We start from the raw sequence: 72,089 nt of genomic DNA on the forward strand, positions 1-72,089 counted from the left end.
CCCAGTTTTTGGACTTCTTTATCCATGACTCGTCACAGTCGTTCATCCTGGATGAAGACAGGGCCTGGAGCTCACTCCCGAAGTGACAGAGCTAATGAGGATGGGGATGGAATTTTAACGCAGGCCTTGCCGATCCCCTGGAACATCAGATGGTAATACCTCCTGCAGTTGGAGTAAAGGCCAGACAAGGCTCTGGGCTGGGCTGTGTGTCTAAGGTAGTCTGCTTGCTGGCTTTATCGCCTTGAGCAAAACAGGTGTGCTCAGCCTGCGCGCTGCCTCTAGCAATCCCCCTCCTAGGATTCTAACCCCCTCTGCTTCTGCCTGACTTATTCCTACAACTCTTTCAATATCTGCTGAAATTTCATCTTCTCATCGATTTAAAACTTCCTCTGCCTACCAGTAAGATTTCTGACGGGCTCATTGTTGTTTTCGTGAGTCCTGATAGCATGGATTCCTGTCTGTCTGTCTGTCTGTCTGTTTCTTCTCTGTCTCTCTGTCTCTCCTCCATCTGTGTTTCTAAAGTACCTGGAATGGTATCTGACATAGAGATCAATATCTAATGAACAAGTGTAGATTGGCAGGGCTGAAGAAATGAAGGAAGTAAAGGAAGGAAGCACAGGATCAGCCTGTGTGATTACTGAGGGTTTTTTGTTTGTTTGTTTGTTTTTGTTTTTTTGTCAGTCGAGGGGCTTGAACTCTGGGCCTTGGTGCTGTCCCTGAGCTCTTCAGCTCAAGGGTAGCACTCTACCACTTGAACCGCAGCATCATTTCTGGTTTTCTGGTGGTTTATTGGAGATAAGACTATCACAGACTTTGCTGCCTGGGCTGGCTTTGAATCATGATCCTCAGATTTCAGCCTCCTGAGTAGCTAGGATTACAGGCATGAACCACCAGTGCCTGGCAATGGACAATAAATATTTTGTTTTTGGTGATGTAGAGGAGCAGGGCAGGTTTGTCCCAGCATGTTTGCAATGTGGTGTCCACAGGAGGGTCCTTCCTGGCCAGTAGTCCAGCTCTTGTTTTAACGAGTGTGATGTCTAAGAGAATGGTTTTATTTACTTATTTTAAAAAATTTTTATATTTTTATTATTATTAAAAGATGATGTACAGAGGAGTTACAGTTATGTAAGTCAGGTCATGAATACAGGTCATGGGGCTTGAACTCTGGGCCTGGGCGCTGTCCTTGAGTTCTTCAGCTAAAGGCAGTGCTCTACCACTTGAGCCATACTGCCACTTCCAGTTTTCTGAGTGGTTTATTGGAGATAAGAGTCTCATGGACTTTTCTGCCTGGGCTGGCTTGGAACCTCGATCCTCAGATCTCAGCCTCCTGAGTAGCTGAGATGACAGGCGTGAGCCATGGCACCCAGCATGAGTACATTTCTTTTTGGACAGTGTTCCCCCTTCCCAGTTGAAAATGGTTTTGATACCTAAAATATTCTTCGGTTGGAGTTTCATCTCTTTCTAAGCCCCCCAGGTATCATGTATGTGGATGCCCACTCACTCTACTGTGCCATATGCTATGGATACTCTGCAGACAGAGGTTTTCTTCCAACCACAGGAAAGCAGATAGAAAACAAAACAGAAGACAGTGTGTGTGTGTGTGTGTGTGTGTGTGTGTGTGTGTGTGTGTGTGTGTGTGTGTGTGTGTGTGTGTGTGTTCCTGGGGGTTGAATTCAGGTCTGGGCTTTGTCTTTAAGATTTTTTTGCTCAAGTCTAACTTTTACCAGTTGAACCATAACTCTAAGTGTTTTTGGTGATTAATTGGAGATGAGTCTCATTGACTCTTTTCTGCCTTGGTCTGAATTTGAACTGTAATCCTCAGAATAGCCTTCTGAGTAGCTAGGGTTATAGGCATGAGCCACAGACTACTGGCAGAAATCAGTTTTTAAATCACAAAGCACTAATAGAATGCTAATTTTTATTATTTTCTTATTTATTTACTTATTTATTTATTTTGGTCTGTTGTAGGGCTTGAAATCTGGGCTTGGGTGCTGTCCCTGAGCTCTTCAGCTCAAGGCTAGCGCTCTACCACTTGAACCACAGCTCTACCACTTGAGCCACAGCACCACTTCTGGTTTTCTGAGTGGTTTTATTGAAGATAAGAGTCTCACAGACTTTCCTGCTCAGGCTGGCTTTGAACCGTGATCTTCAGATCAAAGCTTCCTGAGTAGCTAGAATTACAGGCGAGAGCCACCAGCGCTAGCTTAGAATGTTAATTTTAATGTTTGTCATATGGCCTTGAGGGTGACTGCTACCTTCCCAGTAATCTCATTGTTTGTTCCTTATTCTGTCAGGTGAGTAGTGCTTCACAATGTTGTAACTAAACCAGCATCTGCTCCAGGTCACTTTGAAGAAAGCAATCATTTATTTATTTAATTTTACTTTTGCTAGTCCTGGGGCTTGAACTCAGGACCTGGGTGATGTCCCTGAACCTCTTTGTGCTCAAGACTAGTGCTCTACCATTTGAGCCACAGTTCCACTTCAGGCTTTTCCTGAGTAGTTTATTGGAGATAAGAGTCTCATAGACTGGGCTGGACAAGTTAGCCTGGACTGCCTTTCAATTGCAATCCTCAGATCTCAGCCTTCTACATATCTAGGATGACAAGCATGAGACACTACTGCCTGGTCTTTTTTTTTGGTGCTAGTTGCCTTATTATTATTATTGTTATTATTATTATTTTGGTCTTTTGTAGCTTTTTTTTCCCCCAGAGCTGAGGACCGAACTCAGGGTCTTGTGCTCACCAGGCAGGTGCTCTTCTGCTGAACTAAACCCCCAGTCCCCTATTTTTTTGATATGACTAAAAATGGCTCATAGGATACTAGATTCTTGTTATGCTATGACTTCTGGAAGTCTATGAATTCCACAACATATAACTGGGTTTCTGTAAAATTTGTGGCCAAATAATGCCAAATAAGATGATATTTTATTTGACAAGTTGATTTGATCCTCTGTATTAGCCATTTAAATTGAAAATGTGAAACAGCTGGGCGGCAGAGGCTCATGCCTATAATCCTAGCTACTCAGGAGGCTGAGACCTGAGAATCATGGTTCAAAGCCAGCCCAGGGAGGAAAGTCCGTGAGACTCATCTCCACTTATCCACCAGAAAACTGGAAGTGGTGCTGTGGCTCAAGAGGTAGAGCGTTAGCCTTGAGCTGAAGAGCTGAGTGACAGCACCCAGGCCCCATGACCATCAAAAAAAAAAAAAAAAAAAGAAAGAAAGAAAATGTGAAACAATATCTAAAAGACTATTCATCAAAATGAATTCTAAGAAATGAAAACGTTTTTTATGTTGTTGGGTTTTTTGGGGTTTAAATTTGTTTGGATTTCTTTTGGGGGCAGGAAGGGTGAGCAAATACAGTCATTGTACTCAATATAAAAATGAACTATGTACACTGGGTGCCAGTGGCTCATTCCTGTAATCCTAGCTACTCAGGAGGCTGAGATCTGAGGATCATGGTTCAAAGCCAGCCTGTGCAGAAAAGCCTGTGAGTCTCAATTATTGTCAATTAACTAACAAAAAGCCATAACTGGAGCTGTGGCTGAAGTAGTAGAGCACTAGCCTTGAGCAAAAGCAGTTCAGGCCAGCGCCCAGGCCCTGAGTTCAAGTTCTGGAACAGTCTCATGTACATATAAAAAACCTTGTGGGTAGGGATGGGAGAGGGAAAATTGGGGAGAGCAAAGGAAGGGCTGAAGATGCTCACGAAGCATTGCACTCAAAACCTGACTTATGAAATTGTAACCCTTTTGACAAATCCTTAAGCTTTTTAACAATCACAAAATAAATTGAATCCCTCTGAACTAAACCTACCTCAAAAAACATGAAACTCTTTGAAAAAAAAGTAAAATGTAACATACAAACTATTGCTACTGCTGTTATAGAGTCTGACTTTGTCCATGTTTCATGGCGACTCATCTGGGCATGCTGATTAGAAAGTCCAGTCTGACCACTCTGGGCACCGGCGGGAGGACAAAGCCAGCCCAGGCTAACCTCACTCACCCCAGCTCCACCCCTAGCCACAGTCCAAACCTAGTCTCCTTCCCTCACCTTCTGGCAGTGTGGGTAAGGTATCAGCAACCAGCCTCAACATCCAAACCCATCCTCCAGTGAACCCCCTCCACGTGGGGGCCCACTAGGTGGCCGTCCATGGGATATGCACCGCTTACAGAGACAAAGGCCGCGAGGTCATTTCAGGTGACTGTTTAGCCCAAAGTAAGCTCGGCGGACTCTGTGCTCCTGACGGAGGAGGCCTCTGGAAGGGAAGAAGGCAGGAGAGAGGCTGAGAAGGCCAATGCCCGTTGGTCACCCTAGAGCAACATGAAGCACTACCACCTTCCTGGGTTCGGCACCAGATGTAAGGTTTTAGCCAAGGAAAGAACACGCAGGAGGAGGTAATGGTGAAGAAAGGAAACTTTATTGGGGTACGCTCCCGGGCAAACTCCCTGGTCAGGATCAGAGAGGTTGTCCCAAGTCTGGTTGTGGCAGGGTTTATATGGCCGGGGTCAGCAGGAACTTTTAGCATGTAACTTGTTTTGCCAGTTTGAACAGTTTCGGGCTAGAGCCCCCAAAGGACAGGTCTAGCTAATTGGGACAGGTGGTGTATAAGGAAGTGGCTTTTCTCATCTGCCTCTGCCCTCCAGTGGCCTGACACATATATCACCCAGTTTCTGGTGGTCAGGGGTATTTCTGGCTCCAAGTGTCACCCTCAGGGTCTGTCATGGGGACAGTCAGTGTGTTTAGTCATCTTAAGACTTAGCTGGGGCCAGACAATCTTCTCTCAAGATGGCTCACTCACATGACTGCTGGCAGGGGGCCTCAGTGCTTGGGCTTCTCTATTGGCTGCCTCAGTCTTTACAGCATGCTGACAGTGGCTTGCTGCCTACCCAGGGGGCCGATCCAGCAGCAGACAAGATGGAGGCAAACAGCTGGCTTTGGCTAACTAGACTTGGGAGTCACTCGTGGTCATTTCCATACAAAGCCAGTGGTGACGCAGTCAGTGGTGTTTGCTTCAAGGAGATGACTAGAGGATAGCAATTCTGGGAGGTGTTTTGGGATTGTGGTACCTCATGATCTAGTTTGAGATGAATAATTCAGATGTAAAACTCTGTAGCACACGTAGCTCTTCTCTTCTCTCCTGGCCATGCCATGGGCTGCTGAATAAGGATTCGTTGCCCTCGATTTGCTAATCAGTCGATGCGGGAATGAGAGGTGGTATAAACCTGTGCTAAGAACGGTGTGGAAATGAAGCCACCCATAAGGGACATTTTCAGCACAATATTTAAATCAATAGAAGAATCTGAGATGTGACAAAATAAGAAGAGACCATAACAAAAAAGAAGCAGGGGGTTACCTGGCTATTTCTTAGAAACCTTCATCTTCTGTCTAGGAGATATCAGACTATAGGAATGCAGCCCTGAGCTATGGCCAGCAGAGGGCAGACTTCCCTGAGGCAGAGACCTCGGAGTGAACTTTACAATAAGGGAGAAATAGAGAACCATTAAGGTTTAGAGTGGAAAGGAACCTGAAAAAGCCCTCCCGCAAGACCTTATTTCACAGATGAATAAACCAAGGCCTATAAAAGCAAAAGGAGCTTGTTCAGGTTCTCTTAGCCTGCAAGTGGAGTACATGGGATTTGAACCCATCTCCTTGAATATGTTTTGCTTTCATTAAAGTCAATCTTTTCTCTGTTCATTACCATGGCTTGAGGAGTACTGGTGGCTTTTGACTCAGAGATGTAGCCTGCCACATTTTAGACAAGTGGAAAGGACTAGACTCACCTCTTTGTTCATTGTATTTGGGCACAAGGATAATAAAATGTGCGATAGTTTATTTTTGACTTGTCACTTTTGTATTTTTTTTTATTATTTTGTTGAAAAACGTACGCACAGTGGAGAAATGACCTAATGTTAATAGATCTTACAAAATGGCTCATCATTATAAAATTCATAAGGTTAATATAAATTCAATCAGTGTTCAGTGGACAACGCTCATTGGATGAGTGGCACGGTGTTATTTTGCTAGAACAAAGCTGCTGCTTACTACCTGTATTCAGTAATAAGTTTGTGGTGTTTACTTGCCTCTGTGCTGTGTGATAAGCCAGTTTTCCCACTGTTTTATTCTGTGTAAACCATGAATGAGCCTTCATTTGTGTAGTGAGTTGTTTTAGGATCATTTTGTTTTTCTTTAGTGATAGTGCTTTATTTAGTGTTAGTGTTCCTATTCTCATTAGTTGGATAGCTTTCTTATCTCCAACGTAACTACAAACACAAATGTGGCCTGCTGAGTCTTGGAGGGGTGATTGGTCATACGTGATTACCCACAGGATATATGGATATCAATGTAAGCATCTCAATGAAAACCCACTCCAAAACGCATCGGCCGCCTCGTGGCTCCCTGGAAATATATTCACAAACCCTCGGGCGTCCTCAGGATGCAGCCAGGGACAATGCATAATGCATTCAGTTTTAGACCTGGTAATTTGTTCTAGACAGGCTCTTGTATGCTGTCGGAGTAAGCATTACCTTGCTTTCAAATGGAACAAGGAGGGGCATTCACATCTATGTGATTGTCTGTGATAAATGAACCACTAATTAATAAATGTATAGGAGCACAGGAGAATCTTCAACTCGTCTCCAGTCACTCAGTTTAAAGGTAGATACTGCAGAAATGGCAGAGTAAGGGCGGAGGCTGGGTCTCCTGGCAGCTTAGCCCCAGAAACCAGCTTTGACCTTCTGCTGACTCAGCCCTGCTGGAAATGGCGCATCTGTTAAGACTTAACTAAAACCCGAAGCCCAGGGAATGATGTGCCACAGTTACCAATGAATACCTTTTGGATTCAATCTAAATATGAGGAGATACTGCCAGAACAATTGTGCCAAGTTCTTTTTTGGCGTAAACATAGTGTCCAGGTAAAAACATCAGAAGGCTAGGGCTGTTTTCTAAGGCTGAGGTGTAACATTCCAACTCTAGGGTCACATGTCAAGCTTGCAGTCTGTCACGAGAGTTTTGCTGGCCTTAGGCCAGCATTTCACAGGGTTTATGTGTATGGAAGCATCCAATAAAAACCTTAAATAGACACCATTTTTATTTATCAGGGGTCACTTCCCGAACCCTAAGGCAGAGAGACCTTTGTGGCTAAGCCTTTGGATGCTGTCCCTTCTGCTCAAAGGTACCATACCCCACCCCCCTCTTGTGTTTGGGGTAGGGATGGGGAGGAAGTATCTCCCCCTCCCATCTCACCATCACTTCCAACTTGGGATTACACAGACTCATGAGGGTCTGAAGATGAATATTAATTGGGCTTAATTGCCCAATACAGTTTAGTGGAAAATTTAAAGGTGTGAATGTTTGAGCAGTTTGGAGGGATGCTGTAGCTTCCATGCCCATCTCCACCGGTTGAAATCTTTCGCTATTTTTCTCCATTTATTTATTTAATCGTTAAATAGTTGTACAAAGGAATTGCCAGCCATTTAATGGAACAGTTTATAAATACAATTCGTCATGGGGCCTGAACTCTGGGCCTGGGCACTGTTCCTCAGCTCTTCAGCTCAAGGCTAGTGCTCTACCACTTGAGCCACAGCGCCATTTCCGGCTTTTTCTGCTTATGTGGTGCTGAAGAATCAAACCCAGGCCCTCATGAATGCAAGGCCAGCACTCTACCACTGAGCCACCTTCCTAGCCCATACAATGCGTCTTAATCAACATTCTCATCCTCCTCCCCTTATTTTTTCTTAAGTTTGTGGTATATACAATGAATTCTTTGCTGCATCCTCCCCCTCCTCTCCTCTTTACTTGTCTGCCCTTCACCTATTGGCTCTACCCCTGTTCTTGTATGTACTTGTTTTCTGGTAGTTATTTTGTTGGGTTTTGACTTTTTTTTCTTTTTTTAAAATAAGTTTTTTTTATTGTGAAAGTACTGTACCGAAGGGTTACAATTACATGAACAAGGTAATGAGTACATTTCTTATCCAGCATTGTTGCCTCCTCCTTTGTTTTTCCCCTATCATCCCTTCCCTCTCACCTCCTCAACTAAGCTCCCCCCGGCCCCTCCTACCTAAATTGTAAAGTTTGTTTTTCAACATAGTGTCTTGTACATCTCATTGTTGCAATGGGTCCACCTGTATCCCTATTTAAACAATTTATTTTTTCCCTTCCCTTCCCCAAATTATACTAACATCAAATACAGTGAAAACAAGGGTTTATACCGTGGGGGTGGGACATACAAAGCAACAAAAAAATCGCATGGTACCTTATAAATACGTTAGAAACAATAGCAAGGAAGAAAAAAACCACTTGTGTCTTATCTTGGGGTTCATTTCACTTAACATCATCTTATCTGATCTTTTCTGCTTGACTCAGACATATACTAGTTATTGCAAATAAGGGAAACCATGGGACCTATGTTTCTTTGGGCCTGGCTTACTTCATTTCATATAATTTTTTCCAAGTCTTTCTATTTCCTAACAAATGGGGCAATGTCATTCTTTCTGATGGAAGCATTCTTTCTCTCTCTTTCCCTCCCTCCCTCCCTCCCTCCTTTCCTTCCTTTCTTGGTCTTGAACTCAGGGCCCAAGAACTGCCCCTGAGCTTTTTTTTTTTTTTTTAAACTCAAGGCTAGCTCTCTACCACTTGAGTCCCAGTTCCAATTCTGGCTTTTTTTTTTTTTTTTTGTAGTTTATTGGAGATAAGAGTCTCTGAGCCTCCGAATCCAGGCCTAGGGTGCTGTGCACGTCTGTCCTGGGGATCCTGGCGGATGGGGACCGATTCGCGGCATGTGCAATGCGATCGGCTTTCTCCACACGCGAGGCCTCGGGTCCCGGTGCCCAGCGCCGGGCTGCGCCCTGTATTGTGTTGCCGCCTTCCGTGGCCGCGGCAGGGGGCCCGGGACGGTCTCCCTGGAGAGCTCGGCGCACCGTGTGTGTGCGCACGCGTGCCGCGGAGGGCGCGTGTGCCGCGGTCGGCGCGCGTGCCAGGCATGTGCCGCGCGCACGGGGGGGGGGGGGCGCATCCCGCCCCGGTGGCGTCTCCAGCGCGGCTCGGACACGTCGCCGCCCCTCTCGGGGCCTAGTGTTCCCCCGTGGCTCGAGGCCTAGGCGTGGGATCCTCCCTCGGCGCCGGGGCCAGACCAGGCCAGACCCAGGGTAGGCCGGGCAGAGCCGGGGTGCGCGGAACCACCACCCTGGACAGGCCGCAGGGCCCCGCCGCTGCCGCCTCCGGTTTCTCGGCCGCTTCCGCCTCCGGGTGCCTGACCCGGCGGGCGGGTGAGCCGAGCCGCTCGCGCGCAGCGCCCGACGGTGGGAGCCGGCCGCGCGGAGGATTCGGCCATTAGTCCCGGCCGGCCGGCCAGGCAGCCAGGCAGCAGCGCGTCCCCAGCCGGGGTGCCCAGCCAACGCCACCCACCTCCCGTGTGAATCACGGGGTAAGTGATTTCCTCGGACGGGATGGGGAAAGGGAGGAGGAGAGGGGGCAGAGGAGGACCCCAAGGGTGAGCGCGCCGGCCCCTCCCCTGGCTGCCAGGCTGCCTTCCCAGGCAGGACTGGCGGATCCATCCAGCCGATCGCCGCCCCCCCCCCCCTCCCCGCTACCGGGGTCCAAGCCGCAGAGAACGGGGCCTAGAAAACCACCCCAGCCCCGAGGGGGCTCGGCCTCCACCGCGGGGTACAGCCGCAGCCGACACGCGCCCAGGAGGAAGCAGCAGCGCAGGTAGGGGTCCAAGTGGGAAGGGTCACCCCACCGGTCTGTTCTTCCACGATGAGAATTCAACATCGCTGGAAGACTGCGTCTGAGAGCCTACAACCTCCCGAAGGAGGTATTTCCCTAGTTTTCCTTTAATTTTTAAATTGCTGTTATCACGATGATGGACAGAGGGGTCACCCCGCCTCACTCTCCCCCAGGGTATTTTTTTTTTTTTTGGCCTCCCATCCCCTACCCATGGGTTGTATAGTTTTCATTTTTAACATGGTGTCTGGTGAGTACCGCAGCTGCATTTCCTAGTTTTCTGAGGTGGAATTTGAACCTGATTTCCCGTCATAGACACTCATCCGTGGGTTCTAGGATAGAAGAGTCCCTGGCTTTGGACTCTATCGGAGTCAGGTCACCAGGTCTAGGCACTCTTGGTTTTGTTGGAGAAAGAATGTTAATTAAAAAAAAAAAAGTATGTAGAGAAGGCCTAAGCAGGAGCAAGATGGTTAACGTGAAACAAAGCAAAAGCAGAGCAAAAATGCCGTCTGTGTGTGGCTCCCCAAGACCTCAAGCTTTTACTGGGACCTGCTTGACATGGAGGTGGTCAATTCTGGAAAACTGGTTTAAAAGTTTTATTAATGTCCAGGGTTTGCAGGTTCATTGGGAAACATGAAGCCTGAGCTCCTAAATCTCTTCTTTGCAGTTTCTTCCAGAAGAGCCCTCATATAATCAGGTTTTTTGGGAAAAAAAACCCAAAACACCCAGTGGAACCACACTAGTTTTATATATTCTCTGCTACACAGGGTCCTCAGATGGTTTGGGCATCAGTCCCTACAAAATATGGATTTGTCCCTATTGCTAGGTAATTATTGTATTATCTAAATTTATAAAAGAGTTGAGGAAATAACAGAAGTGGTCCATAACTATTTTTTTCTAGAATATCACCATTAACACGAACAAGACAAATTTGAACCATTCATCTACATAGTAAGGAAATGCAAACAATGAAAATAAAGAGGAAAATTTCAAAACCTGTTTTTTTTTTAAAAATCCACCCCCCCAACTCTGTTTAGAACTCCTGAAGGTTCTATTCTGAGAAGTAACTTACAAATACAAATGAAAGGACTGAGGAGGATGTAGTTTGCAAGTGGCAGAGTATTTCTTCTACATAGTTCAAGTCAGTACCTGGGTTCAAAATCAAGTACTACCGAGAAGGGGGTGGGGCAAGGAGAGAGGGAAGGAAAGAATAAAGGAACTTGTACTTCTTAAAAATATTTTTGCAGCTAAGCAGAAAATGTATATACTATAGCATTATATATGTACCTATATATGTGTTAAAACATTTTACATTTTATTCCCCACTGTTGTCAACCTTACTTTTTTTTTTTTTTGTCGGTTGTGGGGTCTGAACTCTGGGCCTGGGCACTGTCCCTCAGCTCTTCAGCTCAAGGCTTAGCACCCTACCACTTGAGCCACAGTGCCACTTCCGGCTTTTTCTGCTTATGTGTTGCTGAGGAATCAAACCCAGGCCCTCATGCATGCAAAGCAAGCGCTCTACCACTGAGCCACCTTCCTAGCCCTCAGTCTTACTTTTGGTAATCTACATTTAGGAGAAACCTAAATTTCTAAGCATGGGATAATTTCATTCTATCATCTTCTCATTTCATATTTATATTTCATATTTCTAGCTTAGGATTTAGTCCATTATTGAGTGATATCCAGATTTCTTATTAAGATAAGTGAATAAACTTCTTATAAATATTTTATTGAATTTTAAGTTCACGAGGTAAAGAAACAAAAAATATGGCCCATAATGAGGAGAAAATAAATCAATTTTGATTTATTGAATATCACTTCAGTTTATTTCTAACAACTTGCACAAATTAGAATCTACTATTAAAGATCAAATAGCCAGTTGCCAACTGGAAGAGGCAGAGTGCCAAAGAGAGACAGGGAGTGGGAAAAGACAGCTCTTCTCTGGAGAGCACAGAACAACTCCACAAACATAAACAAGGCAGGAGAGGACACATACTTCACTCCTGTGCTAGAAAGGCTTATGGATGCCAGCAACTTCTTGCCACGCTCCTCTTGCCAATCCTATTGAGCCCCGTTGGTAGGACCAGTGGCCTTAGTTTTACAAGATTGGTTTCTTGATGGTGACAAATCCTTGCTCAGTCATGAAAGATGTACCACATGGCTGGGTTGCTCAAATTCTGCTTTTGGGCATTTGAAAGTTTAGTCATGCTCTTCTTGATATGAACTCTGGGCCTGGGCGCTATCTCTCAGCTCTTCAGCTCAAGGTTAGCGCTCTACCACTTGAACCACAGTGCCAATGTGTAGGACACATTCTTTACCCTGTCCTCCTACAAGATCCTGTATGGTTTTGGGTAGAAATTTCCATCACTGGTTGACATTTCAAAGGACTCTCATATAAAGAGATGCTGTTGGGAGAGTAGAGAGCCAGAGACCCGTGCAGATTATTCTGGCCAATTAAGAAGATTTTGGTTGGGCTGGGAAGGTGGCTCAGTGGTAGAGCGCTTGCCTTGCATGCATGAGGCCCTGGGTTCGATTCCTCAGCACCACATAAGCAAAAATAAGAAAAAAAGCCGGAAGTGGTGCTATGGCTCAAGTGGTAGAGCGCTAGCCTTGAGCTGAAGAGCTGAGGGACAGCGCCAGGCCCAGAGTTCAGGCTCCACGATTGGACCCCCCCCCCCCAAAAAAAAGAAGATTTTGGTTTTGATGTCAACCATCTTTTACATGATCTTCAAATATTTTCACAAAGGTCAGGCCAGTCATCCCCAGTGTATTTTTAAATTTGAAGCTTATCTGTAACCTCTTTCTTTTAGGCTTATTTTAAATTAAATGTAAGGTAAAATATCATAGCAGAGACACTAAAATAGAATGGTGATTGCCCTCATGTAATTGATTTGCAAATCTGATTAAATATCCCATTTCTGAGCATCATACATTTCTTCGGAGAGTAGACAAACTGACTTATGATCCAAATGGTCATCTCCTTAGTTTTGTGTTTGTTTTGAATATTATTATATACTGATGAAGAATGCATTTGCCTCAAAATTCAGTACTCTATATTCAGACTAATTAAATGGCCCATAGGATCATAGTTGAAAATATTTACAGTTTTCCTTTTGTAACTGGAGAAATTATATGACAAAAGTATATAGCACCTTAACATGCTCTTCCAGCCCACATAACTGCTGCCACTTACACACTTCCTTGAAAGCTAGGGGCAGAGCCCGAGTGTTCCCCCTCCAAGGAGAGCTGGTGCTACAATTTCAGTGTGTTCCCTCAGAAACGAAACCTGTGGTGAAACTAGTTCCTATTATAGTGGTATTAAGAGGTGGTTCCTTCTGGGAAGTGACTCAGTCCTTAATGGGACTGGCTACTTTATACAACTTTATGAAAGGGTTGTAGGGAACTCTTCATCCTCTCTTTTTGCTACTTGGCCCCTTGCCAGGTGATGATGCTACTCTGAGAAGATGCCAGTGATCCAGCATGTCCTTACCAGACCCTAAGCACCCTAGACAGGCTGGTGTGCTCACCTTAGGCAGCCCACCATGCACAACTGTGGGAAATAAATCTCTTCTCTGTATAAATTATTCAGATCCAAATGGACTAAGACATGAAGAAACTTTGTCTAATGGGAGAGACAGGTATATATAGACAAAGGCAAATACTAGAAGAGGGCTGTGAGCAGGGTCAGGACATCTAAGCAGTTCCTTGGAGCTCAGTTCTACTTAAGGATATGAAGGATGGACAGTGAAGAAGGGAGGCACTTTCCAGTTGAAGATAGTTCTGTGTAAAGGAAGACAGGAGGCACGAAGGTGGGAAAAACATGCTGGGCAGCTCAGTGTACAGAGCCTGATGCTTGGAGACAGTGATCAGAAAGGAGACCAGAGCAGGGTATGGAGCTGGCAGGGAAAAGCATACCATGGACCACAGCGCATTCCACCATCTTGCACATCCTTATGGCCACTGTGCAATGCTTACCTGCTGGTACCAAGGTGGAAAGACTGGGAAGGAAGTTGTACTCCTTGCCATAAAGTGGGGAAGTCACTTGGTTGAATTGTGTTCTAGGCTCTGATGGAAAAACAGAACTTGTGAGCAGTGAGACTGGGTGCTTAGCTGAGTGGAGTCCTGAGGCAGGTGTTGGAGGAGTGACTTGGATCCTCCTGGCTGTTCTTTGTAAAATAGGAGAGGGATGAATTCGGGGAGGAATTGTTAGCAAAGAGCCAGAACTCTAAGATTCAGAAATGTCTTAGCTTATCCATATTTCAAATTTTGAGGCTGCCTGTTGGGGGAGAAGTTGAGGGTATGGCTGGACAGTTGCTCTATAAAGGAGTCCCTGTGATGCCAGTCAGCCATCTTAGCAGAAGCCAGGACCAGAGATGGCATCACACCTGCAGAGACATCACCAGTTTGAGTCAAGTGGGACAGAGAAAATGAGACAGAAGGACGAAAGTGTGTGCTATAGCACATGCCCATGGAGTTATGTGGCTATGAATGGATGCTATTTATTCTTCAGTGAAGGGGAAGAATGTCCCCAGAGGCAATTCAGATATCACGAGGCTGCCGTTCCTACTCTGTGTCCAGGGGGAAGGCTGTTTCCTCCTTGGTCTCAGAGTGCAATTCCCTCAAAGGAAGCCAAAGGGGCAGGGTAGCCCACAGGGCCGTGGGGTGGTGGAACATTGAGCCGGAGAGGGTTGCTCTTGAGTCTTGTGAACTTGCGGAGTTGGCCTGGCTAGGTGCAGATTCCCCCAGGACCCCTCACTCATTGCTTCTTTCCTCTTGCTACCTTTTGTCATGACAAGCACTTTCCTGGGTTTTTGGAAGGGTGTCACTTGTCTGGTTTTACAGATAAACAGACGTACAGAAGTTTTACCTTAGGATAATTTGTACTGAGAGATTTAACCTACGTCTGATTTAGATAAGATGTTGGACTTGAGATTATAGACTAGATGCTGGAATGAATGAAAACTTTGCAGGCTATTTGGAGGGAATGAATCTAGCATGTGAGAAGAATGTGACTTTTGAAGGATGCAGGCACAATACTACAGACCGGATTGTGTCCTGTAAATTCACATGAGCCCCCAGCCTGCATAATATTTGGACATAGGTCTTTTCTAGAGGAGTTACAGTTATGTAAGTCAGGTAAAGAGCACATTTCGTTTTGGACAATGTCACTCCTTCCCTGGCTCTCTTCCAGGTTTTCCCTCCCATCTCCACCCACAAGTTATATAGTTCATTTTGGATGTGGGATTTTGAAGGTACTTATGGGATTGTAATCATCAGTCTGATGGGAGTAGTATCCTGATAAGAAATGACATCAGAGCCTTTGCCTTCTTTTTTCCAGGTGAGGCTACGATGAGAAGATGGTCACATGCAAGCCAGGAAGGGAAGTGAACTTGGGGTGCACCTTGACCCTGTACTTCTCAGCCTCCAGAATAGTAAGAAAATAAACTTGTCTTGTATTTTATGAAGGTCAATGGACTAAGACAGATGTTTATTCACATAAGGAAAAATGCCAGGGTGACAGTTACTTCATTTTTGTTGGTTTATGCTATTTACTTACTTTAGGGTTGTCCGTGTCCTGTGTGCAGTGCTAGTAGGCAGACAGGAAGAGCGGGCCTGTGGGCAGCTGGGCAGAGCAGAGAGAAACAATGGAGAATCACTAGGGTGGGAGAGAATGTGGGGAGCTTGCACACAGATGAGGCAGAAGCCAGGGAGTGTACAGAAATTGTCCAAGAGGAAAAAATATGGAACAAATGAGAGAAAATCAGAGTCCAGACACTTAGGGACACGCGAGAGAAGAGGTGAAGGCAAGGAGCCTCTGGCTAGAGATGGCAGAGGAGGAAGATTCAAGGCCATTTGACAATAGGGCTGTGGCTGAAGAGAGTTCACGTAGGCTGTGGCCCAAAGCAAAAACACTGAGCTGTAATGAGGGCCAGGCCAGGGAAGTGTTCTGGGGTGAAGTCAGTTTACAGTGGGTTCTAGCGAATGAGTCGGGTCCTGTCTCTGTCATCTCTGGCTGAGGAGTCACACTAGCACTGATGGGGTGAACAGCAGACCTTGATTTCTCAGGGCTGTGGAGGCCAAGCTCAGGGTACCAGCAGCGTTGGGGAGGCTGCGTACTTTTTGTTACATCCTCACATGTCATAAAATGCTAGAGAGCATGGTGTGGGGGTGGGGCTCTTCCTCTAAGGGCACTAATCCTGTTCATGGGAGCTCCGCCTTGCTGATGCCATCACTTCTCGAAGGCCCCAGTTCCTAACCCAGAGCCTGCCAAGTGCAGACAGTGTGAAGTGGATGAGGTGTCCCAAGGGGAGGCTGATGGGAAGTGTGATCAACTCCTTCCTCTAACCTTCTTGAAGTCTACCTTCATTCCTATTTTCATAGCAGAAGACTACAGACAGGTAAAGAAACAAAACTCTGTTCTCCTTTTGGGCATATTAACCCAGTCCATATTTTTGACATTCAGATGATTCTGCACTGCCCAATATGGACAAATTCTCTGTCTTCTTCCCCTAGACACTCTTCACCTCAGTGGCTCACATCTACTCTTTGCCTGACAAGCATCATGTCAGGATTCCTACAGTGTGGTTAAAGGTGTGTGTGTGTGTGTATGTGTGTATGTCAGTGACTGTAGGGATGAGTGTGTGTGTGTGTGTGTGGGTGTGTATATGTCTGTGAATGTGTGTGAATGTGTGCACCAGTATGTAAGAATGATTGTGGTTGGGTTAATGTGTGAGTGTATGGTGGATGTGTAGGTTGGGTTTGAGTGTGTGTGTGTGTCTGTGTGTGAATGACTAAGAGTCTCCTTCCCTGAACCCATGGACCATGGCCCTGATCTCAGCCTTCCAGCCTCCACAACTGTTAGAAATTAATGTCTGCTGTTTATGAGCCACTGGGCCCAGACTGAGTGCGTGGGAATAGGTGTGTGCAAGAGTACGTACAGGTGAGAGGGAGGTGGGTGACTGTATACCTGTGTGATGGTCAGTGTGTACGTTCCTGTGTGAGTGAGCATACACGAGCCATGGGGGTGGTTGTATGGCCATGTGAACATGTGTGTTTGGGTCAGTGTGTGTCAGGACATGTCTGCAAGTACTTCTTCAGTCATGCATGTGAACTGGATGTAACTATAGAATATGATTTTAGATGCCTGTATTCTGTGAAGAGGATTGGACATCAGAATGATAACTTTTATGTTACCTCTGTTTTACCACTTCAAAAGACAGAACGAAGCTACCCCCAGGAAGGTTTATTGAGCTCACCCTTCTTCAGAGTGCAGTCCAAATGATAGATGCGAGGATTTGTGTTGATTCTTTCTTTCTCTGTCCATGCCGGCAGTCAGCCTCTGAGGGCACCCGGGCAAATCTTTCAGTCTTGAAGACCCACAGCTCAACAGATGTGATGTGTGCCTCCGTCTGAGATTGCTTCATAGTTGAAGCAAGAAGAAATATATGTATGCTAACACTCTTCTTGACACATCAAAATAATGTGTTAATTTAGGAAAAAGTGATTCAGATGTGTCTTTGTGTAATCGTTGGCTTTTTAAATGACACACATAGCATTTATCTGGGTTTTAGCCTTGCTGAAAAGTGGTTGAATTCCAGCAAGGAAAAAGACCTCCAGCTGGGATAACTATCCTATAATTAGTGATGCATTTTTAAAAGGAAACCCAGAAATTATTGGAGACAGTTGATGTAAAAATCTCCACATTTTTAAGTATGTGTTGCTAACATGACAGGTTGAGTGTGGAACACAACATCACACACACACACACACACACACACACACACACACACACACACACACACACACACACACACACACACACACACACACACACACACACACACACACATCACACCAGCTCTTTTCTATATTCCTCTAGAAAGCTTTCTGAATCTCACCTAGCAGCATTTCATCTGAAATTTTAATCTGTGCTGTCATGTTTTTAATTTTGATGACTCACATTGATTTGTTTCTCGATTCTTTGTCTAAAAAAAAAACAACAAAAAAACCCCCCACCAAGAAACCTGTCATGGTTTCTGGATGCAGAACTTCTCTTATCTCTCTGAGGAGACTAAAGTTATTGAAAATTCCCTTTCTGTCTCTCTAACTAGTGTCTAGGAATAAATAATTTTTAGAGCCTGGGTTCAGGCTGGGGCAGTGTACCCTCAGCAGCAGCTCTGTGAGTGTGTGCTAGCACGCCTTCGTCTGAATAAACATTGGATTCTTGCCAGGCTCAGTAGTGCACTGAACACATACATTCTATTTTGTCCTTTTTGAGGCCCTACTAAAACTAAATGAAGGGATTTTTTTTAAATGAAAAGTAAGACAAACCTGAAAAGGGAAGCCATAAAGGTCAATAACAGAGTACAGGAATTTGGACTTTGTGATGAATTGATGAGAATAAATGCATAAAAAATCATTATTAACATAATAACATATTTTTTCCTGTCAGTCATGGGGCTTGAACTCAGGGCCTGAGCTCTGTCCCTAAGCTTTTTTTTGCTTCAGGCTAGCACTCTACCACTTGAGCCACAGCTCCACTTCCAATTTATTGGTGATTAATTGGGATGAGAGTCTCATGGACTTCCCTGCCTGGGCTGGCTTTGAACTAGTGATCCTCAGATCTCAGCTTCCTGAGTAGCTAGGGTTACAGGCTTGAGCCACCAGTATGCCTAGATTCATAATAAAAATTTTCCCCCAAATCACTTTCCATAAGTTGTATATGACTTAAGAGCTTTCTCATACTTAGCCAGGTTCTTATTTTCAAATTTGAATGATAAGAAAAAGAACTGTTATATTATTGTAAGGATACTATATTTTTTGGACTGAATTATTTTCTGTTCTATAAATTGGCTAATGTATAATCTATAGAAAAAGGGAATACATTATTACAAAACTTGGATAGTATATAATTGATGATAGGTTAGCACTTTGTGTATCTTAGTTTGACTGGATAACCCCCATAGTAAAATGACACCAATATGAAAATAGCACATAAATTATTATATGAAAGCATAAGGTCTATTATGGCAAATTAAATCATTACAATAATGTTCATTAAACATTGTCAAAACAATAACTAGATGGTAATGATTTGGAGAAGACTTCAGGGGAGAAATTTCAACCTGTCCCTTTAAGAATTTATCAGGGTGATGGTATTTTCTAGCTAGCTACAATAGAAGTAAGTGGAATGAAGTAATGATTTTAACAGAACTATAAGAAAAAAGCAGTTTAGGGATTGTTCAGAGGGATGGATTAGAGTCACGTCCATAAGATCTCCTCCTCTCCTCCTTTCAAACTTCCTGGTTGTGCTAGTGTTCTTTTTTTTTTTTTTTTTTTTGGTGGTGAGCTAGATGTACCTTTCTTTTTTTTCTTTCTATTATTCTTTTAGTTAGGGCTACACAAGTGTTTCCATTCTATTTTGATTCTAGCAACTTTTACAGTATCGAGTAGCCCAGAATTATCTCTAAAATTGTCTTGTAGTGTTTTCATGAAGGCAAAACTGGATGAAATGAGTAACATGCTTTGCTTTTTTGTGTGTGCCTTATTTTCCCCATAATGTGTCCTACAAAGTATTGTTATTATTATTATATTATTATTTTGGCAGTACTGGAGTTTGCACTCAGAACTTTGCTCACTCTTGACTTGCTTGTTTGGTTGAGACTTATCACTTAAGCCATGCCTCCAGTCCAGCATTTTGCTGGTTAATTGGGGTAGTGTCTCATGGACTTTATTGTCTGGGCTAACAGTGAATTATGATCCTCAGATCTCAGTCTCAGGTCTAGGTTGAGAAGCTCTCTGTATCTCTTGATAGAAAATGGTTTGCAAAGCCTTGAATGGCAAGTAGCATCAGTAGGGATAGTTGTACCTCAGACAATACTCCCCCGAATGCACTGGTGGGTCCTTCCCAGAGAAGTTGCTTTGCTCTAGGAACGGAGGGGAAAATATAATAAATAAGCTCTATGTCTTGGTAATCATGATCAGAGAACCCGTTCCCTAGTGGATACTGAGTATAAGGTGTATACCTCAGCCAGCTGATGAAGCTAGCCACACAGTAGAAGGCAAGGGATGGTGGGAGCAGAGGAATGCACGAGTCTACAACTCACAGATTGGTGGAGACTAGTCTGGATGTAGTACAGAGATGGGATCCCTTGTGCCCAAAAGCTAGCACGCAAATAAGGAATCCATTTTTCAGGAAGGAACAAAGAAGGGGAAGGACTCACTTTTACCTTAAGCTCTTGGTATCTGGGCAGAGAATAAACTCACCAGGGTGGGGTCTCAGCCAATTCCTTCCTGACTTTGAAAGAGAATAGGCTTGCTTGACTTTGAACAACCTCCACTTCGATTTGGATTATGCCAGAAGATAGCCCTCTGGCCTGTTTGTGCCGAGAACAGCAATATTTCAGCACAGCAAACAGCATTCTGTGCACCGAGGGTGGGCATTTGCAAACCCGAAGGGGTTGGTGTTTTGTAGTGAATTGTTTCCAAGAAAAATTCATTTGCTATCTCTTGATGTCACTACTAAATATATGCCTTTCACTAAGGTCTCCTTGACTTTTGTCCATGAAGATGGAGAGAATGCTGGATTGCAAAGAAAGAGCTTTGCATGGATGTTGCCTAGCAACCAATAACTCATTTCCCCATAAGTTATTGCTTTAAAAGAATTCTACATTAGGTTAAGTTAATCTGGGTTTGATGCACAGGTTCCTGTGTGTGTTTGAGGGCATCTGTATACAAATAGGAAGAAAGAAACACTTCTTTTGGGGGCATTTGACTTTCTAAAATTGGGCTGGAGTCTTGTAGGAGAAATTGTTATCCATTTGAAGAAAATATATAAATCAGGAGCTAAGGGACCATCCAAGCCCCTCCCAGAGAGTGGTTGGCCTCTCTGAAAGTGAACACTGTAGCTTGGTCATGCCCTCCTGATTTTGTACCACAATCCATGGGTGCTGTCTTTTTTTGTGTGTGCTGGTCCTAGGGCTTGAACTCAGTGCCTGGATACTGTTCCTGAGCTTGCTTGCATAAGGCTAACACTCTATCACTTGAGCTACAGTTCCACTTCCAGCTTTTTGGTAGATTTAGGAAATGAGAGTCTCACAGACTCGGGCTGGCTTTTAACTGTGATCTGAGGATCTCAGCCTCCCAAGTGGCTAGGATTACAGGCATGGGCCACTGGCACCCAGCAGGGCATTGTCTTTTTTTTTTTTTTCAGTTCAGTACCTTATGTCCATTTTTATTTCCAGCTGACTGGTTGTTTAGCTTACGATGTAATTTGGTGGTGACTGCGTGGATTCTTCTATACGTGGTAAGACAGAATACTGGATGAGTAAGTCAGGAGATTTTAGGTCACAGTTCTAGCTCTGCCATAAACTTCTGTCTGAACTTGAGCAAAATGCTTCAGTTATTAGTTAGAATAGGCTGATCTCTACTGCAGTGATAAACTCTCAGATCTCTGTGTCTTTTTTTTCTTTTTTCTTTTTCTTTTTATTTTTTATTTTTGGGTCTGGTTGTGGGGCCTGAACTCTGGGCCTGGGTGCTGTCCCTCAGCTCTTCAGCTTCAAGGCTAGCGCTCTACCACTTGAGCCACAGCACCACTTCTGGCTTTTTTTCTTTTTGCTTATGTGGTGCTGGGGAATCGAACCCAGGGCCTCATGCATGCAAGGCAAGCACTCTACCACTGAGCCACCTTTCCAGCCCCAGATCTCTGTGTCTTTATACCACAAGGGTCAGATTCCTGCTTATGCAGAGTCAGATGGATGTTGGCTATTCCTCTGGAGCATGACGTGGCCCTGGGATCCAGGTACCCTCCGTACCACGCTTCCATCATCTCAGCCTGGGACCGCCAAAGGGAACGAGAGAAACGGACAGCTCCGTTTTACCATCTCATCCAGGGAATGACCTGTCACTTTTGTTCATAATGTTTTGATCAGAACTTGTCAACATGATTGCAGCCTACCTTCAGGGCAGGGGAGGCTGGGGAATAAAGGAGACATTTGGAATATTCACTGAGCTGCAGCTCAGTTCTTTGTGCCACTCTGGCATCTTTGATACCTAAGTTGTCAATTGTAGAATGATCCGGTTGGACCACATGATTCCCAGCGGACCTAATAAAGCGGGGAGCCACCTAGAAGGCCATGCCAGTCACTCTGCCACACCTCCAGATGAAACAGTCAAGTCCTCTAAGTGGAGTTCTATTTTCTGTTTTTCTTTGTTTATATTTTGTCAGTCGTGAGGCTTGAACTTGGGGCCTGGGCGCTGTGCCTGAGCTCTTTTGCTCAGAGTTAGCATTCTCCCACTTGGAGCCGTAGTGCCACCTCCCAGAGTTCTATTTTTAAAAGAAGTCGATTCACATTGTCTTCATCTACTCACTTTATTTTCCTGTGGAAGGAAACAGGTCTTTGGCTGCAAAAAAAAATGCAAAAAATTTTAAGAAGTGTTTCTATTAGGTTAACTTTACAATTTTTTCTTCAGTTGGACAAAGTTAGGGCACATACATTATTTATTCTTGTAATTACTTCTTAAGTAGATGATGCAAAAAAATTGTGTAGTTTGTACAGACAACTCATTTTTCACCAGGGAAAACATTTCCTTGACCTGCTGTACATGGTAATTATAAAGCTATATCCAAGATGTTTCTTCATTTCACAGACAGGCAAGCAATTTTAAATGAAGAATAAGCACAAGGTAAAATTTGAGTTTGCATCTGATTTTCAACAATATGCCCATGGAAACTCTACAGATAAATATTTTAAATTAATCTTTGTTTTTAAAAAAATTGTGGTACTGAGGTTTGAACTTAGCGCTTTGTGCTTATAGGCATCTATCACTTGCTCATTTCTCCCAGTCCTTTCTTTGCTGTTCTAGTTATTTTTCAGATAAGGATCTCATACAATTGTCAATGGTTGACCTTGGAACATGATTCCCCTGCCTCTTCTAGCACAGCTGGTATTACAGGTATGACCCACCATGCTCAGCTTGTTTGTTATGATAGGATCTTACTAGCATTTTGCCCAGGCTGGCCTCGAACTATGTACCTTCTACTTTCTGTCTTCTAAGTAGCTGGGATTTTGTTGTTGTTGTTGGTGGTGGTCTTGGGGCTTGAACCCTGGACTTGGGTGCTGTACCTGAGCTCTTCAGCTCAAGGTGAGTGCTCTACCACTTGAGCCACAGCACCATCTCTGGTTTTCTGGTGGTTAATTTGAGATAAGAGTCTTGTGGACTTTCTGCCCAGACTGCCTTTGATCCATAATCCTCAAATCTCAGCCTCCTGAGTAGCTAGGATTACAGGCTTGAGCCACTGGCACTAGGCTTAAGTAGCTAGGATTATAGACATAGACTATTGTAGCTTGCTCTTCGATAAGTTAGAATTTATAACATCTTGGTAGAGTCCTATGAATATGCATTATTTATTTATTTATTTATTCATTTATTTATTTATTTTTGCCAGTCATAGGGCCTGAATTCTGAGCCTGGGCACTGTCCCTCAGCTCTTCGGCTCAGGGCTATCACTCTACCACTTGAGTCACAGCGCCACTTCTGGCTTTTTCTGTTTATGTGGTGCTGAGGAATTGAACCCAGGGCCTCATACTTGCAAGGCAAGCACTCTACCACTGAGCCACCTTCCCAGCCTATATGCATCATTTATTGTAGCCAATCACCTTGCCCTGATAGTGGATAAGCACAGAATCCGCATATCATTCAGTCTTATGTAACATCTACAGTCCTTTTTGGTCCATGGACAGATGAAAATAATTCCTAAATTCCTCTTTTGGTAGATCACTATCTAATAAATTCTAGACATATTCTTCCACCTTGGAGTCTAGGCTTTGGTTTTGTATTACCTACGTTTTTTTCTTTTTTTCTTTTGGCAGTGCTGGAACTTGAACTCTAGCCCTAGGCACTTCTTTTGCTCAAGGCTAGCACTCTACCACTTGAGCCACAGGGCCACTTCTGGCTTTTTCTGTGTATGTGGTACTGAGGAATCTAACCCAGGGCTTCATGCATGCTAGGCAAATACTCTACCACTAAGCCACCTTCCCAGCCCTGTTGCCTAATTTTTAAAAGCTCCTCAGTGTCCCCCATTCTGGAGAGGCCATTTCTCCTTGTTGCTTTATTTGGTTGATGGTTTTTCAAACATGGTTGGAAATCACTTGATTCCTCCTCTGTCTACAAGTAAGGTCTGTGTCTTCCTCTCTTGAATCTGGGCAGACTTAACAGTCCTTGTTCAGTGGCACTGGGGAAATGGTACAGTGTGACTTCCAAATGTGTATCACAAAGCTCATGGTGCTTTTGCTTTACTCATTGGTCTTAGAGCCTGAAGTTTCTATGCACAGCTTCAACTGCTCTGAGAACAGGGCTCAGCAGAGCTTGTGCTGTGCGGAGGCTTTACTGTGGCCCTCATCAATGCCAGTGTATTCAAGGGTTTGAGTTATCTCATCCCAGCCATCAGGCAAAATGCAGAAGTTCCAGAAGAGTCTGTCCTGCCACCATTTCTGTCTTCCATCTTAAAAAAACCACGGGGGCTGGGAAGGTGGCTCAGTGGTAGAGTGCTTGCCTTGCACACATGAGGCCCTGGGTTCGATTCCTCAGCACCACATAAGCAGAAAAGGCCAGAAATGGTGCTGTGGCTCAAGTGGTAGAGTGCTGGCTTGAGCTGAGGGACAGCGCCTAGGCCGAGAATTCAGGCCCCACAACAGACAAAAAAAAAAAAAAAAAAAAAAAGGCTCTAAAAAAAACCCAGACAGCGTGGCTTGGATGTGAACCTTCCAACTTGCCCTGTCTCATTGCCTGCCTTGCTAGCCTGAGCTCTCACCAAAGTACCTGGTGGCCAAGAACTTACCATCTCTGCTGCTTTAGAGTTTGGTCTATGAATTACCATGCTTTAAAAAAAAATCTGTTTACCATTGGTCAGTTTAAACATATTCAGCAACAAAACTTATTCATCCGAGTGGTATTTTCTTCTACCTGCCACATTTAAAACACAGGGTAGTTTTGATTGCTTCTTGCTTCTCCATTGCATAGAACTCTAGTATGTGGGGCAGGAAATATACTTTCTCATGCCGGCCTCCCAGGAGGTATTCAACACATTGGAAGTGAGAAATAAAAAAAGAGCAGAGATTGACACCAACATTGACAAATATCATATGTTACCAAGTGATTAAAAAAATATTAACCAGGATGGCTACACATTTAAACAATGAGATTAAAAAGAATCTATTACAATCATTGAATACCAGGGGTTGGCAAACTGCAGCATGCACCAAATCCATCCCAGTTCTGGTTTTTCAAAATAAAGTTTTATGGGAACACACCCGGACACACTCATTTATGTAGTGTAATTGACTGCTACACACACACACACACACACACACACACACACACACACACACACACACACACACACACACACACACACACACACACACACACACACACACACACACACGTATAAAACAGATTCTGTGCTACAGTGGCAAAGTTAAGAAGCTGTGGCAGAGACTGGATGGGCTGCAGAGTCTAAAGATCCCTGAGTTAGGCCACCTGAATGTTAACCTGGCACTTATAAGCTTTGAGAGTCAGCTTAGACAATGGTGCAAGTATTTGAATTTGAAGGAACAGCAGACTCTCCTGTTAAATACCATCGAAGCACACACTGCTGCACTCTAATCACCCCAGTGTCCGATTCAGATCAGGGCAGGGCCTGGGAATCTGCATTGAACAAAGTCCCCGGTGATGTTGGTGCTTCTGTTTTAGGGACAATACTTGCAGTAGTAGTAGACACATCAATGAGGAGAGGCGTCTAAGGCTGTACTGACAGCTCTGTTCTGACTTTCTGGTCCAGTGATCCTGGTAAGGATTGGTTTCCTTTGTAGAGTAAAGGGACTGACCCAAAGTAAGGCTTTCCTACAGCGTTGGGAGACTCCAGTTCCCTCTATTTTCCCACCCCCATTTCTGGAGCTGGGTCCTTGAGATAGTCGTCTTCTATGCTAATCAACCCAGTCATTTAGCACAGGGTGCTTAACCAGTACTGTCTTTTCTGAGTGTGCCACGATTTAAATGAGACTGGCAAGTGTTGGAATAGAGGACTTTTTTTTTTTTTGTCAGTCGTGAGGCTTGAACTAAGGGCCTGGGCACTGTCCCTGAGCTTTTCTGCTCAAGGCTAGTGCTCTATCACTTGGAACAACAGCGCCACTTCTCATTTTCTGGAGGTTAATTGGAAATAAGAGTCTCATGGACTTTTCTGCCCAGGTTTGCTTTGAACTGTGATCCTCGGATCTCAGCCTCCTGAGTAGTTAAGATTACAGGTGTGAGCCACTGGTGCCTGGCTCTAGAGGACTTCTTAAGGTCTTTTTGGCTTTAAAGTACTAAGGGTTGGATGTTTCGCTTGATAAACACCTCCATCTCCAATCTAGATTAGATCAGTCATCACAGCTATTCCACAGAGCAGTTGATTCATATCCTTGCTTACTTCCTGTCTGGTAAATTGGATTCCATTGATGCTTTCCTGCTGTGTTGCTTACCTTCTCTCAGTCTGAGATAAGTGTCCTGCTAGTCTGTTCTAAAGCATATGGATCAGATATTCACTCAGTCACCGACTACCTACTTGGTCCTTCCTTGGTATAAAGTGAGCATGCAGACTCATCTCCACCCTAATCTGTATGCTTGATGTGTGGCTTCACAACAAAGCCATTCCCCAATGCACTCTATGCTTTTTGGCTTCAACACAGAGAAGAATCAGATAACTGTAGGAACAAGAAATCTTGTCTTCCTACTCTTAACAGTTCTCCCCAATTTATTATGGCTCACTAAATGGTTAAATTAGTGAATCAATGAAACATAGTGTGGTGTATATAGAGCAATACATAATCAAATACAACTATTCTTCACTGGTTATAAGGCAGGTGCACATTCATTCTATACGCACATATCTGTAATGTACATACATATAGACATTTATATGTACACTCAACACCCACTGTGTATGTGTGAACATATGCACACTTATGTCTGTTACATAAATACAAATATGTACACTCATTCTATGTGTATGATTATATGCACACACATATACACATGTGTACTCATTCTATATGTGTGAATATATGCATCCACATTCCTTTTATATATGCACATACATGTATACTCATATGTGTGAATATATATATATATATACATATATGTGTTTAACACACATATTCACACACAAGCATATTTTGATAAAGACATAAATATGCCACATCAACTTTATGGTTCTTTCCATGGGATACAGTATGTACTGAATACTTACGAAGTCAAGTTGAGGCAGGATGTTGTATAAAGGAAACTTAGGCACAGCTATTATTTTCAGTGAACTTGGGAGATTTGCTTGGTAATTATTCTTTGGAAAATGAAATGAGGGAGCAGGTGGGTGAGAACTCTTTCCTGAGAGACCATCTTTTGTTGTAGGGTTGATGTATAGTCTTTCTGTTTTGTGCTTTCAAATGATATCAGAATGGCAATAATTTGTTCCATGCTGAGCATGAGTCAAGTCCAGTGAAGTGGGCATGGTGAATTCCAGAGGCAGCACAGCTAGAGCACAGTTATGAAAGCAGAAAGTCAAGGTTGGGAGGAAGCCTGCCTCCAGAATAAGCTGAATGATCAAAGGCACACAGTGTACCTTCTGCACAACGAAGCTCTGCTTTTGTCTTCTGTGTGGGTTTAAAAGGCCACTTCTCACTTCTCCCAGCACAATGTTGCTTTTGTAGGGATTTGCACATGTGCTGTCTGGAACCAATTATTTTCGGCCCAATCTTAACCACATTTAATTGACATCAAATTCTTGGCTTGACAAATCTTCCCTGAATGCCTGTTACAGGACGGATGTTGGTGTGGCTGCCTGGACTGTGGAAGACACAATGCCACAACACCACAAGGAGAGGAAGGCTGAGAACAGAGAGCAAGAGTAGCCAACTATCTGGGCTTCACGAAAACAGAGCTAAGATGAAGTGTCAGAAAGCTTTTAAATATTATCTGGTCCATTAGAGGACCACCTAATAGAATCAGTAAAATTTCAGATTAAAGACAAAACCTGTCAGATAGGATGGATACCAGGAATTAGAGTTAATCTTTTTACTGTGAAAGGAACGTGGCATTCGGAGCCTTCTCAAGAGAGCATGTATCCAGATAGGTATGAAGCAGATTTGTAAGTAGATGTGGAGACTCAAATTGTTCTGCATGGTAGAAGGAGGAGGAATGGGGGCTGGACAGAGTAACGGATGAGAAGAATTGAGAAGTCACTTAGAAAACCCAGGGTAGGGATGTTAAGTGATCTGAAGTGATGAGTGGAGAGGAATTCCTTGGTAGTTGAGTAATCTAAAATGTAAGAAATGGCTGTCCAATTTCTGTTTGAAATTTCAGGACCACGATGAAATTCGGTTCTTTCTTAGACTCATTAACGTATCACATGCACATAGAAGCATTGTGGGATGCTAACTATGCTAGAAATCTGAGAAGAGCTGCCCACTATGGTGGATTCTTTGTGGTGCCAAAGGCAGAACGTGAGAAAGAAGTTCAGGATTTTCAAAGTGAATCTCATTCTCCAGTTGAAGGCCTGTAGATAGATGCAACAATGTGAGTTGCTTAACCCTTGGTAGGAAATTTAAACTTCAGTTAGGAATGAAGCCTCACAGCATTTGATTCAGGAGTTGTGAGATTACAAATATCAAATCTGCCACCCAGGTCCACCTTTTCTATGTGGATACCCTGGATACTAATAATTACTCACTGAACCTGAATACCTATGCTTATAGCAGAAATATTAGCAATGGCCAGAATATGGAATCAACTTAGGTGCCCATCGGCTGATAAGTGACTAAGGAAAATATAACACATATATATGACAACACAAAGGAGTATTACTCAGCCAGAAAGGAAAATGAAATTATGTCATTTGCAGGGAAATGGATGGAACTCAAGATCATCATGTTAAAGCTAGGCTTAGAAAGACAAATACTACATGCCTTCTCTCATTTGAGGAATCTAGTCCTTAAAAATGAATGACAGGAATGTGAAATAGGTTTTATTTGGGTTGGTTACCAGGTAGGAGGTGGAAGGACAGAAAGAAAGGGTGAAAGAGGCTGAATGTGGTTAAGTGGGACAATAAAACCTGTTGAAATTATTTTAACAATTGGGAAGAGGAGGAATGAGAGAGGTGGTGAATTTAACAGGGACACATTTTATGTACACGCAACATCATCATGGAACCCCTTCGTACAACTAATATAGACTAATAAAAATGTATAAAAATAATAAAAATCCTCAAAACAAAAATTAATAATTACCTGGTGACATCATATAGGATCAATTCAAAATCTTAAGTAAATTTTCTGAGATACTGAAATTAACCTGAAATATATTTGGTATTTTCTTTGCTTTATTTTTATCAGTCGTGGGGCCTGAACTCTGGGCCTGGGTACTGTCCCTCAGCTCTTCAGCTCAAGGCTAGTGCTCTACCATTTGAGCCATAGTGCCACTTCCAGCTTTTTCAGCTTATGTGATACTGAGGAATCGAACCCAGGACGTCATACATGCAAGGCAAGCAGTCTACCACTGAGCCACCTTCCCAGCCCTCTTTGCTTTAGTTTGTTCATATGGATTTTGGAAAGGCTGCGCATAAATAAGTGAATGAACAAACAAATCAGAACATTTACAAATTAGCTCTTTTGAGACATTTATTTTGGCAGTGTTGGTTAATTGTATAGGTTTTGATGTGAATTCCTCTCATCCTTGGCTCCAGACTATGATTTTTGTCACACATGATTTAATGCATAGATTCTTTAATATCTTCCACGTTGGAAATTGCCGTGTTTGGCAGTGTGCTACTTAAATATAAATTAGAAATTTGTTTCTATCAACTTGATCAAGCGTTGGAAGAAATCCCATAGTTTGTGTTCTGAAAAATAACACGAAACATTTTTTTCCTAGAAGTGTAATAAGAATCTTTCAACAGACTATTCGTTGAGAGTCTACTTGTGAAACAAATTGTTCCAGGGGCCAAAGGAGGAACAGGTTTTCTTCATGAAGCCCTAGCTGAGAAACATGCTCATAAATGATCATAAGCAATCAGCAAAACAAGGTAGTGAGCACTGAGAATCAAAACTATGTACACATTAGGTACCCATGGATCTCAGGAGATGAGAACAATGTTGCCTGGGGTGGTCAGAGAGAGAGAGAACTCTAGAAGTTCTGAAATGTGAAGTACATTTGAAAATACTTTTTCTATTTTATAAGTTTTATAGAATTGGTGTCAAGTAGCTCTTTATAAAGTGCAAATTTTAATATGTTTTTAGCATATGTACACATCCATTCAAATCAAGGGCTAGGCATGGTAGTATATGTATGTAATCCCAGCAACTCAGGAAGTAGAGGTAGGAGGCATATAACCTGAAGTTGGCCCAGGAAAAAGCATGTATCCATTTCTTCTAGATTTTCCAGTTTATTTGAGCATAAGTTGTCATCCCATTGTGATCGTCTGGGTTTTGCAACAAGTATATTTTCTTCTTACTATGTTAGGTACTTTTTTTTTGACAGTCCTGGGGCTTAAACTCAGGGCCTGGGCACTATCCCTCAGCTCTTCAGCTCAAGGCTAGCACTCTACCACTTGAGCCACAGCACCATTTCCAGCTTTTTCTGTGTATGTGGTGCTGAGGAATCGAACCCAGGGCTTCATGCATACTAGGCAATCACTCTACCACTAAGCCACCTTCCCAGTCCTGTTAAATATATATATATATATATATATTTTTTTTTTTTTTTTTTTTTGGGTCTGGTCGTGGGTCCTGAACTCTGGGCCTGGGCGCTGTCCCTCAGCTCTTCAGTTCAAGGCTAGCGCTCTACCACTTGAGCCACCACGTCACTTTCGGCTTTTTTCTTTTTGCTTATATGGTGCTGAGGAATCAAATCCAGGGCCTCATGCATGCAAGGCAAGCACTCTACCACTGAGCCACCTTCCCAGCCCCCTCACGGACTTTCCTACCTGAGCTGGCTTTGAACCACGATCCTCATATCTCAGCCTCCTGAGTAGCTAAGATTATAAGCATGAGTCACCAACGCCCGTCTTTCCACCATCTCTTTTAAAACATATTTTTATTACCTTTAAGTAGTTGTACAAAGGACTTGCCATTCAACAAAGCAGTTTATGAACACAGTGCATCTTGATCAGTATCACCCCTCTCAACATTCTTACCCCTTCCCTCACTTTACTTAGTTTTGTAGGATATATACTGAATTCTTGGCTGCATTCTCCTCCCTTCCCCCATCTCTTCATTTTTCCACTGTCCCTCACAATCTGTCTTCTATTGCACAATGTAGTTGGTTGGAGGAGCAGTTTTAGTTGGTTGGAGGAGCAGTTGTGCCATTAAAAAGGTCAAACTGACTACAAGCGTTTGCTTCCTTCTGCTACTTGATGGTAAAGTGCTCGCTGTTGGCCATTCATCTACCTTTGACTCTCTTCCCAGTCTTCCTGTGTTGTCAATTTTGAACAGGTCTCTGGATGGTTGCTTTTGGTTGTAGATATTTGGTGGAAGTGAATTTTTCTTGGCTCAGTAATCTTCAGAAGGCCTGTGTTAGGGAGGAGCTAGGGCTCTGGTCCAGGGTTGCTGGAATCTTCCCAGTGACCTGCGGGTCTCAGTGTCAGTCTCTTCAGCCCACACTTCTTCCCAGCCCATGTGAGATAACCCTTGCGGAGTTTTCACACAGTCCAATTTCTGTTGTTCCCCTGTTGCTATAGTGATAAGTTGCAAATATGCTTCTTGAAGTGATTTCTCATGGATCAACATTCTGAATTCAAGGAAGCTCTTGCTGCCAGCGTGTGCACTCTGCCCCGACTGCTGCAAATAAACAATGTCTGTTTTGCTCACCAGGGTATTTCTCACCAAGAAATATGCTTTGCTGCTTCTCTCAAGACCCAAAGCCATTACATGTCTGCACTTTCTACCACACATGTTCCTATTGGTTTTCTACCTTTGGCAGACTTTTCATCCACGTAGTGCGGGGTTTTCTCTTGCCTGCCTTCGTTAAATATGGAGCTTGCATTAAAAAAATTCTTAGCCTCTTTCTGGCTTTCAGATCATTCCTAAGGAAGTAAGGAAGGTATTCTAAATCTAAACTATCATCTTGAAACTGGAAACTCAACTTATGAACTGGAAAGACAGGTATTGCAGTGTTTTCACAGTAGTTTTGATGACAACAGGTTTAAGCTGCATAATGGCCAATAGTTTAATCTTTAAACAAAGAGAAGATATCAAAATAAGTTATTCAAAGATAAAAAACCTTCCAGGTAAGGTTGGTGCTTTAGGTGTATATATACCTTGGGAAGATTTTCTGATGCAAACCTTGTGACTTTAAAAATGTATTATATGAAAGGAAGATAATACGTGTGAGAAACCCTTCATGATACTGAAGCAAATTGCAGTCCAGTAAATGCGAATGGGTCCTGGGTTGTCTCCTTTAATCAGCCTCTATAGACCATTAAAGTCTTGGACCATGAATATTAATTTATATCATGAATGCTAGCTGATTAAGTGAGAATTTTGTGGTAACTTTTATAAAAGATAAGGCATTAGATATTCATAAAAAATTACCCCTTTGATTAAACTACTACTATTATAGAGAAAATAAGATTGGGCTTGAGTAATTTTGAATGTAGAAATGTAACTCTGTACAAACATTAGCAGTTTCTTTAATTAAAGCTCTCTTATTAAAGTATCACTTTTTGTCCTGAAAATTGGAAAAAAATGGAGAAATTTTTATTTTAAATTTTCCTGATTTTTTAAACATAGAATTGTGAGGTGCATATGAATGCTGTTTTTTGTTTTGTTTTGTTTTTGCCAGTCATGGGGCCTGAACTCGGGCCTGGGCACTGTCCCTCAGCTCTTCAGCTCAAGGCTAGCGCTCTACCACTGGAGCCACAACGCCACTTCCAGCTTTTTCTGCTTATGTGGTGCTGAGGAATTGAACCCAGGGCCTCATGCGTACAAGACAATCCCTCTACCACTGAGCCACCTTCCCAGCCCTAATGCTGTTTTATTAATTTTTCCGTCCTGAAAAATGAGAAAAATAATAAAGGAATTTTTATTTTATTATTTTTTTCTTGGTTGTTGGGCTTGAACTGAGGGCTGAGGTGCTTTCCCTGAGCTTTTTTGCTGAAAGATAGTGCTCTATCACTTTGAGCCTCAGCTCCACTTCCAGCTTCTGGAAGATAAGAGTCTCATAGACTTTCCTGCCTGGGGTGGCTTTGAACCACAATCTCAGCTTCCTGAGAAGCTAGGATTATAGGCATGAAGCACTGGCACTTGGCTCAGAATTTTTTTTTTTTTAAATTTCCAGATTTTTACATAGAATTAAGAGTTGCATTGTTTTTCATTTTCTCCATTTTTAAACCTTCAAATGAGGAAAGTCCTTTACTTCAAATAAAGGGTATCACATTTAATTTTATCAAAATATTTCTCTGCAGTTCACAGCCATGTTCATTTCACTTGATGTGCTTTTGTGAGCATAAATGTAAAACAACCAACCAACCAAACAAGCAGCAGCTATCATCTCCAGGTTTTAGTGTGGTGGTTTTAAAACAGGTCCCAAAAATTACTTGGGTCTACTCTTATTTGAGGGGTAGAGCCTAACCCCTCTCTTCTTGATGCCAACTGGACTTAACAGCTTGCTCTTAATGAATGGATAATGGGTGATGTGATGGGAGATTCCAAGAACAGGTTAGAAGTCATCGTGGCTTTTTCCTTGGTCTGATTTTTGGGTAGTCTGCTCTGATGGGAGGCTAACTTCATGCTGTGAACAATCCCAGCTGATTCTGTGAAGTGCTTGTTTGGTAAGATAGTGAGATCTCCTGATACTAGCAAATAACCAAGGCCTCTCCCAACAGCAGTGGGAGTGAACCATCTTGGACACAGCTGCTTCAGGCCTGTAGAGTCTGTGGAGGACAACAGCCCAGCCGCTGTCTTGCCTGCAGCCTCAAGAACAGTCTTCAGCCAAAACCATCCAGGCAAGTCAACTCTGAATTCCTGGCCCACAGAAACTATAATCAATGTTTGTTTTAAATGGGTAGGTTTGGGGATCATTTGTTATATAGTAGTAGACAGCTAAAACAATGTGATTGATTTTATTTTCTCTATAAGGATGCACTAACACAGACTGTGCACTGATAGTTCATCAATTGTAAAGCAACTAGCTTAACACTCATTATTGCCTGCTTACATCTTAATTATCAATCCCCCCACCCCCACATCTTGATATCCCTACAATTCCTTAACAGTTGGATCAATAATAACAACCAATATTAAGGAAAATTCTGAAAGCTTCAGAATGTTCTGGACTCAAGGGAAGAAAAAGACTAAATATTTTTGACAATGAAATAGGTCCCTTGACCATTTAAAGAATGTGAACCCCTGACATATTTGTTGACCAGAAAAGGAGTGACTGAAAGGGAAACTTCTGTGTTCCTTGTTTTTTTTTTTAATTTTAAATACTAATAAATAGAAAACAACACTAGCAATGAGTCCTGCTAACATCTCATGTTCTACTCTACATTGGCCATAAAAGGAAGCTAATGATCAGAAACCTGCTGTAACTTGATAGACAAGGGCAGTCCTAGGGCTGAGACAATGGAGCGGGCAGATGAGAAATAAATGGAAATGTCTGGGCAGAGTTGATTAGTAATTGCTTTCCAGGGCGCTAGAGGAAAAAGCTGGTAAGTATACCTGGTGTCTATGTCATCTGAAACTCAAACCTATTTGCTTCCAGGAGGACATGGGTCATAGGATGATAAATGTTGGAGTCACCAAACAGGTCCTTCCTCTTCATCCCCATCTCAAGACCAACTGATTACTTTTGAGTTAACTTATTAGGGGTAAGAAAAGTTCCTCTTCCTCCAAACCTCTCTCCTCTTGGAACTCTGCCATTGTGGGTGGGTGTGACCTCAACAGTCATGAGAAGAGAGATGTATTCCCAAAAGATCTACACAGAAGAGGGTAAAGGAAAACTGGTTTGTTTTGATAGAAGATCAAAATGTATCACTTAAGAAGTTTAATTTCTTTCTGGCTCACTTCATCAAGCTGTTGGTTACAGGGTTGAACTTGTGTATGAAGTTAGTTTATGGAACACTCTGTCCTTACGGGAGGCAGATCATGACAGAGCTTTATTTTTCTCTCATTCTACTGTCTTCAGTAGTGAGCTGTTTAATCTCTCTCTCTTTTAGCCGCAGTTTGAGCTGATCCCACTGTTTTAGAAGTTTTAGTTTTACCTATTTAAAATGCTCATACTGTCCTTTTATTAATCTAACACCTAAGTTCAGTTTGGACAAACACCTGAAAGCCTAGGATGGAGGCAGGGAAGGGAAGACATATTAGGCTCCTTGGTTCTTGGCTATGGTCTGAATGGTTCTGTTTTCCTGCTCTCTGCATTCATATGTTGAACTCCTAACCCCTAATATGATTCAGAGATGAGGTCTTACAAAAGAATCCTGAGAGAGACACCATCTTTTCTATCACCTAGGGTACTGGAAGAATTTGCCATCTATGTAATAGAATATGAGCCCTACCCAGTCACCACATCTGCCAGTGCCTTTGCCTTTGGATTCTCTAGCCTGTAGCACTGGGAGAAAGTGTTCAGTTTTGTAAGAACCTCCCAGTGTATGTCAGTCTAAAGGACTACTCCCTTTGCTCTTCTGTCCTTTCTCTTCACTCTCTTGCTGGCCTTTCTGGCACCTCTAGGATTAAGTACAGAAGGGACAGGGATGGTGGGAAGAGCAGTTTTCCTGAGAGCTGAGTTGGGCCTGGGCACCACAGAGGAACATGTCACATCTCCCTCACGGGTGGAGAACGAGGACATGTTTGCAGAGAGTTTCTGTAGAGTGGACCTCATGGAAGGCAGGTGGCTTTAAGTCATTTTGAAGAGACTTGACTCAAGAGATCTGTCACCTAATGGATAATATAATAATATAATAATAATATAATATCCTAATGGGTCAGGTAATCCCAAGGAGGGAAAATCTTATGGAAGCAGTACCAGGTCGACAGGAAGTTCCCAGTATGGAGACCCAGCCAAACTCGGTCTGTAAGCACAAGAGCCAACATCTGGGCAGCTGCTACCCCAGTCACCGACACATGATATTGGCATGAGTCAGATGAGGTCATGTCTGCTCCTGCTCTGTCCTCTCTTTTGACCACATTTTGAGGCAGGCAGTAAGTGGGAGGAGTCAAAGGCAGATAAACACTACATAGAGACTTTCACCTCTTACCCTTCACAGGGTTCTTCAGAGTGTGTTACACATGAAGGCTTGATGGGAGGAGATATGCCACGTATTAGGTCCCCCAGGGAAAAATGGCCCCTTTCCCCATTGTTCTTGCTGGGTGCACACATGGCCCCCTCACCAGAGGCCCCTGTCCAACATTGGTAACCCAGGTAACTGGTGTACCTGATGGCAATGGGCAGTTCCCCAGACTCTGAGGTCTTTGCTGCAGCCACACCTCCTCCCTGCCCTCTCCCTATCTATCAGTCTTCATCATTAGTTCCGCCCTTTGTTTTGCCCCTGGCCCCCTTGCCCTCCCCATTTCCCTTCTCTTTCCCTTCCCCTGCATTGCTTGCACCCCCAGCACACCTCCATCTTGTTCAGGTCAGCAATATGCTCTCCCCCTAATAAACTCTTTTTCTGCCTGAACCGTGTGGCAGTCTCCTTTACACCAAGCAAGTGTGAAGATTTAGGTAAGAATGGATTGGACTCTGAAGTCAATAGAGAGGCTGTTTATTAATGCCTGACAGTGATTTGCAAAATATCTGTTTTATTTTTAGCTGACATAAGAGAAGATAACACCTGAAAATCAGGGGAAGGAGGAAAATAAAGTTATTCTGGGGTGATCGTCGCTCTCTTCTGAGTCTAGCTTTTGCTTTATATACAGACACTTAGCTTCTGACCCCTCGTAAGTGCTCAATAAATATGATGTGGAAATACGGTTATCTTCCATATTATAACAACCACATCAAATTCTTCCATGTTCAGACCCTGTGGTAAGTGACACACAGGACGAGAGGCTCACAGAGGTTGTATATGCATGGCTGGTAGAATTCCGTTAGTAGTGGCAGGTAAGCACCTGGGAAGTCCTATTTTCTGTTTCATAAAAGATACGCAATTAAGATGTAATGTGCTTTTAGTACTAATTTCCTCTTGGCTAAGCTGAAAGGATGAGGGAAAATGAGGAAGTTCAGGTCTATTACTAAATCAAACTTTAGAATTGTGGGGGAAGGGAGCAGAGGCAGGGCCCACAGAATAGGATGCTCCATTTTGAAGCTTCATGAGATAGTTGCAGTGTCCATACAAAGGACATGTTATGGTTTAGAAGGGAGGCAATGAGCTGGGCCCCAGTGACTCACACCTATAGTCCTAGATACTCAGAAGGCTGAGATCAGAGGATCATAGTTTGAAGCCAGCCCAGGCAGACAACTCCATGAGACTCTTATCTCCAATTAACCACCAAAAAACTGGAAGGGTTGCTGTGCCTTAAAGTGGTAGAACACTAGCCTTGAGTGAAAAGGCTCAGGAACAGTGCCCAGGCCCTGAGTTTAAGCCATATGACCGACTCCCCCTCCCCCCCCCAAAAAAAAGTGTTTACCCTATGATATGTTAAACATTACTATATCATGTGAGGGTATGATTGTTTTCATTATTCATAAATTCTCATTCTGGTTCATCTCTCATGCCCTTTACCTATTTTTCTTCAGTGCAAGCTTTGTGTTTCATATAAGCACAGTACCAGCTCCGCTTGGAATCTGATGCTTTGTTTGTCGTGAGTCCCCTCTTGTCATTAGTAATTGCAGACATTCCTGCCTTATGGAATTTCCCAAGGGACCACTATCCGAGACTCCAGCCCATGACTCACTCTTCTTTATCTGCTCACAAGCAGAACTGACTCCCTCCATAGCCTTGAAGATGAAGAAATGCCGGCAGTGGTCTTTATGTCTCTCCTCTAAGTGCTGTTAATATTGGAAGATATGAACCTTCTTCTGGAAGCAGTCTGAGGACCCTTTAGTTCGAGTGGGGATTTTATATTTATAGCCTATGCTCTATCTGTACATGAACAACAAGATGTATTTGTCAACCTGAACAAAGAAGTTTGTATCCTTAGCAAGGCTGATCACCCTGATTATAGGATGAACCTCTAATCAATGTCAATCTCAGATTGCATCCTGATTATGTCATGTAGCTTGGAGAATCTCAGTATTTTGTTCTAGGGGCTTCCTGTTTTCAACATGGAGCCTTGGACTATTCTCCTGGTCAGTCTGAGGCCATGGAGAGACTGGTGGGCTGGCTGTGGATTGTCAGCCATCCAGTGTCCAATAGTACAATTTGGACAAGTCTCTTTGTATTTTTGAGCTTCATATATATATATATATATATATATATATATATATATATATATATTTTTTTTTTTTTTTGGGTCCAGTCATGGGGCCTGAACTCTGGGCCTGGGCGCTATCCCTCAGCTCTTCAGCTCAAGGCTAGCGCTCTACCACTTGAGCCACAACGCCACTTCCGGCTTTTTTCTTTTTGCTTATGTGGTGCTGAGGAATCGAACCCAGGGCCTCAAGCATGCAAGGCAAGCGCTCTACCACTGAGCCACCTTCCCAGCCCATTTTTGAGCTTCATTAAAGCTGGGTAAGGGAGCAGAGAAAGGAATTGGTGGATCTTCTTTTCAGATGACTCTACTCCACATCTCACTTCAAATCGGTCTTGTCTTATATCACTGATGTGGAAGACACTAGAAAGACCTGGTTTGAAGTCTGTAGTTTGCTTCCAGATTTCTTCGTCCCCTGGAAGAGGTCATCTCCATGCTTCCCGCTCCCTGTTCCCGTATATGGAGTCAGAGACCGGAGCAGTCTGCTTCTCTCCTCGCCCCTCACGGTCCTTCCTGCTAAATTTAGTAATCCTTTCTTCTTTCCTGAAAAGGAGCTATAAAAACCACTCTTATCCTCAGACCCAAATTATGCTTGGGATCAGAAAGTGTTCAGAACGTGGAAATGCAGTGTTTTTTTCAAGGATTTAAATGCAAAGCAGAGTCACCCCACAGCGCCTTCATCGCATTTTAATTCTATTTCATGTAGTGTTAATTTAAAACCACAACCCGTGGAGCACAGCAGAGGACATGACAGTGAAGCCAGAAGGTATAGGCCTGGGAAGACAGATAACGTGTCTTGGCCTTGTCCCTCGATAACCAGCCCACCTTCCTCCTGTCCATGGCCCAGCTTTCCTAGCACTTGATTTAATAACTGTAGGGGATTCTCCAGGCTTAATTTATTGTCTTTTCCCATGGCAGCTCTCATGATATTACCAGCTTTTTTGTTGTTTTTGTTGTTGTTTCTGGAGCTTGAACTCTGGGCCTGGGCGCTGTCCCTGAGCTCTTCAGGGACAGCTCTAACACTTGAGCCACAGCGCCACTTCTGGTTTGCTGGTGTTATTTGGAGATAAGAGTCTCACGGACTTTCCTGCCCAAGCTGGCTTTGAACTGCGATCCTCAGATCTCAGCCTCCTGACTAGCTAGGATTACAGGCGTGAGCCACTGGCACCTGGTCTACTAGCTCCTTTACAATGGACTTGGTACTGTCTGTCTGCTCTGCAGAGTCAGTCAGTGCACCCTGGGTTGAGGATGCAGGAGGAGATGAAGTGATAACCAGCCACATCCGACCAAGAGCATCCTCAGCATCCTCAGCCACACACTCTTCACGTGGCTCCCTGGAGGTGGCTGTTTGATACTTGCTTTTGCTTCCAGTCCTACAGAGGCTCCAAGAACACTGGGGCTTCTAGTACTTCTCAGGGACAACTGAGAAGTTTCTGACATGCACATGAGAACCTGTGAGACACAGGTTTGGTTGTGTGGCTGAGTCTTACAGTGCGCCCTGCTGTACCTTAGAGGAGGGATGGAGAAGACTTGATGCAGACAAATGCTTTCTCTTAAGAATCCAGAGCAAAGCCGGGCGCTGGTGGCTCACGCCTGTAATCCTAGCTACTCAGGAGGCTAAGATCTGAGGATCGCAGTTCAAAGCCAGCCCGGGCAGGAGAGACCGTGAGACTCCTATCTCCAATAAACCACCAGAAAACCGGAAGTGGCGCTGTAGCTCAAGTGGTACAGCGCTAGCCTTGAGCTGAAGAGCTGAGGGACAGCGCCCAGGCCCAGAGTTCAAGCCCCACGACTGACCAAAAAAAAAAAAAAAGAATCCAGAGCAAAGGTTGTGTATCAGCCAGGGGTTATGGTTCAGCTTACCACAGGACGCTCAGAGGTCCTTCGGGGCAGCATCATAGCAAGTGACGCATGAGACCAGCCAGGCCTTTCATTTCATTTCCCAGAATGGTGGGAGGAGAGCCTGAGATGAAGGCATGGCTGGTTCAACAGAAGTGACACCCTTCCAGCCCAAATGGTGGGAGGAGCCACCAGCAATGCCATGCTCTTGAGCTTGGTGTAACGGTCAACGTTTCATTAGGGCAAGACGGTTGAGAAGTCGGGAGCAGGAAACTGCATTTCTGGAAGGCGTTAAGTTGGGTGGCGGGAGTGACTGTCCCTCAGCCTTTTGGGATAGACTTCTCCCAGACATTTGGGGACATGGAAGACTGAGTTAGAACAACATGAAATGCTTAAGGTGACAAAGCATGGTGTGACAAGAACTCGAGACCAGAAGTCTCACCAGCCTCTGTCACTAGGACACCACATCTCTTGTCCCCTCCCCCCTGTTCACAGGACCTCTGATCTTCACTCATAAAATGTCACCCTTGAGATTCTGATTTGGAGGTGGGGGTGGTTACTTAAGGCTGTCTGCTGAGATTGAGTTCCACCTGTGTGAGGAGACAGAGAGAAACACAAGCTGGGTTGTGCTCATTTGGCTCAAGCCTGGAAAGAACATTTTATATTTGACAACGTTGAACCAGGGAACTCACCTGCCGCTACACAAGCAAAGTGACCTTTTTGCATTATGGTAAATTGGGAAACTTGGCAAGGACAAACCTGCATTCCAAGGTGAAGGGCAGATAAAGCCAGTTAGGAGCTATCCTCGTGATGAACGCTGGCTCTCTGTGTGTTCTTCAGGAGCTAGCATCTACTGGAGGTACAGGGGGTGATGCTGACACTACCGCGCCAATCTAAACAGAGCCTGCTTAGCCCTAAGGATTTCCAGGGGAAGAATTTGAGCACAATGAACAAACCAGATGGAAAGTTTTAAATACTACTCACCAGAATGGAGACTTATTTGCAGTTACTGACAAAGAGAGTGAAAAGCTTGAGTGAGAAAGATAATGCTGTTGGGCTTCAGGTGTGGTCAGAACAGACCGGATTTCTAATAAGCCTTGGTACATCCTGTCATTTAGACTTGAGCAAATAGTAGAAGCATACACCCACAGAGAGCCCATCAGAGAAAAACAGTCCTGTTTCCCCACAAATAAGATAAACTACATAATCTGTATTTACAACTGGTATTATGTGTGATAAACCCTGATAGGCATCATGCAAAACAGAAAAAGAAAAGAAATTGCAGAATAATTTACCTACTGAATGACTTTCCTTAGCAAGTTATTCACATTCTCAGTCTCTCAGTTTTTTCATCTGAAAATGAGGATATTAATTCTACTGACCTTACAGGGTTGTTACATAAAGGATTTAACGGAAAACTTGGCACTGTACCAGAAGTATTCATTATTATTATTCTGATTATATATACAAAGTGGTGTTAAGCTTCTTGGGATGTGTATGAAATTTTATGATTTATAAAACACTTAGACATAATGACTCAGATGTTACTGGATTCTCACAACAACTCTGCAAAGAAAGAATCATTAATTCCATTTTGCGTACAGGAACGGAGACTTCCTTGATGTTACACACCTAAAAGAAGGACTTCAGATTGTCTTATTTTATGTTTTGTTTCTATATAGCAAAAATACACGAGAGTGATTTATGAAAAATAGAGATGTACTTAATTCACAGCTCTGGAGAAGGGAATCCAAGGTCAAAGTTGGAGAAGGGAATATCTAGTTCCTCTGTTAGGACCTCATGCTGTTTTGTAACTTGACAGAAAATCAGAAGGGCGTGTGTGTATGTGTGTGTGTGTGTGTGTGTGTGTGTGTGTGTGTGTGTGTGTGTGTGTGTAAGAAATGAATAATGAGGGGTAGTCTTGTTTCACAGTCATCTCTCTGTGGTAAAGAATCCACTCCTGGTCTGGGAAGGTGGCTCAGTAGTAGAGTGCTTGCCTTGCATGCATGAGGCCTTGGGTTCGATTCCTCAGCACCACATAAGCAGAAAAAGCCAGGAGTGGCGCTGTGGCTCAAGTGGTAGAGCACTAGCCTTGAGCTGAAGAGCTGAGGGACAGTACCCAGGCCCAGAGTTCAGGTGCTACCTCCTCCAGCCTCCCCCTGCCCCACCAAAAAGAAAAAAAGAATCCACTCCTATGAGAATGAGAACTCTTTCTCTCCTGGGAGAATTAACCCAATTTCCCAAGGGTGGCTGTAACCCCTTCACAGTGGCTGAGACCTCCTGATCCAACCACCACCTCACACATTGCTACAGTGGGAATCACATTTCAACAAGACTTTTACAGTTAATTATTTAAATGGTAGCAGGGTTGACTTTTAACTGAATTCATTTTTCTTTTCACTTTTTTCAGGTACATTTCATAAAGACAAAGGAAAATGGAGCTCATGTTCTTAAGGGCTATGGTATCTGGAAGAACCAACAGTCAAACAAATGGAAATGACTCGTACTAAGTAAGTGACTAATTTTAGTCAGGATGCCGGTGACCCAGTCACTGCTATGGAAGTATAGGAGTAGCTGTGTAGGGGTGAAGATGGGCTGCCTCTTGGGTACCTGACACATTACCGTTCTTCAGGTAGGACACATCCAACCATGGAACAGAGGTGTTGTGCTGCCTGTAGTCCTAGACTTTCCCTTCTCTAGTTGCTTCCCTTTGTCCACTGACCTCTAGCATCCCGGTGTCTTGCAGATCTCTTGTCCTTGTTGTGTTCGATCACAGCATGAAGCGTCCATTAAAGCCCAATAGATAATGTTGAGTGTGACTGAGTTTCACCGCTCCATTTTCTTCCCAGTTTCCCCTACCCTAATTCTATGTCTGATATGTACATCTTTGAGGAACAAAGGTGGTAGACATGTACACATGAATACTTTGGAGTAGTGAAGAATTTTAGGAGAGGGAAGGTGTATTGGAACTATTTTAGAATGTAGTAAATGTCCTATGCTTCTGAAATCAATAGAATCGTAAGTGAATCAGCTCCAGCAGGTCAAGGACTATGTGTTTCTTGTTCACAGATGTATCAATAGGACTGCCCAACACCTAATGCATAGCTGGTACCCAGCTGTGAATGAACTGGCACTGTGAGTGAACTACTTCCTGGTTGAATCAATGAAGACTCTTCCTGTGGATTTACATGAAATTAATCCTGCGGAACTGAACATTTTGACTGGCTGTCCACAGAAGTGTCATGAAATATATGACTTATTATAGCTTCAAGATGATAAAAACCCTTTCATTCTGAGTCTTTAAAAAAAAATCTGGTAAGCAAGAATAAGGATGATAAAGTTCGTGAAACCTCTCACCCACGTGCCACGGAAAAATCTATTCTTCACCAGGGTCCTCTTGCCCTAAGGACAGCAAAGGGAAGGAGCAGGAAAAAGAAGTTGTTTGATCCCTGAAGTTTTTCCCAGCAAGAGAAGATTGTCTCCCCTTGCAGAGAGGGAGGAAGTTTCCCTGGATCAGTAGAGATTAGAAAGATTGTTGGGCGTGGCACACCTCCTGGGAAGGGGACGAGGTCACACTGCCGGTCTCCACCAAGTCCATCTCTAGAATCAGTACTGTGGCCTTGAAGGGCTGTAGAACATCACTCTTCTCCAGGCCGCACTCAGGCCCACAACCCCCTTCCCTCACTCAGAGTGACTACTCCGTTTCTTGGTCCCTGCTGTTGCCAGGAACGATTACATGGACTAAGCCAGGAAAGTAGGCCAGGTGACTACAGTCCTACTGCTTGGAGCTGGAGCCTGCTGTTGTACCTATAGACTGACTCGGGGAAGAAAACAAAGGAGAAAATGGCGGAGGGTGGCTCTGGGGATATGGACGATGCTGGGGACTGTTCTGGGGCCAAGTATAATGACTGGTCAGATGATGATAATGATGATGATGACAGCAATGAGAGCAAGACCATAGTGTGGTACCCTCCTTGGGCCCGGATTGGGACTGAGGCTGGGACCAGAGCTAGAGCCAGAGCAAGGGCGAGGGCTAACAGGGCTCGTCAAGCTGTCCAGAAACGGGCTTCCCCTAATTCTAATGATACTGTTCTGTCCCCTCAAGAGCTACAGAAAGTACTTTGTTTGGTTGAGATGTCTGAAAAGCCTTACATTCTTGAAGCAGCTCTCATTGCTCTGGGTAACAATGCTGCTTATGCATTTAACAGAGATATTATTCGTGATCTGGGTGGTCTCCCAGTTGTTGCAAAGATTCTTAACACCCGTGATCCCATTGTTAAGGAAAAGGCTTTAATCGTCCTAAATAACTTGAGTGTGAATACCGAAAATCAGCGCAGGCTTCAGATATATATGAATCAGGTGTGTGATGATACAGTCACGTCTCGCTTGAACTCCTCTGTGCAGTTGGCTGGACTCAGATTGCTCACAAATATGACTGTGACTAATGAGTATCAGCACATACTTGCTAATTCCATTTCAGACTTTTTTCGCTTATTTTCAGCAGGAAATGAAGAGACTAAACTTCAGGTTTTGAAACTTCTTCTGAATTTGGCTGAAAATCCAGCCATGCCTAGAGAACTGCTTAGGGCCCAAGTACCAGCTTCACTGGGTTCCCTTTTTGATAAGAAAGAGAACCAAGAGGTTATTCTTAAACTTCTGATCATTTTTGAGCACATAAATAACAATTTTAAATGGGAAGAAAATGAACCTACTCAGAACCAGTTTGGTGAAGGTTCACTCTTTTTCTTTTTGAAAGAATTTCAAGTGTGTGCAGATAAAGTTCTGGGAACTGAAAGTCACCATGATTTTTTGGTGAAAGCAGAAGTTGAAAAATTCATGGCCAAACTGGCCGAGCACATGTTCCCAAAGAATCAGGAATAACTTGTTGACTTTGTTGTTGAGAAGTAACACACAGAGTAAACTATTCCTTTTCTCCACCTTGTTTATATGGAAAAGGAATTCTTTCAGCTGCCAATTTTGACTAGTGAATACCATATTGTATCATCATTGCTGATATCTAACCAAGTTGTTTTTCAGGTTTAAGCTGGGTGAATGAGTATCAGTACTTGTTCTGAAAACATGTTTGTTGCTTTTGATCTCATTGTCTAGATTGACATACTTTTACTATCTGCATAAGTGACAGTGACCCAACTCATCATAAGCTTTTTTCTGTCCTTTGCAGTGATGTAATTTGTGTATCATCAATAGACATGTATGTTAATGCTAGAAAGGAAATAAAAGGAACAGAGAAACTATCTTTGTCAAAAAAATGTATTCTTCAATAGTTGATCACACTATTCTGTATCACACATATTTCTTTTTTCTCCAGTTCATTGGAACAAACACGAATTAACTAAATGATACTGACATTTGTAGTTCTCCTGAACCGTAAGAATGGTTGTTCTTTAGAGGTCTTCATTTGATATTTACTTTGTGAGGTCTGCTGGTGGGAAAGTTTCAACCTTTGCAATTGGGAATGAGTTTAACTTAACACGCATATTTGAAAGATACTGTCAATAGGAATAACTCTAGGTTGACATTTATTTATTAATTAACAAGGTGGGGCACATGAAAGATACTGCTCCATTGTCGTCTTATACTCATTGTTTCTGATAAGTGATCTTCCATCATCAGTGCTTTTACTACTTCCTATTTTGCTCTCAGCTGCTCTATAATTTCTATTTGTTGGTTTCAATTGCTTTTTAAGCATCTGGTTATGAGGATCTTGGTGTAGTTTTCTTTATATTTATTTTACTTGAGACTTAATGAACTTCTTAGATCCTTGGATTTATAGCTTTAAAAAAATCAAATTTGGGTCAGGCACCGGTAATCCTAACTACATAGGAGGCTGAGATCTGAGGATCGAGGTTCAAAGCCAGTCCATTCAGGAAAGTCCATGAGACTCTTAGGTCCAGTTAACCACCAGAAAACTGGAAGTGGCACTGTGGCTTAAGTGTTAGAGCACTAATCTTGAGCTGAATTGCTGAGGGACAGTACTCAGGCCCTGAGTTCAAGCCCCCAAACTGACAAAAAATGAAATTTGGAAAATTGTTACTTCTGGTTTTTTTTCCTAGTAGTTTTCCCTTTGTCTTTTCCTTTACTGAAGACTCCAATTAAACATACATTAGGCTACCTGAAATTGTCTTAGAACTCACTGATACAGAGTAATAGAATTTCTTTCTGTCTCATGGTTTTAGGTTTGGCTTGTTTTTGTTTTGTTTTTGTCAGTCATGGGGCTCAAACTCAGGGTCTGGGCACTGGGTTTCTTTGCTTATGGCTAGTGCTCTACCTTTGAGCCACAGCTTGACTTTAGGTTTTCTGGTGGTTAATTGGGGATAAGAGTCTCATGGATTTTCTTGCCTGGGCTGGCCTCGAACCTCAATCCTTAGAGCTCAGCCTCCTGAATTGCTAGAAATAGAGGTATGAGCCACCAGTGCCTGACTTGTTCTTGTTTTTCTAAGAGCTAGAGGTACATCATTAGGGTATTAATGTAGGTGCTCATAGCTATAAATTTTTATCACTGCCTTTGCTGTGTCACAAAGGTTCTGGTAGGTTTTATTTAAATTCTCATGAGATTTTAGAAACTTTGGATTTCCTCTTGTATCAGTTTGATGACCCACTCATCATTTAACAACTTGTTCAGTCTCCACAAGTTTGAATATTTTCTGTGGTTTCATTTGCTGCTAAATTTTTATTCCGTTATGGTTTAACAGGATACAAGAGACTATTTCAATTTTTTAATATGTACTGAGACATCAGAATATAATCTATTTTGTATCCATAGAATAAATAGTCCTGACAGACATCTATAGAATATTTCATGCAGCTGCCAGATGAAGTTTCTTTGTTAATTTTTTTACCTGTATGACCTATCGATAGGACACTGGCATCTTCACAAGTTAGAGGAAGTTATAGAACACTATATAGGTAGCAGTTTTGATGTTCTTTTTTTTTTTTTTTTGTCCGTCGTGGGGCTTGAACTCTGGGCCTAAGGGCTATCCCTCAGCAATTCAACAATTCAGCTCAAAGCTAGCACTCTACCACTTGAGCTACAGCGCCACTTTAGGTAGCAGTTTTGGTATACTTCATTTCTTTGTATAGATTATATTTCTATCCGGTATCATTGTCCTTTAGAAATCTTCATCTAATATTTACTTTGTGGGGTCTGCTGGTGGGAAAGTTTCAACCTTTGCATTTTGGCTACTGAAATCTCCTATCATTGTGTTGGGTGGGGGTCGATGTATGTTTATAAGTCCAGTAGTGTTTGTTTTAAAAAGTTGGGCACATCTACAGTTGGGCCTAAATTTTAAGAATTTTTGTCACCTTTTAATGGAGAGTTCTACTTACTAATATGAAATGGTCTTTGTCTTGACTAATTTTGAAGTCTACTTTGTTAGATATGTATATAAGTACTCCTGTAAATGGTAGATGTTTACTCAGAAGAAATTTCTAACCTTCTTCTAGCTAATGATTGTTTTTGTCAGATAGATTTCTTCCTTGAAGACAACAGATGGTCGGATCTTGCCTTTTGATCCAACTCACTCTTCTATGTCTTTGGATTGGGGAATTGAGTCCACTGATAGTGTGGAAATGGAAAAGTATGTAATAGTTTTTACCATTTTATTTCAGTTTTAGTGTTAGATTCTTTACTGTGCCTCCTGTGCTTATCTGCTCATCTGGTGGGATTTGAATTCTCCATTTTTTTAAAATGTCTCTGTTGGTCATTCTCTTCTGTGTGTAGGATATCTTTGACTATCTTCTGTACTGCTGCTTTTTTATGGAATGTTTTTATTTATCATTCTGTTACTGATAATGCCTTTGCTGAGTATAGTATTTTGAATTGGCAGCTGTTAACTATTTTGCTTGAAATATGATCATTCCAAGACCTCTTTGCTTCTGTTGAGAGATCTGCTGTTATTCTGATGCATTTACCCTTGTAAGTTATATGTGTTTTCTCATACAGCCTTTGGTATTTTTCCCCCCTTGTTTTCTATACTTAGTGTTTTAACTAAAATATGTCTTGGGAAGTCTGTTTTGACTACAATGTTTCTGATCAGCTCTGTTGGGTGTTCTGAAAGTCTCCTGCACTTGAATAGGCTTCTCTTTTTCAAGCTTTGTGAAGTTTTCTGCTATTACTATGTTGAATATGTTTCATATGCCTTTAACTATCACCTTCTTATCTTCATTATGTCAATAATCATATGTTAGGTCATTTAATCAAGTCCTGAAATTCTTTCAAATTCTTTGTACATTTTTTTTATTATTTTTGTAATTTTTCCTATTTTTTTCAATATGCCTACTCTCTTCAAGCCCTAAAATTTCTTCTTCCATTTTGTACATTCTACTGGAAATGCTTTCCATTTTATTTTGTGTGATTTTCCACTTCTTTTAAATCTTTATTGAGATCCTTATCCATGTCTTGCATTGACTTTTTTACTCCATTCATTTATATTTCCAAGGAGAAAAGCCAAGTGAGCACCATTAGCTTAAAATCTCAGACTTTTGCTTTGGCTTGAAAAGATCTACCGTTTAGCTATGGCCTCTCAAGGGTAAACATGTGGACTTTACTCTGCTGTTGAAGTTCCTACCTGAGCCTGTATACTCACACCCATCAAATTGGCATGGATGAGATTCCTGGATATGAAGTAGATTATAGAAAAGCTTGGTGGTGCTTGTCCCCTGCTGATACTCTGTTGCCCTCACCCATCAAGAAACTAGTTCCATGGTTCTTATGTCTACCTGCTTAGCTGAAGTCCTCGTGTAGGTATGTGTATTCAGGTCTTCCTTGGGTTGGGTTGGTGCAGTGCCTACAGGAGTTCCCTACATTGCCTGTCTTACAGATTCAAGTCTGTTCTTAATTCTGAATTTTCTCCAAGTTGGATTGCTGTTCTCCAAGTATTGGAACTGTTTATAAGTTGTGTGTGTGTGTGTGTGTGTGTGTGTGTGTGTGTGTGTGTGTATGTGTGTGTATGTGTGCACGCGTGCGTGTGTGCATTTTGCCAGAGGGAAAGTGGAGACGGAAGAAGATGAAAATCAAAGCACCTGCCTCCGCCCCCTCTCCTCACCCCCCCCACCCCACCAAATACAACACAAGAACAACCAAAAGGTCCAGGAGGGAACTTCCATCTTGATGTCAGTGTGGCCTCCATCTGACTGAAGTTTATGCCTTCCCCTTTCTTTTAGAGGCTTAAGTTTCAATACTTTTTACTTGTCTCTGTCTGCTTATATTTTCTCTTAGACCCTTACCCAAGCTGATCTTTCCATGAAGTCCTATACCTGGAGTTCATCTACAGAGACAGAGGAAAGATGGCTGTTGGCACCCCGCTCTTTTCCCTCCAGCCTGAATCCATCTGTGAATATATAGGAACTATTCATCTTTTGTCTATCATGTTAGGTGCCATCTGAGCCCAGTTCAGTGTGTCCTCTTCTTTTTGGTGGTCCTAGGGTTTGAACTCAGGACCTCACACTTGCATGTTTTCCCTGGGACTAATTGATACTACTGGTATACACCACCACACCTTCTAATTTGGATTTTTTTTGACAAATAAATTAAATTTTATATGCAGTCACACCTATTAATCTTATATTTCTTTAAGTTTTATTATTATAAAGGTGTTGTGCAGGGGTATAATTATATTTCTATAATTTTTGTGTTAAAAGACCTATCCAGAGTATTTTTTTTTGTGGTTTAGTTTTCTCCTTAATCCAAGTAGAATATATATATCAGTGAATTAAATGCTGAGGCAAGTATTTAAATGGAATTTCTCTCCAAATTTTCTGATTTCCCAACACTTTTTTTCAACATATTTTTATGGAGCAGCTCTTTCTGTGCCTACTGGATTAAGCAAATCTATGATGTCCAAGACTTCTGGCTAGCAGGAAAATCTGTGTCTACAATGCCCATTCTTTTTCTCAGGTCTGAGCTGAGCATCCATCCTTGACCTGAGACTTTTGTTTGTTTGGTTTTGGTTTTGATTTTGTTTTTCTTTTCTTTTCTTTTCTTTTTTTTTTTGGGGGGGGGCAGTCGTGGGGCCTGAGCTCTGGGCCTGGGCACTGTCCCTCAGCTCTTCAGCTCAAGGCTAGCGCTCTACCACTAGAGCCACAGTGCCACTTCCGGCTTTTTTCTTTTTGCTTATGTGGTGCTGAGGAATCTAACCCAGGGCCTCAGGCATGCAAGGCAAGCACTTTACCACTGAGCCACCTTCCCAGCCCTTGTTTTGTTTTTCTGTTCCTGGGACTTGAACTCAGGGCCTGGGAGCTATCCTGAAGCCTTTTTGTGTTTAAGGCTAGCACTGTACCACTTGAGCCAGAGTGCCACTCCTGGCTTTTTTTCTGAGTAGTTTATTGGAGATTAGAGTCTCACAAACTTTCCTGCCTCAGCTGGCTTTGAACCGTGAACCTCAGATCTTAGCCTCCTGAGAAGCTAGGATTACAGATGTCTAGCATGAGGCAGTTTTTGACTCATGCATTTCAGTGTGTTGTGCGTGTTCTACAGAATATCCAATTTTCCTCTTTTTTTCCCAAAGAACTTCTGTTGGGAGTGAGGTGCAGACACCTACAGATACTGTAATGAGAGCTATTTGTAGCAGCTACACCTCAATACTGGTCATTTCTTGTAAGATTAATAAAGCAAACTGCCACGTGACAGCTTTCATACCAGTGAACACATTCACACATGCATATACACACATACACACTTGGTGCTAGCTTGTCAGCTTATCACCATCTCGGCCTGTCACTCTACCAGTTGAAGAGCCAAAGTACGGAGAAGGTGAGAAGAGAGATTGCTGGTGCATATGCAACTGTCAAAAATCTAAAGATAGGTCACACATGTGGTTAAGAATCATCTCCACAAATCCATTCCCCCAGCATATTTTCTCATATCTACATCTCAAATCTGCATTTAGAACTCTGCTAATGTTTCTTCCCAGCTTTCTGTCTTTCTAATAATCTCTTTCCTAGCAGATTTTTTTCACAGGGCTGTAGCAGTTATAGGGTTGTTCACAAATATTCCATATTTTAGTCCTTCTAATCATGGCAGAATTGAACTCAGGCATTTTTGAAGTGATGTGCTTTGGCCAGGGACTTATGAACAGAAGAGCAAAGATATAGTATGTTCTTTGGCATGGAGCCAGTTAAATCCCAGATGGTTAGCTCCTCCATTAGTGTGGATCACGGTGTGAGTCAAGTCCACAGACAATAAGAATATATTATATAGGTGGGAAATTAATCATATTGTTTGGTACTATGAATACTTGGAGACTATTTGTTCCACAGTATTCCTAGTCTAATTTGACTGATATATATATGATATATATAATAGAGGCTATATATATATACATATATACATGTGTGTATATATATATATATATATATATATATATATATATATATATTTGTTGTTGTTGGTTATGGAGGCTGAACTCTGGGCCTGGGCACTGTCCCTGAGCTGTTCAGCTCAAGGCTAGTGACCTACCACTTGATCCACAGCGCCACTTCTGGCTTTTTTCTGCTTATGTGGTGCTGAGAAATCAAACCCACAGTCTTATGCATGCAAGACAAACACTCTACCACTGAGCCAACTTCCCAGCCCAAGACTATATTTTTAAGACAGGAAAAAGTGAGAGATATGACTTGTAAACATGTGGATGTGTGTGTACCTGGAGCATGTTCTTATGATAATTATAATAATAAGAAGAAACTGGATGGGCTAGAGTAGTCAAGGAAATCGGAAGATGGCTTTTCTTTCCTTATCTAATCAGCAGATCTTCAGCGCTGAAGTGGCAATAGTAGAAACTCAGTATTTAACACCAGAAGTCTTATACCATGGATAAAAAGCACTACAGAAACTTTGCTTTATGTGCCTGGCTGGAGGGTAATAGTCTTGTCTCTGCAGCCAGGCAGTCATTTCAGCCTACATGATTGACACTGTGTTCGTACACTGGGTTGCGAAGATTAGTTCATGTTCTTGTTTGAAAGATCTTGTAGTATTGGTCACTTCCCCAGCAGGTGTTTGGTGAAAGCAGAAAATTCAATAAAGAAATTCTAAGCAGATGCATAATTAGTGATAAACACTAACATTTCTATAACTTATCTCAGGTCTGAAGCAAGGATCAGCATATTTAATTTTGGCTTCAATTGGGCCTTTGTAGTGTTAGGGGTCTTTTCCATTTGTTGCCTTGTCTGCACTGCTATGGCTAATAACTTATTAGGGAAATTCTTCAGCTAGCTGGGTGAGTGGGGTTTCTTTCTCATTTTAATTAGTTATTTCAAGGGTTTTTCATAATCTGGATTTGCAAAGACTTCACAGAACCTCATTAATCCTGGAGATTATATTCTTGTGCGTTAGGACCCTCCCTTTACTGTTATTATTTTTTTCTTTTGCCATCGCCTCTGTCATAGCTGTGGTTAAACCTCCTTGATGGGCACTAATTGGATGGAAGGTCAATGTAAATTAGTTACCAGACTGAATTAGAGTTTTTTTTTTTTTAAAGAATTACATTTTAAATGAAAACAGCCAACTCAAACTAAATTTTCAGAAATTTCTGACAGAAGTCTTCCAAGTAGCAGTCCTGCTGAGCTGCTGTATTGAGTAGATAAAACTCACTTATAATTACTAGCCCTATTTGCATACAAACAGTTAATGGGCTAAAGTCCTTAAAAGTGATTTGCTCCTTTCCAGGAATTGAATGTGTTCCCCCCATCTTTGTTGGGTCTAATCAGCTGCTTAGCAGAGCCTGCTTTGACACACTGAACCTGGTCTAACCTATGCTGGCATAAAACATAACTGAATTAGTGTCCTTAGAAGAAATAGGGTATGAGTATATATAGCCAGGTGTTTCTGAAATAGTAACTGAGTTATTTATTTATTTATTTATTTATTTATTTTTTGGGTCTGGTCGTGGGGCCTGAACTCTGGGCCTGAGCGCTGTCCCTCAGCTCTTCAGCTCAAGGCTAGCACTCTACCACTTGAGCCACAGCACCACTTCCGGCTTTTTTTCTTTTTGCTTATGTGGTGCTGAAGAATCGAACCCAGGGCTTCAGGCATGCAAGGCAAGCGCTCTACCACTGAGCCAACTTCCCAGCCCAGTAACTGAGTTTTAAAAAACATTTCCTGATTTCCCATTCCATCCTTACACACACACACACACACACACACACACACAGAGAGAGAGAGAGAGAGAGAGAGAGAGAGAGACAGACAGACAGACAGACAGACAGACAGACAGACAGACAGACAGAGGGAGAGGAAGAGGGGAAGAGAAAGGAGGGAGGGAGGGAGGGAAAGAGAGAGAGGAAATCCTCAAGTGGTTAAGAAGTTTTCTCACCTACAGAATAAATTGTTTGAATAGAAATTAAATTGTAGAAAATGTAGAAAACAGTAATTCACAGGTACTCTTGGATATAGGCTTAAATCCAATCCTACAATCATAATTCTTTTTATAATCTTAGATGCCTTCTTGTAGAATACAGTACAAGGGATGCACTGTTGGAATCAAGCAAGGCTATATGTAAAGCTATTGAAATCGGGTATTTTCCTTGCTTATGGAGACTGATGTGAGAACATGCCTTTCCATATTCCTTTGACCAGAGTATGCTTATTCTTTGAGTCTGAGGTCAGATATCATCTCAGTTTCCCTATTCATACTCTTTCTTTCAGTCATGGTTGCAGCAGGAAACAGTTATACGTTCAAATTGGGTAATTTGAGGAGAATTCCTAGAAGGGCATGGCCAGAACTCATAGAAACTACGAGGAATAAACGCTGGGACCTTGGAGCCTAGAACATCAAGGCCTGAAAAAACAGGGTATGATGTGGTCCCTATAACCTGATGCTGGGAGCCATGAGTGGGCTGTCATAAAACAGAAACCAAGATCGTCATGGCTGACACACAGAGACTCAATGGGAAGGAAATTGGGGAGGCAACTATTCCAACCTTACTCGGCATCATCACCCTTTTCCCTTCAGTCTCCTTTGATGGGTTTTCTTACCAAGTGAATCCAACTAGAAGTCAGGATTTGACAAGGGAGCCTACTGATATAGTCCAAGAGACTAGCCTATTATATTATATGTTGTTGTGCATCATATGACTCAAAAACCTAGTAGCTTAAAATAGCAAAATTATCCCATAGCAGGAGTGGAACAGGAATCTGGATAGCTGGTTCTGGTTACCTTTTTATGAGGTAACGTAAAAAAGCCAGCTGAGATTGTTCATATCTGAGTGGTTCATATGTATAATCTCTGCTCCCTAGGTGGAAGATGGAGACCCAGAGGAGCACATTTCTGAGGTGAGCCTAGGCAAAAAGCAGGCAAGATCCTTATCTCAACCAATAGCTGGATGTGGTAGCATGTGCCTGTCATCCTAGCTGCTAGGGAAGCATCCATAGGAGGATTGTGGTCCCCACCAGCCTGTGCGTAAATGCAAAACTCGATCTGGAAAATAACTAAAGCAAAAAGGGCTTGAGGTGTGGTTTAATAGGTAGTGCATGCCTACCAAGCATGAGGCCCTGAGTTCAAATCCTAGTACCACCACCAAAAATGAGTATCTGAACTGTAATCATTTGAAGACTCCTAAGACGATTCATACCCAGGTCTTTCAGCCAGAGACCTCAGTAACATTGCAGGGAACTTTCTTTGTAGTTCCTTGATATGTCCTCATGATGGAGGAGCTTGCTTCCCTAGAGCAGATGATCTAAGAGAAAAGAATCAAGACACACCATGTTTATGGCCTTACTTGGAAGATCCCATGCTAGAGCTGCAGTCATCCCAATGCTCATGCAATGTGTGAGGGTTTATTCAGGGACATGAAAATGGAGGGACGGTTTTACTGGGTGCCATGTTGGAGGCTGTTTTCCACCATCATCCTACTGACAGGGTTTACAAGAGCAGAAAGCAGATCTAGAGATGCAAAGGTAAGGTAACACACCCACACATCCTCCAAGCAGCAATTCACTCTCCACCCTGCCAAGAAAAATGTCCTCTGGCATATTTCTGGCTGAATGAAGACCATCCTGTGGGCAATGTATTCAGCATGGCATCTTTTCCTGGGCGATCTTACAGCAGCCTGGGCCTGCACAGCCAGGAAAGCTTTCCATAGTGCTGAGGTTTAGAGAAGGGAATCTAGCAGGCCAGTATCTGTTTCCAAAACCGGTGTGGCTTCAAGCTTCAGTCACAGGCCAGATCCATGCAACCATGTTGGTCTTCAGCAGCCAGTGGGGAGGGAGGACACCCAGCCTTCTCATGTCTGAGTTCCTGTAACCCTCTGCTCAGGACTACCCCCCCTGGGAGGGACATGATAGAGCAGGGCAAAGCTCTAACCTTCAGCCCTGGAACCTAGCTCAGAGAGTGGGCCTGAGCTGGTAATCCATCTGCCATGATGGTGGGGATGTGTGATTGTTGGTCAGTATACAGCAACCAGGTGGCCAGTGGAGTGTGCAGAGGGCAGTGGTAAGAGGCTGTTTGCGAAGGAGAGGAATGAAGTTCCTTTTTCAGAGCCAACAAAGACATTACAGGAGGTGCTACGGTGGCAGGCTGGGGACTTGAGCACCATCTGGAAGTGACTGAGGGCTGCAGGTAGGTCTGGCAGCCATGCCTGGTGGAAAGGATTGTCAGAATAACCACCGCTGTGTATTGCTTTGCAGACTTAGCTGGGTTTTCCCAAGTGTCATCACATTGACTCATTGAATCTGAAGTTGGACTTCTTTTTGAAAAGGGAAGAAATATTTTACAGATTATCAGACTCAGGGACTAGGTTGAACCAATTAATGGTTCAATGCTCAAGTGATTAGGTTAAATGTACAAGATGACTTCTATCTGGGGTCATTTCTTATGCTGCTACATGTGGGAGAAAACATGGTCATTATTTTTCTGAGTGTCAGTCTGTAGGATTTGTATCCAGGTCTGCACACCTCATGACCTATCTTCTCTATGTGAAAGGCAGATGAGTCTTCCAGGTATATTCCAACAAGGAAGGTCAGCAAGGATGGCAAGCCTGCAAAGGCCTTTCTGGATCTATCTATTGGGGAGAGAGCACATAGTTTAGAGTCGGCAGGTTCGAGGTTAAATCCTTATCCTCAACCACTCACCAACTATGCATAACTCTTCTAGTATCATCTTAAAAAGTGAAATAAACTTGTAAACAATGTCTTCTAATTTCACTTTTGACAAACATCTGTTTTATTATGCCGACCAGATTATACGCTCCTAAATCACGGTGCTTGGCGTTTGTCACTGTGGTTTGATGATTAGATATGGAAACACTGACAAGGTTGTTGAAATACAGGTAGGCCGGCTTCCCAACACTGAAATTCAATAACTATGCAAGGCATAATCTGCCAATTTGTAGTTATTAAAGAATTTAAACTCGTTGGTAAGCAAAAGCAGGTGCGTCTTCCTGCAAGTGGAATGCGAATGTTAATTTGGAGTCTGCTAATCAGTAGAACATTGTCCAGCCTGAAACCATGTACTTGTGCTTTAGGGTTGAATGCTAAGAACCCCCAATCTGAATACATTTAAACATCTCACTTGACAGGTTTTAGGTTGCTCTAAGAATGAGGTTACAGCTCTAAACATAAGCTCATGCGGGAGAGACAAAACAAGTATTTATAGACTGAATATCATCTGTCCCCCAAAGTTCTTATATTGAAGTTTGGAGATGGGGCCTCCAAGAAGGAGGTAGGTTACAAGGGTGGAACCCTCCTGAGTGGGTTCGGTGTGCTTATAAGCAGAGGCAAGCAAACTCTCCCTCTCTAGTCACCCTGCGTGAGGACGGGGCATCAGCAAGCTGGAAAGAGGGCCCTCCCCAGAACCTGACCCTGCCGGCACTCTGAATTTGGACTCCAATTTGAAACTCCAGAGCCACAAGAAGCAAACTGTCTGTGCTTTATAAGCTAGCTAGCCTATGATGCTTCTGTTATAGTAGCTTGGTAGTAAGTTTGAAAAAAATGTACTAGATGGGTTTTTGAACTCAGAGCCTTGTGCTTGCTTGTCAAATACTCTTTCACTTGAGCCCCACTCCAGCTTGTTGCTTTTAGTGTGTTTTCCAGATAGGGTCGCCTACTTTTGTCTGGGCTAGCCTTGGAACCTGATCCTCGTACCCCTGCCTCTGTATCCTGAGTAGCAGAGATAGCAAGCGTGCCTGGTTTTACTTCTGTTTTATTTTATTTTATTTATTTATTTTTGTTAGTCATAGAGCTTGAACTCTGGGCCTGGGCTCTGTCCCTGAACTCTTCAGCTCAAGGCAAGCACTCTACCACTTGAGACACAGCACCCACTTCCATTTTTTTCTGTGTATGTGGTGCTAAGGAATCAAACCCAGGGCCTCATGCATGCAAGGCAAGCACTCTACCAGTGAGCCACCTTCCCAGCCTTGTTTTACTTTTAAAAACAGAAAACTATAGTCACTTTCTAGTGCTTTAAGTAATAGAAGAGACTGCTGAATGCAATCACTATAGACTTTTTTTTTACTAGATATATGCAAAACAAGAATGAGCCTTTCATATATGCAAGTTGCCTCTTGGGTCACTTAATATTTCATTGTAAGGAATGTCTTTTTATTAAGGTATTGTCTATGGAAACAATAGTGCAGAGGGTGGATGGATGGTGGATAAATAGGTTACGGAAATATATTGAAGTCAGATGATTCCATCAAAACCAAGTTATTAATGTTTGCATTTGGCGGTGACATTCAGTCCATCACAAAGGGCTTTGGGGGTTCTGGTGGCACACAGGAAATACCCCATGAATCTGTAGCTAGGAGGTAGAGGTACAGCATTTCAGTCACATGCCAATATTGCACTCATCTATTTCTTTTCTTTAGCTTTTTCTGTTCTAGGGAAAGAAGGCTATTTTCCCAATAGCATGCCCTCAGCCTCAAGGTGTGAGCTACAGTATTTGGTTGACTTCCTCTGTTGTATTGCTAATGGCTCAGTTATTTCAGCCAGCGGGCTGATTTCCAGTATCAAAAAAAGAAGCGGAACACTTGGAGAAAGAAGCAGTCATGATCCTTTCTGCCTTTGATTCCTAATCTCTCAGTCTGAAAGATCTCTAAGCATGTTGACCAAAACAAAAAACAACAAAAACCCCCATCACTTTCCTGATTACAAGTTAAGGATGAGGATTGTGGGCTATGTCCCTCCAACGCTTTTTTGTTATGTGTGTGTAAAAATCTCCACAGGTTCTCCAAGAAACAGAGTCAGTCTGTGTTTTTCTGGTGGAAGAGCCAGATATGAACACAATGGAATGGAAAGGCAAGTCTTTGGAAGGCGTCAGGTGCACGTGTGTGGATGCCTTTGGGAACTGGAGGGCTCGTGGCCAGGCTGTGGCAGCCCTGCCTTCATTGGCTGAGGCCAGAGGAGCATGTTTGGGTTTTGATTTCTTTTTCTATTGAGACAGGGGTCACAAGAGCTGTCTGAGTCACAGGAACTCCACTCCATTTCCTTCTGGTCTTCCTCACAGCAAAGATTTGCCTCATTGACCAGATTGGAAAGGAGGGGCTCCGAGGAGTCTCACGAGCCCATGCTGCTCTATTCTTTGTACCTCTTTCTCTACTATTTCATGCCTGTCTCAAGGAGAGCGTTTTCCTTCAAGATAGATTCCCAGGAAAATTTAAAAGCCAAAGATAACCGGAGCTCGTCTCTTTGCTCTCGAAGGGAAATGCACTGATTTATTTTTGGTTTGGCATCCTCCATTTGCTGTCTCTTTCCTGGCTTTGTTCAGGGTGAGACCAGTTTTAAGCTTGGGGGGTGGAGCTTCTGCCTGGACACTGACCCAGGGTAAGGATGTTTTGGTGTTGACGTTTCCTGTCTCATTTCCTCCTTAGCTTCCTTCTCATGAACGTCCCACTGTGTTCCTGCCTTCTAGCCAGAGACCCCGCTACCCAACAGGAACTCTGTGCCTGCCATTTTAAAATTAAAAATAACAGTAGGTAAAATCACCAATTAAAGATCACTTGCCTTCTTCTGCTGTATCTTTAATATTTTTCTGTTCCTTGAAGATTACTGTGTTGTAAGCAAGTCATAGACATGCCATTTCATTTATTTATTTATTTATTTGAGGTAAAGTTTCACTATATAGTTGGCGGGGTTTGAATTCACGTATTGTCTAGTGTGGCCTTGAACGTGAGATCTTCCTGCCTCAGACTGCCGAGTGCTGGGGTCACAGCATGTTCCATCACGACTGGCTCTACATGATGCTATTTAAATCTTTCTAAGTCCATGCAAAGAGGGAGGTCAAATTGTCTTCATTTTGAAGATGAAGGCATGACATAGAGAAGTTAAGTAAGTTACTGAAAGTACACAGCTAGTAGTGACAGTATTCACATTGAGTTATCTTGATTGTGTGTGTGTGAACAACTTGAATTATAATTTTTATTATTCTTGTAATTAATGTTGTAACCAACTCACCCATTGTTAAATCTTTCCTGTTGGGTCTGGGGATGAGGGAATGTAAGTCATATGTAACCGCTTCCTCCTAGAAGTTTTCAGTTTAATCAAGCAAGCTGACAGTCTCACATTTCATCCAAAGAACTATGAAGAGTTATTGGAAATGAAACCCTATTTGTCCTACTGAGTCTCAAGATGTGCCAAACATCCTGTATTTTCGAACGGTTAGCAGATACTAGATATATTAGACAGAGTAAACTATTAAGTATAATCCAGTCTCATATCAAGGACTACTTCATATTTCTTGTGTTTTTCACAAGTAGCCTGTGAGGTTTAGAAGGCCATTTGTGATCAACAGCTACTTCATTGCACCCAAGCACAGACCATGCCCAGCCACGCCTTGGTATGTCAGTAGGTGGCAGTCTGGCTTTGCACTCCCTGTGCCTAGAAGCCTGTGGTATTCGGAAATCCACAAGCCATGAAAATCCTTATTATCATTCTCTTCAGATCTTTTGGAACCTAAAAGCAATGCTTTTTCCAATGGGAAAACACAAATATTGTGCCTGAGCCATTTTGAGAAACTCTTATTCGTCTTAGTTGAGCTTTGCAAAGACTCTACAGGGAATCAGATCTGTAGCAGGTGTGTCCTGCAGTGGATTTCACCCTGCCCGGGGGTGAGAGCCCTGCAGAAAACCTGATCTACTTCCCTCAAATGGCCTTCTTGTGCTTACTGCATAACAACCTCCTATCATTTGCTAAGAGAATTCAAATGGCTTTGTCCTAGAGTTCTAGTAGCTGTTCAGTTAGAGTCTTCTAGAATTTATTATAACCTCATCATTTGAGACCCTAATCACTTGGTATTTGTGGACAATGATGGCTGACAAGTGTATGTGTGAATTAACTATGAAGAATGTGTTTGCTGAGGAAACAACCTTACAGATGAAGTCATGAGAATCGTGAAGAATTAAAGGGAATCCCAAGTCAAGTATATAGTCATAGACTGTATGACTTTTTCCATTGTCTAAATCAAGGCATGCCATGGTACATTCCCTTCATTGAATTGGGTTCTACGGAATTTTTGTTTAAACTTCTGAGTTAGTGGTAATCATGACTTGCTCTGTATACTAGAAAGAATAATGCAGGTTTTAGACATTTATATCATTCTATGCACCTTTAACTTGCAGAAGTTCAATTCCTTCCTTCCCCTCCCTTTTTTCCCTCTTCCCTTCTTCCTCCCCTCTTCCACATTCTTCCCTTTATCCTTCCTTCTTCCTCTTTTATTCTTTTTGAGACAGTTTTCACTCTGTAACAGGCTGGCTTGAATTAGTGGTCTTCCTAACTCCTGAGAGCTGAGTTTACAAGTGTGCCCCACCATACCCATTTCACAGTTCTTTTCAGCAGAGGAAACAAAGGCTAGAGTGGCCTAGAGATTTTCCATTATTAATAAACAGCAAAAGAAATCAGTTGTAAACTGCTGCACCAACATTTCTTAATCATTTCTTTATTCACTTTTACATGGTTACAGGTTAACCTTATAGACCCCAGTGATATTTTCTTCTCAGGCAGAGACTGAGATATTCCCTCAAGTTGGTCTACAGAAATGAGTTTAGAAGTCACTGAAGAAGTGAACAGTTGATGGCCCTTCCAGTTCATTTCACTCCAAGGTAGGTTTTTCTAGCTGCGATATTCTTTTATAATTCATACCAGCTCTAGGTGTTCTTGATTACTATTGGTTCCTTATATTTTAAACACAAAATTTAATATTTAAATATAAAACCCAGTTTTACAATTTTTTTTTTGTTAGTTATGGGGCCTGAACTCTGGACCTGGGTGTTGGCTAGCATTCTACCACTTGAGCCACAGCACCACTTCCAGCTTTTTTTGCTTATGTGGTGCTGAGGAATCAAACCTAGGGCCTCATACATGCAAGGCAAGCACTCTACCACTGAGCTACCTTCCCAGCCCCAATTTCACTTTTTTATATTTTCTAATACTGGGTCTCGAACCAGGGCATCACACTCTTGCTTAGTTTCTTCAATTAAGGCTGTAATATTCTGTCTCTTGAGCCACACCTCTACTTCTATTTTTTTTCTTTTTTGCTGTTCCTGGGGCTTGAACTCAGGGCCTAGGCACTGTTCCTGAGCCTCTTTGTACTCAAGGCTAGCACTCTTACCACTTGAGCCATAGCTTCACCTCTGGTTTGTTCTGAGTGGTTTATTGGACATAAGAGTCTCATGACTTTTCTGTCCAGGCTGGCTCCAAATTGTGATCCTCAGATCTCAGACTCCTGAGTGGCTAGGATTAAAGGCATGAGCCTCTGGTGCCTGGCTACTTTTATTTTTTTTTTTTTTGCTGGTTAACTGGAAAGAAGAGTTTCAAGGACTTTTCTGCCTGGGCTGACTTTGAACCTAGATCCTCAGATCTCAGCTTCCTGAGTAGCTAGGATTACAGGCATGAGCCACCGGCTCCCTTCTCACAATCATTTTCTGAAATCAGGAAGGTACTTGGCAATGACATCCCAAGAGTGAAAGGTGTTTTTTTTTTCTTTTAAAAATTATTATATTTTTTATTATCTTGAAGTGATTGACCAAAGGGATTGCCATTCAACAGATCAGCTCATCTTGGTCCAACAGTGGAAGTTTGGACTGCACAGCTGTGGAGTCAGTTCCAGGGCAGACTACCTGATGGCTGGTCCTGAACTTTTTCTTTATCACCTGGGCGTGGGCTGGGAGCTGGAAGCTTAATGATGGCAGATACAATCGAGAGTAAATATGACACCCTTTGAACGATGGAGGGGAAACCCCGAGGCTTTCTCAGGGCAACACATGGCTGAAAGAGTCAAGGCTTTGCCTTGACTCCCTGGCCTGCAAGTCTGGGCTGTCACCTCAAGGTCATGTGCGAAGTCAGGCTCGCCTCTCAGGGAGCTGCTCCTGTCAATGGAGGCTTCTGCTGACCCCATCTGCTGCAGGCTATTTTGGGGCTTGGTGCTTGCGTCAGGAATTTCTCTTCGGTAAGACAAATGCTGTTTTCCCTCTTTTGTTCTTCCTTGTCAGTCATTTGTATCTTGCAGGGAAGTGCTGCTATGGCGAATTTGAGCTGTGTGTTCATGCTTGCCCTATAGGATTGAGAAACAATCTCCTATCTTGTTATTTCGGTTTTGTTTTATTGGTGGTGTTGTTGTAGTCCTAGGGCTTGAACTCAGAGCCTGGGTACTGCCCCTTAGTTTTGATGCATAAGGCTAGAGCACGACCATTTGAGTCACTTTCGGTCCCACTTCTAGGTTTTTGGTGGTTAATTGGTGAAACGAGTCTCAAAGAACGTTCCTGCCTGGCCCAGCTTTGAACTGTGATCCTCAGATCTCAGCCTCCTGGGTAGCTGTTGGTGCCCATTTCCCTGAGACTTTTCAGCCTTTTCTGTTACCAACTAAGTGAGCTCAGCAACTGGTAGGGAGTGACTTAGTGGACTGTTTAAAGAGTGACTTCTCAAACATTCATGTTTGTTAGCCGCCTGGAGATTTTGTTAAAAAAGAAAATCCTGACTCAGTAGGTCTGAGTTGGGACCTGAGATCCTGCATTACTAAAAAGCTCCTGGATTCTGATGCTGCGGGTCCAAAGATCACACTTGGTCATTTGTTGTTGTTGTTATTGTTGGCAGTGGGCCTTAAAGTCAGTGCCCAGGGCCTGGGTGCTGTCCCTGAGCTTTTGTGCTCAAGGTTAGTGCTTTACCATTTTGAGTTACAGCTTCATTTCCGGTTTTCTGATGGTTATTAGAGATAAGAATCCCATGGACTTTCTTGCCTGGGCTGGCTTCGAACCATTATCCTCAGAGCTCAGCTCCTGAGTAGTTAGGATCACAAGCGTGAGCCATTGATGCTCCATCCACTTTATGGATTTTTAACTTACTTGGCTTGGAACATTAAAGTCAGAAAGAATGACTTCCCAACATTCAGGTTTTATGGCAGACCTAAGAATTCAGATCTTAGGCAAATGGATGTACATCCTTGAATGTGTTTTGTTCTTTTCTATAATTCAACTTAATGTTTATGTAGGCTCCCATTCTGCTGGGGTGAATGGAAATGCTCAATGTGAGTCTTTCACTCCCTTTCCAGGTGTCTCAGGCAGTACCAAGCCACCATAAGAATGGAAACCAACTGGTCCTTATGGTATCTGTCAACAGGAACGTCCACTACGCATTGGGTCTGAAGAGTCATTCATTCTTCTGGGGGAATCTATGTTGGTTTCCTTCTACTACTGACTCTCACCAATCCTCTGGGGTTTTTTGCTGCTTCCCTGGGACAACAAGGGAGCAAGGCACAAGATGGTTCTTCTGGGACTTGCATACTCTGTTCCTGTTGCTAGCTTGTTCACTCACCACAGACATGCTGACACCTACTCTTACCATCTGCCTCCTTTGCCTTCTGCAAGCCTGGAAAATCTTTCTTCCAGCCTTGGAAGAAGAAAGTATCCTCTCTTGCTCATTGCAGTCATTTTATCTAGGGTTTTCTATTTCCCCAAGGGTATCTGCTTTCAAATCATGAGAAAGAATTCTTTCTTATTCTCTCCTGTCATGTGTGTTCTCTGAGGCAATGAACACAAAATGGTTTCATTGGGATGTGGGCAGGAGAGACAGGGAGGAATCAAAAAGAGAAACTAGACATACAGAGGAAACTATGGCAAATATTTAAGAAACTATGGCAAATATCTGATCAAACCACCACTAGGTTCTCCCCATGGTTCTGCTAAGACTCTAGCCTTCTTTCATCCTTGTCTTCTTAATCTTCTGACATGAATGGCTCTGTGAGTATTCTGACTCTGTGTGATTAAAGCCTTCTATGCAAGTTGTTCCTGTCCATTTTGTCCTTCTGGTTAGGTGATATGCTCATTAGAAATTTCCCACAGAGACTAGCTGTGTTCTTAGGCATAGAATATAGAATATAGACTTACAGAAGTGCTGGCCTGTACATTGCTGTCTTGTCTTAATTCTCTTCTCACTTGTCTTCATTCGTTTAAGAAAAAAAAATCCCCCAAATCTCTTACAAATGTTTCTAAGTCTAAATCTCTTACAAATGTTTCTAATTAGCCTCACCATATAAAGCTAATTATATGTCAATAATTATAATTATTAAATTATATATAAAACATATGGCTGTGTATGTAAAAGGACAGAGGGCCACATGGTTAAAATATATCAACAAAATCCTCTCTCTCCTTTCACACACTCCTATGTAAAACTGGGTTCAGGACTTAAAGGAGAGGTCCTTTGTGCTGAAAGAATATCATTGGGAAATTAGGTATAAGCATGATGTCCCAGAAGGCTTCCCTAAGGAGAAACTTGGTATGATTCATTTAAGTGAATCTTCCCAAAGCGAGGTGGCTTTATAGGTGGAGTAGACCAATGTGCAAAGATGCTCAAGCAGGAGCAATATTTGGAAGTATGAGTAACTGCAAAAGGCTGCCATCTTGGGCAGCCTTGGACAAGGGTATAGACGAATATTGTTGGGAGTTTGGAAGGAACTACTGGTTGCTACTTATTAATAGACACTCTGTGTGTGTGTGTGTGTGTGTGTGTGTGTGTGTGTGTGTGTGTGTGTGTGTGTGTGTGTGTGTGTGTGTGTGTGACTCCAGGCATTTTCTGTAAGCACTTTTGCAGTTTTTTATTTTTATAAAAAGTTAGGTACCACATGTGATACCTAAATGATAACAGTCTAAAAATAGCATGAGAACAAAGCAGGTTGATGGTGTATACATTATTTGATACTTCAGTTACATCTATCATTCATAAAGGCTAGCAGGAAGCTGAATCCATGCTAAAGAATCTGGAAGAAAAGCTTTACAAAAGACAAGGTAGATGTTTTAGCACAAGTGAAAACTTAACTGTGGCCTAAAAATAGGCAGAGCTTCTTCCAAATCTGTCTCCATCCCTGTCACTCACCAAGACCTTTTCTTATCCAAGTACTTGTCTACAGATGAACTTATATCCAGAATGGGAACATTTCCTAAGCATGCCAGCTCTTGGACTCTTAATCTTAAACAGAACATTAGGCTTTCTCATCTCCTCTGGATAAGTGACCAACTACCCTGAAAATCAGTGTCAATCCAGGAGACTGGTTGTGACTTGGATTCATATTCTCAGACACAGATCTGCAAGTTTGAGTTATGCTGCAGAGGGAAACCGAAGGCACCCATTGGTAGATCAAACTCTGGGATGAGTTTAGAGACACCAGTTGTGTGTGAATGTGAGTAAGCATGCTAGGGCAGATTACAGTGAAGTTAGAGCACACAGGATCACCTGTTGTGTGGTATGATGCACGGCTGTTTTTTAACTGCTTTGTATAGACAGAGGGCAAAGAGACTTGGTGGGAAATAGCCAAAGTTAGAGTACCAATTGGGGTCATCAGGCTCAGCTACAGGGAGCAGTCTGATGGTGCTTCTGTACTCCTCACTTTATTAAGCCTGCATATGGAAAACCTCAGACAGAACTTCACTCCAGGACCCGTTCCTTCTTGCACAAAATGCAGGGAAGGGCTCAGTCTATAGTCAGCACTTTCTTGCCTAACTTGTTTGGATCTCAGAGAAGGAAACTCTGCCCCATACCAAGTACGCAGAAAGAAGCAAACCTGTTGTTGGTGATGGGTAGCAAAGCATCTTTATTCCTTCTTTTAGTTGTTTAGTCATTTTTAATGCTAGTACAGAGGTTTGAACAAGGACCCCATGCTCATAATTAGTCTGCTTGCTCACAGATGGTACACTGTTTCTAAAGCCATGACACCGGTCCAGCCTTTTGCTTGTTAATTGGAGATATAGTCTCGGACATTTTCTGCTTAGTCTGGCTTTGAACCATAGCCCTTTGATCTCTGCCTCCTAAATAGCTAGGATTATAGGTGGAAGCCACTGATGCCTGGCTTTCTTTGTACTAATTGTATTGTGTTCTTCCACACTATTGTTTATTATATTTTTATCATATATGTATATATTTCTCCTATCTTGTGTCTCTCTTTTCTCCTCTACAATTCTATTTTATTAGTTATTAATACCATTATTTTTAATAGTTTTCAAAGTACTAATTTATCCTGTATCACAGCTCTCTTCTTTCTTATACTTTCTGGGGTATAGTTCATACTTCAATTTTTTTTTGGTTGGTCATGGGGCTTGAACTCTGGGCCTTGGCACTGTCCCTCAGCTCTTCAGCTCAGGACAAGTGGTCTACCACTTGAGCCAGAGAGCCACTTCTGTTTATCTGGTGGTTAATTGGAGATGAGTCTCATAAACTTTTCTTGCTTGGGCTGACTTTGAACCCCAACCTCAGATCTCAGCTGTAGCTAGGATTATAGGCATGAGCCACTGGTGCCTGGCTCTCTCTATTTCAAATATTTTTAACTATACTTAGATGTGTGTGTGTGTGTGTGTGTGTGTGTGTGTGTGTGTGTGTGTGTGTGTGTATGTTGGTCCTCAGGTTTGAACTCAGCACATAGGTGCTGTCACTGAGCTTTTTCACTCAAGGCTAGTGATTTGCTACTTGAGTCACACCTCTACGTTTTTTGGTGCTTAGTTGGAGATAAGAATCTCATGGAATTTCCTACCTGGGTTGGCTCTGAATCATGACCCTCAGATCTCAGCCCAGAGTATCTAGGATTAGCTCACCAGTGTGAGCCACCATTGTCTGGCTTTGATTTGTTTTTATTAGTGCTATTTACTTTCTGTACTCTGAGTGGTAGTGGAGATTGTGACTCCCAAAGAAGTTTACTACTAAAAAGATACCTATTTAAAAAACTGGGAAGAAATATTAATTCCAAAAGATGCACAAATGATAACACAGAAACACAAGAGAGAAGAAGAAAGGTTAAATGAATCTTCCAAAAGCTCATAATTCTTCCAATAACCAGATTCAAAGATACTGAAATGATTGAAATATCAGACAAAAGATTAAAAAATCTAGTTCTAAAAGTAGTCAATGACCTCAAAAAAATTCAAACAGATGATTGAAGTAAGTAAATCAATATAATGGCTGGATGAGAAATTCAGCAACATGGATATAGCAAGGAAATGAAAGAACTCATCAGAATGTTAGACATGAAAAACTCAATAACTCATCTTAATAAAACATAGTGGAAACATTACCAATAGACTAGATCAAGGAGGAAAAAGAATGTAGGGATTAAAGACAAGCTCAAGGAAATATCATATTCAGATAGAAATAGAGAAAATGAAGAACTCAAAGAAACGACTTTTAAGAACTCTGACATGATGTAAGAATTTGTGGGATAGAAAAAGGAGTCAGGATACAAACTAAAAGCACATAAAACATATTCAATGAAGTTATGGCAGAATTTCCTCTAGGAAAGATATTGACATCCAAGTACAAGAGACATTTATATCCCAAATCTAGGAAAGATATTGACATCCAAGTACAAGAGGTATTTATGTCCCAAAATAGCTGTGACCAGAAAGAACTTCTTCATGTCATATTATAACCAAAATGCCAAGAATATAAAACAAAGAATCTTAAAAGCTGCAAAAGACAAGTATCCACTTACAAATACAAATTCAACAGTTACATCAGATCTCTCAGCAAAAAAAAAACAACCCTAAAAGCCCCACCCCCCCCGAAGTCAGGAAAGCATAGATAGGCAGATAGCTAGCTAGCTAGCTAGATAGATAGATATAGATACAGACAAAGTTCTGATCCCAAATAACTGCCAAACATGATCATTATATCCATCAAAGTTAACCTTCAAAATCAATGGATAAAGACCTTCCAAGACAATCAAAGACTAAAGCAACTTATGACCACTAAGCTAACATTTCAGAAGATACTTAAAGGAATTCTACAGAGATGAGCAAGAAAGAAGTCACCAAAATAAGAGCTGAGGAAAAAAATAAATCTCAGGAGAAAAATAGATGAACAAATGATCATTAGAAAAGAATCAAACATGCTCAACTAAGCAAATCACCAAAGTTCTGAGAACAAAGATGAAAGAAAAGAATAAAATATTCAAATCAGCTCTGAGAAAAAGAAACAATATTAAAAGTATCAGCAAATACCATTCAATTATAAACCTACATATAAATAGTATTATCTCTCCAATTAAAACACAGACCAGATGAAAAGATTGGAAAATCTAACTATTTATTGTCTACAAGAAACAGATCTCATTGGCAAGACAAACACAGGCCGAAAATGAAAGGTTGGAAAGTTTTATACTGAGCAAGTAGAATATTCAGATCTGGCAAAGCAAACTTTAAGCCCCAAATAGACTAGACAAAGGTCATTACATATTAACTGAGGGAATAATCCATTAATCAGATACAATAGTTGTAAACATATATTCCCCACATGTTGGTATAACTGATTTTATAAAACAAACACATAAAAGGATAGATAGATTCAGATACAATAATAGTGGGAGTCTTCAATACCCCACTCATCAATAGCTAGGTGATTCGAACAAAAATTCACAGAGAAATTTAAAACTAAATCGACATTGAGATCAAACAGATTTAACAGACATCTACAGAATATTCCATCCAACAGCTGCAGATTACACATTCTTCTCAGCAGACTGTCTCAGAATAGATTACATTTTAATCTATGAAATGACTCAACAAATTACAAAGAGAGGAAACCCAAGCTAATAAAATTAAATACGTAAAGAAAAATATTACAAGTGACACCCCTAGCCAGAGGAGCATTAGGGTTTGAAAATTTAAAACATTTTTCAAAAAATTGGAAAATCTAGAAGAACTAGAGAAATTTCTAGATACATATAACCTACCAAAATTGAACTAAGAGAATATAAATAAATAGATCTGAAATGAGCAATGAGATTGAAGCAGTAGTAAAGACTCTCACAACAAAGAAAATTGCAGGACCCAATGGGATTCACTTCTGAATTCAATCTGCTCCTTAAAGAATTAACTCTAATGCTCCCCATTGTATTCCATAAAATAGGAAAGGGACACTAGCAAAATGATTCCACAAAGCCAGTATTACCTTTATACAAAAACCAGATAAGGACACACAAAGAAAACTATACATCAAGTATATGTGGTACATATACACAGCTGAATAGAGAAGAATGAAATCATGTCATTTGCCAGAAATTGGATGTTAGTGTAGATCACCATGTTTAACACAATAAGCCATACTCATAATGACTCACATTATATGCTTTCTCTCATATATAGAATGTAGTTATTAATAAAAGGCAAGAAAGTGGAAAGGAGGCTATTTGGAAAGAGGAAGGAAACCAGTAGGATGGAGAGACTAAGGACAAGAGAGAATAATAGGAATATGGTTAAAATATTTATACATGTTACAAAATGTCATAATGAAGCCTATTGTTCTGTACAATTAACACGTGCCAATAAAATATTAATCAAAAAGGAAAAAGAAAAGAATGATACAATAAAACACTGGTCTGTTGCATCCTGCATGCTGCTCTGTGCATATAGTACTATTCCTTTGCAGCTTAAAACCCTAGGACTCATGAGTGGTTCATTTCTATTAGTGGTTCATTTCTATTTCTATTTCTAAATGTTATCCACGTTAAGTATTTAATACAAGAAGAAGTTTCCTTTATGATCTTTTTCTTAACATGGTGGAAATCTTAATAAAATATAGTTTTTCTCTGAATTGTGACTTTCCCAAAGAGGTTAAAAATAAATAAGGTGGTTTTGTGGAGTCATCACAAAAGTTGCTTGTATAGAATTGTGTCTGGTATTCATATGTTTCCAAGGCTTTTTTTCTTCCTTCCTAAGTCTGTTCTTGATGCTCATGTTTTTAAATAGTACTCAGAAAAATGAAAGAAGAAACAACATTTATGGATTATCCAGATCCACCGCTCAGTCAGGAAGGAGGGTTTTTTTTGGTTATATGTGTATTAAAAACATAAGCATTGTAGCAGAACAGCTAACAAATTTTTATATGAAACCAAGGCACTGATATTCATTTATTGAAACAGTGTTGTCTTTACTGTGGGCAACTGGGCAGACAAAATCCCTGTTGTTGCTTTATGACAACAAAATTTATGCTCCAAACTTTTGGAATCTCTTTTTCTGAAGTGTTCTCTGAGCCTGCTCTGAACTTAATTATTGTGCTGTACCATTTGTAGATCCAGTGTTATTATATGCAGAGAGAGGATCATAAGGACATAGTAAAGGTGAAATTAGATGTAAGGATTTGTTCATGACCCAATAGTTCCTGACCTACATGACACCAGAGAGCTTTTCTTCCTTTCTCCTCCATGTAAGGACTCTGTGAGAAGATGGCTAGCTACAAGCCAGGCCACGAAACCTGGCCCTGCCACCCTAACCCAACCTGCCCCATCCACCTGCTGATTTCAGACTTTCTACAGAACTAGGAGAAAAGAACTTTTCTGTTGTTTACCCAGACGGTGGTATCTTGCCATGGCAGCTGGATCTGACTACTAAAAGCCCTATAGGTCTTTTAAATATCTGCAGAATAACAAATCTTTGTCTTGAGAAGGCACATTTTGCACTTGGAATCAGCCAAATGTTTTGAAGCCAAGGCTATGAAACAGAGTGGATGAGTGAACAGAATAAGGACATTTTTTCAAAATAAGAAAAAAAAGAGAAATTTAGTTCTAAAGTAAAAGTATCACTGTGGGCTGGGTTTGGGGACAATCAAAAGGAGGCTGGATCATCACAAACACTGTGTAATCTTCCACAGATTCACTTGGAAGGATGACAAGTCATTTTGCCATTTACAAAATTAATGTTTACTTTTTCCAGAAATATCCAGAGAAATATTAATATTCACATTTGAAAGCCCCCAACTTAAAACATAGATACATTAAAGCAATAGAAACTTGCTAGCCTATCATCCCTCGCGAACTGCTGTGAACATTTTGTACATTTTGTTCCAAGACCCATGGCCTTCACATATATACACGTACACACATTCACAAGCTCAAATATTGGTGATCATACTGAAGATGGCTACGTGTTTTGTCTTCTTCCCATTGGACATTATGTTATGGATTATTCCAAAAGTAAATCAATGGGCTTGAAAACATATGGTTATATGTGTGGACTATTCCATATTATGGATCTATACATTGTCTTTTCAAATTGTCTATTTAAGCACATCAAAAACTTTCATATGATTAAATTATACAAGGACAAGAGTTAAAATGATAGGGGATTCTATGAACTTGTCCAAATGGAGTTGTTAATTAAATGGATTCTAGAAGCTCACTTCCAGAAATCTAAGTGTGCTAGTTTCTCCTGGTTGGCAAAATTTTTAAAGAAAAGAGAATACAGTAAGGACTAGGTCAGCTTCTAAAAGGATCACCAGATAGTACATACTTTAGATAGAATTACATCATTCACAGTAGACTCTTTGTGCTAAAATTGGTCCACATTTCCCCCACCTGTCATACAGTTAATGAGAATTATCTATTGACATGACTCAACATTTCCACCATCTTGAAAAACACTCAATGCCTGAATAGTTAATCAGTTAATCACAAAACTTTCTTATATTTACAGTCAGCAGAAGACAAATGACATACACCCCAGATTTTCTAACCCAGTGGAGTCTTAGTTTCTAGTGAGGGACAGCCGTGAGATGTAGGCCCCAGTTCACACATCGTGGTGGTAAGAAATTAGAAGCAAACTAACCAACCAAAATGCTTTTTGTCATATACATTCTGTTCGTATTGATAAGTCATTGCAGACATCTTATTTGGATTATTT

The 72,089-nt window shown here is 42.1% G+C and overlaps 1 protein-coding gene across 3 annotated transcripts; it reads left to right on the top strand.

Annotated features, from left to right (window-relative positions):
* Nucleotides 1-9,003: 9,003 nt before the first annotated feature.
* Nucleotides 9,004-45,247, top strand: LOC138814010 (armadillo repeat-containing X-linked protein 3-like). 3 transcript variants are annotated; one of them, XM_070002714.1, is made up of 6 exons: nucleotides 9,004-9,418; nucleotides 15,056-15,149; nucleotides 33,629-33,748; nucleotides 34,507-34,612; nucleotides 42,403-42,502; nucleotides 43,062-45,247. In XM_070002714.1, exon 6 carries the CDS (start codon nucleotides 43,836-43,838, stop codon nucleotides 44,871-44,873), a length of 1,038 nt encoding a protein of 345 aa, XP_069858815.1. In that variant the 5' UTR covers nucleotides 9,004-9,418; nucleotides 15,056-15,149; nucleotides 33,629-33,748; nucleotides 34,507-34,612; nucleotides 42,403-42,502; nucleotides 43,062-43,835; the 3' UTR covers nucleotides 44,874-45,247. The 3 variants fall into 3 exon arrangements, with proteins under 3 accessions (XP_069858815.1, XP_069858812.1, XP_069858813.1); XM_070002711.1 differs by lacking the exon at nucleotides 34,507-34,612; XM_070002712.1 differs by lacking the exons at nucleotides 9,004-9,418; nucleotides 34,507-34,612 and adding an exon at nucleotides 9,600-9,702.
* The last annotated feature ends 26,842 nt before the right edge of the window (nucleotides 45,248-72,089 follow it).

Source organism: Dipodomys merriami, unplaced genomic scaffold (genome assembly GCF_024711535.1).
Source record: "Dipodomys merriami isolate MVZ:Mamm:240054 unplaced genomic scaffold, mDipMer1.0.p SCAF_6, whole genome shotgun sequence".
Classification (NCBI taxonomy): Eukaryota; Metazoa; Chordata; class Mammalia; order Rodentia; family Heteromyidae; genus Dipodomys; species Dipodomys merriami.

Bases quoted from the DNA above. Each gene is read 5' to 3' on its own strand.
- LOC138814010 (XM_070002714.1), top strand. From the start codon at position 43,836: ATGGCGGAGGGTGGCTCTGGGGATATGGACGATGCTGGGGACTGTTCT.